Here is a 71893-nt window from a genome sequence, read left to right on the forward strand (position 1 = left end):
AAACCTGTATGGGTCAGGCGGCTATGATGGTGGCCGAGGATACTGGCTTTACACCCATGCAGTGGGACACTCCTGCTTATCAGCAGGGCTGGCAGCCTCGTTGAGATTACTCTTGAGGCGGCTATGAGGATTCTACTGATAAGTGCCAACACCAACTGCCACCAGAGGAAAAGCACGAGACCAACACAGAATTAGTTGCAATAATCACACAGGCAATTTATTACTCATAAATCCTTTTGGCATGCCTGGGTACAGCTTAAGGGGGCTCCCGTCAGCATGCTCCTCTCGGCTGTCTTTGGTTAGAGCTCAGAGGGGTGTGGAGACAGTTCACGTTCATGTTGGAGTCTGGGCGACTACTGCAGCAGGGGCCCCTTCAGCCTTAGTATCTTTTCTGACCAATGCCTTCTAACAGGTGTCAATCTACAGGATTATCACCTCAAACCACCTTTTCGGGAGTTCCTTACAGGGAATCCCCTTTATGTTAATCTACTGAAATGTTTACATCAAACCACTTTTTATAATGTTCTTATTTACATTAACTTACAAAGTTATGATACCAAGCCAGTTACCTATGTATAACTTCACACACACATTAACTGGGCCCTGCTTGTAAGTCAGAGTCTGTTTATCACATCTGTATCCATTATATTAATTAAATAAAATTATTTAATTTCCTTAATTATTTTTAATATTATTTTTAATTATGTTTATATATCTTCCATATTTTTGTTTTTTTATATTTCTATATATTTAATTAGTATAACATTACTACAACAGATTGATTTTAGAGAAAAGAGAGAAGATACAGAGAGAAAGGGGGAAGAAGTAGAAACATTACCTCAGGGGAATTGCCTCTAATATGTGCCTTGACCCAGCAAGCCTCGAGTTTCACAACGGCAACCTCAGCATTCCAAATCAATGCTCTATCCACTGCACCACCACAGGTCAGACCAGAATCTTAGATTCACAAAGGTGGCATGGATAATATGCAACTAATTTGAGAACGTGTGACATACCTGACATTAATTTTTGTTAGGAAACCCCAAAACCTACTGGACAAAAAAAATAAGGTAAGGGGGTCAACAAGCTGCTCCTTTCAGTCTTCATGTCTCACACTAAGGTACTTGTACTTAAGTTCTCTTCTGAAACTGGCATGTGCACAAGGTGACAGAGAAGCACACTTCAAACATATTTAAAGAGAACAGAAAGCAACTTTCAACAAGCTTCATGGTTTGAAAGAATATTAAGTATGTGTCTCGCTGTCATGGCCATGAACCTAAAAAATATTAATAAGAGGGACCTATGAGCTCCTTATAGTTTAAGGCAGTGGTTCTCAACCTTTCTAATGCCGTGACCCTGCAATACAGTTCCTCATGTTGCAGAGACCCCAAACCAAAAACTAATTTTGGTGGCTACTTCATAACTGTAATTTTGCTACAGTTATGATTCGGAATGTATTCTCATTGCTTTAGGAGACTCCTGTGTTTTGGTGGTTTGACCCCCGCCAGGGTCGCGACCCACAGGTTGAGAATCGCTGGTTTAATGTATAAATGACATTTTCTACATAACCTTCCAAATGCATCACAATTGGAAATATAAAATAACTTCAATTGAATGATAATTAAAATACCAAATTAAAAAAAAACCTATGGGGCACTGGCCATGTAGCACAGTGCAGATGCCATTTTCCCAAATGCCAAGGTGACAGGTGTGAGCCGCATTGTGGGCACCTAAATGGAGCAACCAATAACCACATAACTAAATGCAACAATTAAGTGGAGCAATGAGTAAATGCTTCTCTCTCTGTCTGAGAGGAATGGATAAATTTGGGAAACCTATGGAAAGTGGAATGATAAATCCACAATGTGGCCACTATGTTTCTCTCAGGGCGAGGGCAGAAAAAAAGTGGCAAACAGAGGCCGAGATCTCTGTTAGGACCATGTTTCTATTCTCCAGCTGGAAAGAATGACTTTCCTGGCCATAAACACTCTAGATTCCCAGCCTCAATGTTTCCCACCCATTTTTTTTTTTTTTTTTGTATTTTTCTGAAGTTGGAAATGGGGAGGCAGTCAGACAGACTCCCGCACGAGCCCGACCGGGATCCATCTGGCATGCCCACCAGGGGGCGATGCTCTGCCCATCTGGGGTGTCGCTCTGTTGCAACCAGAGCCATTCTAGCGCCTGAGGCAGAGGCCATGGAGCCATCCTCAGCGCCTGGGCCAACTTTGCTCTAATGGAGCCTTGGCTGCGGGAGGGGAAGAGAGAGACAGAGAGGAAGGAGAGGGGGAGGGTTGAAGCAGATGGGTGCTTCTCCTGTGTGCCCTGGCTGGGAATCAAACCCAGGATTTCTGCATGCCAGGCCGATGCTCTACCACTGAGCCAACCAGTCAGAGCCTTCCCACCCATTTTTGACCGACTCCCAGAGTACCTCTCCTACAATGGAACCATTTCCCTCTTCCTTCCCCTCTCACCTGACCGGCAATGCCTTGGGGAAACTCCTTCCAGATCTGAGCCAGAGAGCTGAGTGGACAATGGACTTCTCAGGACACAATGGACTCCTCTACTGTGCCATCAAGCCTATGAATACTGGAGCCTTCTATCAGATTAGACTAAATGGAGCCTTGAGGCTTCTCCCTGGAGCAGACATTCTGAGTTTTATAGAATAGAATGTCTGATTCCCTTGCTCTCTTTCCCCATCCATATCTAAATTCCTGTCAACATGAACGTAACAACCATTACTGGACAAACACCAGAGGAAACAGACAGAATCAGGACCCCACAGACCCTAGTTGACACAACCTGAGCAGTGGACTGACCCAATAAACCAGAAGCAGTAGGGAGTCCTGTCACATTGGTTCTGTTTCCTGAGAGCATGGAAAATGGTCCCACCAGAGAGAACAGAGGATCCTGTCTCATTGGCTCTGGGCCCTCTGAGATGTGGAAGGGCCCCTCTTTGTGAGAAGAGGGGGTCCTATCTCATCGGACCTGGGACCAGGGAGTGTGAAAAGAGGTCTGACCCTGAGACAATAGGGACGGTGTTGTATCATTTTTGCATCATGTGACTACAAAGAAAGTTGTTTCCCTGAGAGCCTGGACAATTCTGTCACAGCTGATCTGGGTCTGCTGATTGTGTGGAAGGGTCAAAACAGAGTGAACAGTCCAGTCATGTTGGCTCTGGACCCTGTGATGTAAGAAGGGGGTCTTCCCATGGACGGTAAGGAGTCCTGGTACATCAGTCTTATGACTGTGGTGAGGAGGCCCACCTAAGAGAGTCACATGAGCTTGGATTCTGCCACTATGAAAAGGATTCCCACATGAGAGAGACAGTGTGGGGACAGGTTCCTTCAGGTTACAGTTGGGGACCCTTTCACATAACCTCCGGGCCCATTCATTGTGAAATATGGACCCTCCTGAGAGAGTATCAGACATCATTTCTAGGTAATGTGACTGTGGAGAACCCCAACCTGAGAGGTTCAGGGTCCTGTGATGTTCACTCTGAGTCCTGTGAAGGTGGGGAGGGTCCCACATGAGAAGGTGGGGTGTCCTGACACTACAGCTCTTAGTCCTGTGAGAGTAGGGAACATAGGGATCTTCCAACATCAGCACTGGACCGATATGTGGTTGTCTCACCTCTGGTTCTTAGGGCTGAAATGGTTTGGTTTAGTGATCAAACACCTGATAGAAACAATATGAAATACTAAGGTGTTTTATCATGACATAGTATCTCTGCTTTATAGGAAGAAAAAATTTTGTGCCTTATCTGGTGCTTCACAGCACAGGAAAACAAAGTGAAATAGACTAAACTTTGGGTTCTCCCCCCCACTTCCTCCCTCAGCAGCCTGGGCCCAGCCCCTCCCCCAGGGCACATTACCTGGCCTCTCTCTTTCTCCCCAGCTCTATGGGACCCCAGGAGATGTGCAATCCAGGGACCAGTGGGCATTGAAAGCTCAATCAGGGCTGACCCTCAAAACTGTCTCCAAGGTGCCCTATTGTCTGACTTACCAGTGACCAAAGCTGCCTACATGAGCTCTCCTGTTGCATCTTCTGTTGTTAGACTTTCCTTGTATCATTGTCCCAGCTTTTATAAACATCCTATAAACATGAATAAATAAATAAAGGCCCTGGAAAGGACAGCTCTTGTCAGTAGGAGCACTGCCCCAAGACACCAAGGTTATAGGTTCAATCCCTGGTCAGGGCACCTACAGGAGGGAACCAATGAAAAGCACAATTAAGTGAAACAACAAATGAATGCTTCTCCCCACCCCCAACTCCTCTCTCTGTATCTCTAAAAATCAATCAATAAATTAAAAATGAAAACCCTGCTTCTACTCATCCGCGTGCCTCAGGCCCACCCTCCACTTAACTAATATCCCCTGAACCATGTTACTGACTTCACCTCGGGACTGTGACATGTGGACAGAAATAGAGCCCATATGTACAAAGAGAGACCACACTCAACACATGAGAAACAGCTGCCACAGTAGCTATTGTATTACAGGCTGGATTTCCTCTCTTCTCTCACCTCATGCACTGACTAGACGCAGAGGAAGGAACTGGTGGAAAATTACTTCTTGCTCAGGATGGGCTACATGGGAAAACCAAGACTCCTCAGAGCCCCTGCACCTTCTCCTTGCTCCCTATCTCACCGATGCACAAGAGGTGGCAGCAGAAATGCACACTTGGAACGTTTTTTAAAGTTACCATATTGTTATTATAAAGCAAGTATCAAGGAACTTCAAAGGATTAAAATTATATAAAGTATAAGTAACCCCCAAAATATATCATCATCACAATTACAAAATAATTTCAACTGAATAATAAAAATACAACTAACCAAAAATGATGGGCAAATGTGCATTCTTAAATTCAAATATTAGAGAAAGCGGAAAGTTCTCAAGATTTGTGTCCTTAATAACCAAAAATAGTAAATTAAATCCACTAAAATAGGAAAAAAGTGTGCATGTAGAATTGTCTAGAAGGGTACATACTTAAAACATTAGCAGTTTACACCTTTTTGGAATAATTTAAATTTTTGTTATTAAAGTAATCTGCAACAAAGAAAAACCATTCACATTTTGGGAGAAAATGTACTAGTGGAAACATAATTTTAAAATAGTAATAACTTAGACTATTGTAGTAACACCTAAGCCTTTCTTCTGCTTACCCATCCTAGTCTCCTGTCAGTCAGTGGGGAATAAAACGTTTTTCTAATTATTTAGCCCAATTGGGTCTAAATCTTTTTTCTTTTTTTTTGAGTGAGTGAGTGAGAGAGACAGGAAGGGAGAGATGAGAAGCATTAAGTCATAGTTGCAACACTTTAGTTGTTCATTGATTGCTTTCTTATATGTGCTTTGACGGGGCTCAAGCCAAGCCAGTGAACCTCTGCACAAGCCAGCAACCTTGGGATGTCGATCATCCTACGCTCAAGCCAGCGACCTCAGGGTTTCAAACTTGGGTCCTCAGCATCCAGGTCAATGCTCTATCCACTGTGCCACCACTGGTCAAGCAAGGTTGCATCCTTATCAATATTCAGCCTGGTCCCGTCTACAGTCCCCCAAACACAATCACGTCTTCAATCCTGTGGACAGCTCTGGTCAATTCGCGCTCATGCAGGCTGTATTTTCTAAGAGCTGTCCCTGGGGGAACTCCCTGCAGCCGGGCTCTGCTGCACGGCCTGTCCCTGCGGCCGTGGCTGACGGGACAGGGGAACACGGGCAGAGGGTAGAGCAGCCACGGGCGAGAAGCAGAAACAGAAAGGCTGTTTGGGGGGTTGGAGGTTGTCCCAATTTCACCTGGAAGATGTGCGTGTTTCTGTCGTTTGTCCCGTCCACTGGAGAGGAGGACACTGCTACCCTGCAAAGAGGGTCCAGGGAACATGAGTGGTGGTCCCAAGGTTCCCCAGGCCCAGCTGTGCCCTTCCCTGAAATTCTGGGTCAGCCCTGAAATTCCAAAACAGTGACCTTCACCCACTTTTGTTTCTTCCAGTATCAGTTCTATTTGGGGCATTTCTGTCATCTGCAGCCCAAGAGTTCCCAGCGAGCCCAAGTGCCTGGCCCTGTCACGAGGCCGCGGTGAGAATGCAGGCAGCATGGAACCCGTGGGTGAGGACTTCAGTCTGTGCAGAAACCCAACTCAACCCCCTTGGCAGCTCTCGGTGAGGAGCGACCCGTGTGCTGCAACTCTGTCCAACAAGCTCTCATAGCTCCAGACTTCCTCCCATGCCTCTGTTACAGTGACGTCCCTAAAGCTCCAGGACCCCCCCCAGAATGACAATGGAGAGATCCAGAAACCCCAAATAAAGCCACTGCACACACCAGTCAGCACCCACGTCGATCATTGTGTCTTGCAAATAAACACAGGCTCCTCAGAGGTGGGATGTTAACTCTTTTATTAATTTAAGCGTAACACTGTATTTGCTCTGTGGGTTTCCTCTTCGGAGTGTGGGTTCAGTCAACACCTGCTGGTTTCCCCAGCTCACAGGGACAAGTCAGATGTGTACAAAGGGGCAGCAGAACCAAATGGAGACGTACAAGCTCAAAAAAATTTAAGGCAAATGTTACTCCCCTGTCACAGGGAGTCGATCAAGCAAATTTGTGCATTTCAATGAAAATATATGAAATATTTGTTAAAATAATTAACATCGGTAAAAATCAGAACACGTAGCTTATAAAATGCCTACACAGGTTTGGCAGAAAGAGACCCAAGTGCACTGCCAGGCTCCTGGGACAGTCGGACACAGGGACAGCCACCTGGAGAGCGAGTCTCTGCCGGAGCAGCGGCCACATCGGCTTCGGTAGCAGTTCCATGACCTGGGACGTGTCAGGTGAACAATTCTGGGCGAGAGGAATCGCTGGACCTGGGGCACCTTTGCTTGCCCCCGGATGCCTCCTGGGGACCTTCCTCAGGAAGCTCTGGGTCAGCTGGAGGTGGGCATTGGGGCCATGAGAGCCCTAGAGACACAGACAGAAGGTGGTGATAGGGACGCTGGGCTCAAAGTATAAGGCGCCAGGAAAGAGAAGCCTCCTCTTGGGGTCTGGAATCTGGCTGTCTGAGCCCCCACAGCGATGTCAGAAGCCGCAGACTAGGTAGAAAAAGAAACTCTCTCCCCAGTGGTCAGACACTTGATGCCCCCAGATCTATCTCTTTCACGGTCTGGCCAAACCGTCCCCCACACAGCTCTGTGGCAGCCAGAGGAGCAGGTGTGGGGCTCCCCCTTCCTCCCGCCCGGCACAGCCAGGTTCTGTGGGCTGGACCTAGTGGCTGAGATTACAGTTGCTGCTCGAAAGCCCGGGGAGAGAGGCTGTGTCTTGACTTTCCGCTTTGGTCTTGAAGGTTCAGTAAACTGTTGGTCCCGAGGCCGCCCAGGAGCTGGGGCTGTGGAGTCCCAGGACGCACAGGGTTTGCCAGAACACAGCTAGCAGGCGGAGCTGAGGACATCGCTGCCCCAGGAACACCTTCTGAAGGCCCGGCCCCAGATTGGGTGCCCCGAGATGCTGCCAAAGGACTTGTTCCCGGGAGGGCAGAGCTGGGAAGTCAAGGCGCTGCCCTGGAAACGGGCTTTGGACCAGTCTGGAGGCAGGTGGACAGACAGATGGATGGATGGGAGCAGCCTGTCCTTCTGCAGGTGAAAGAGTCCCTACCGGGCCAGGAGGCACGTGTGGCTCTCTCACTCACAGAGCCGGTTGGACTTCACCATGTCACAGAACGTCTTGTTGGCTGAGGCCCTCCAAGAGATAAAGGGCACGTGTCAGACTTGGGGGCCTGTTTTGCTGTTCCGACCACCCCACAGTGCTGGCCCCACTGGTGTTCCAGGCCAAGGGGACACACAGGGAGGGAGGGTGGCAGCCAGGTCTGCCCTCATGACCATCCCTGTGACATGTGACTCACCGGGGGGTGTCACATGATATGAAGGGGCTTCTGCTAAGTCTGGGAGACAAGGGTTTGGGGAGTCTGGGGGCCAGGGGCCAGGGGCCAGGAGAACTTCTGGGCTGTGCCAGTGGGGCCTCAGTGCTCATGTGAACCTCTGTCCAGATGCCTGTGCTAAGGGTGGGGGGCTCAGGAGGGAGACCGGGGAGGCAGGGGACAGCCTAGAAGGGGCAGGCAGAGGAGAGTCATGCAGACCAGCAGGCCCTGCTCTTGGCTTTCAAGAACCTCCTGTGAGCACCTCAGCGTCCCGGCTGAACATGCTAGTCAAGCACGTGACTTCCTACACGGAACTTTCTGGCCTTTGAAGCATTTTCCCAAAATGGATCTCAGGTCTCCCTGAGTTCCTGTTTTTCACAGCCCACCCTGGTCTCCATCTGCTGAGAGACTCAGGGCTCTCCCACGCCACTGAGGTGGGTCCTCCCTTGACCCTCGAGTGTGAGCTCCGGTCAGGCACAGACCCTCAGGCCTCCTGACTTGACCTCCAAGGTCAGACCTCTCTGAATGGAAGTTACGGCACACAGGTCCCCTGGGGTTGAAGGCATGGGAGTGGAATGGTACAAAGACAAAATCATTTTTAAAAGGCACTCAACAAACCAATCACCAGTAGCTGGATTATGGCAGGGGTGTGTCTGGTCAATGTGAGTGGCCTGAGGGGAGGGAAGGAGACTAGAGGAGGCCTGGGGGGGGGGGGGAAGGGGGGCAAAGGGGGGGGAAGCATGTCTGCTCGGAGAGCTGCCTTTTCCATGTGTTCTTTTCCATCCCCTTGTGAACCAAGGCCAGCGGGCTTACTCCTCCAAGGGCAATCCCGCAGGTAACGCAGGGAAGGATGCACCTGTCACTACGAGAGCTCACCGTTGCTGCAGATGTGGTTGGTGATGCATGAGGTCTCCAGCTGAGTGGAGCCCTGCTTATATCAGCTGCAGTTTCTGCTGGAGCCCTCACAGCTCAGGCAGTTCTCGTCACACCTGTGTGGGGACACGTGTTCCCGCTGCCAAACAGAGAGGAGGCCCACCCTCTCCAGGCCCCTGCCCTCCAGACCAGTGCCCCTCACTGGGGCCGTGTCTCCTGCGATGGGCTCACACCCTGGCCCAGCATCTGCACACCCTTCCTCCTGTCTGACTGCTCTCTTCCCAGGACAGGCAAGGACGGTCTGTCCACAGAGCAGAGCATGCCCAAGGCTGACAGGCCCCGGCCTCCAAGGCTCCATCTCTGTCACCTGGACATCCCCATGTACTCATGGGCTCTGGACAAGGCCCCCCCAGGGATGTGACAAAGCTGATCCTAGAGCTGGCCTGGGGACTGCTGCTGCCCACCAGACTGACCTTCCTGGGTGACCTTCCTATGGCCTCGCGCCTGGGGTGGGGGCAGGGGCGAGGGGAGGGATGTCCTGCTCTAGGGTAACATCTGGGCCAGGGCTCCACCTGCTGCCTTTTCTGAGCTGAGCTCCCAGGGACTGGTCTCCCCAGCACACAGGTCCACTGCCCGCTTCCTGTCCTACTGTGTGGATGCGTCCTGACTGTGGCACAGCTGGGTGTTGCCCCAGGGCTCTGCTACTGGGGTATGAGCATCACCAGGCACTGGGTCTGCTTCCTGCCCTGTCCCAGTTACACAGTGCCTGGCACACAGGAGGTGCACCTTGCCTGCAGGCATCCCCTGCTCTGCCAATGGTTCCTACTTGCCCACCTCAGGGGCGAGATGCTGCACAGCAGTCCCCCAGCTTCCGGGCAAGGGGACTGCCCACCTCGGCCCTCTCACCACCCCTCAGCGGGCACAGGCACCACCGTTCCCGGAGGTCTGGGTCTGACCGGGAAGGCCGTCGACGGGCACGTACCTTCGGCACACTTTGTGGGGCAGACCCGGCATCTCCTCTGGGTAGTAGCCCTCACCACAGGCCTGTACACACTTCCAGTCCTGGAAGTGGAAGTCTGTGGCACAGTGAATACACTCTTCTCTGCTGGGTCCTGTGGGAAAAGCAGCAGCTATCAGGGACTGCCCGCCCACCTTGTGTCCCAGGCCTGCTAGAGGGTCTCTGAGAGCGACTGCTGCTCATCTGTCCCCTGGCCACCACCACAGCTGGACTTCAGGTGCCACTGTGTGTCTGTGCTTGGCTCTCATTCGCTCCTGGGAGGTGGGTCCACCCCCGTCTCACAGCTGGGGACACGGAGGCCAGAGCCCCATGTCCTCCCAACCTGTGTCATGTTGGTGGCCATGACTCCACAGCCTTCCTTTCCCACCAGACCAGGCCATGTGTGGCTCTGTGCACCGGACATGTGGACACACCAAATGGACATGTGCTGTGAGCTTACGATACATACACACAGACTGGACTTCAGAGTCTCAGCAGAAGAAAGAATGATAGTCATTTTTTTACATTGATGATATGTTCAAACAGTATTTCAGATACGTCAGGTTAATTAAGATATTATGTTAGCATGATTTCCCCCTGCTTCTCTAGAAAACTTATAATGCACCCTATTTCTGTTGGACAGAACCGTGTACATGACGGGGAGATGGAAAGATGACATCTGGTGGGAAAGGTGTGGACAGGTGTTTGGTACAGATGACAGGGACAGAGAAGAAACAAGTGGGGCTCCCAGGGAGGGCGTGGTGGCTGAGGACAGGTGCTTCCGACACAGCGCACACCGGACATGAAGCACGGAAATGGGGTTCCTGTCCCCGAGGCTGCCGTGGGTAGATACACATGTCCCAGGATCTCAGAAAGAACCCGGGCAGGCGGGCACGAGGAGGAGGGCAGACATCCAGACACCGTAGGTCTGCTGGGTACAAACCCTGCGGTGACAGAGGGCTGCAGTGAGGGAGAGCCAGCAGAGCCTGGACACTGTCAGCCACCAGCCATCCGGAGCCACAGGAAAAGAACAGTGAATGGAAATACTGACGGCAAAAGCATTAGCACAGCACAGGCCTGAGGTTTACGGATTCAAGTGTCTGTGACATTTGACTGAGTGACGTCAGCAATGCTCTTCAGTCAACCTAGGCCAGGTACCGAGTGTCAGAAACAAAGAATAAGAGAGAGATAAAAAGGCTGCAGGACAGCCCTGGCTGGTTGGCTCAGTGGTAGAGCCTTGGCCCGGCGTGTGGAAGTCCCGGGTTCGATTCCCAGCTAGGACACACAGGAGAAGCGCCCATCTGCTTCTCCACCCCTCCCCCTCTCCTTTCTCTTTGTCTCTCTCTTCCCCTCCTGCAGCCAAGGCTCCACTAGAGCAAAGTTGGCCCGGGCGCTGAGGATGGCTCCATGGCCTTCACCTCAGAGTGGCTAGAGTGGCTCCAGGTGCAACAGAACAACACCCCAGATGGGCAAAGCATCGCCCTCTGGTGTGCATGCAAGAGTCTGTCTGTCTGCCTCCTCACTTCTCACTTAAGAAAAAAAAAAGGCCTCAGGGCAAACAGCTGGGAGCAGCCACTGTGCTCCTTGTGCTGGGCCCAGCTCCGTGGGTCTTCCAGGGGGGCCCAGAAGGCACGTCTCCTCCTGGCTGCAAGGGTTCCGGGGTGTCCACTGCTGGAAAGCACAGCCCACGCCCACGTGGGGTCACGTGTCCACAGCAGGAGAGGCACCCATCATGCCCCATCTCCCAGGACCTGGGCTATGGCAACTGTGACTTAGCAGAGACCTAATTCTCGAAGGTGACGACAGCAACAAGCTCCGCCTAACGGGGGATTCTCAGAACAAGGACCACAGTGCTGGGTGAGGAAGGAGACTCGGGAGAAGACAGCTGGGAACACATCTGAGCCCACAGACTCCGGACGCATTCCCACACCTGAGTGCAAATGACTCGCAGCACGAAGCCTAATAAAGCGAAGGCATTCTCACTGTTCTGCATAAATACAGTGCCTGGGAGACATCTGTGCTGTCATCTGGGTGGGGAATTTTAAGACATAAACTTTCTTATGGAAGTAGTTTTCTCTGTGACTAAAGTGTTCACAGTAAGCAAAGACAGGCACACAGAACACGCGCACTATTTTAAAGCCTCTTTCCCTTCAGCACCTGAACGACCCTTGTCTCTGAGTCTACAGTGTCACAGTACCATGTCTTTCTGCACAACCACGGAGCTGCAGATGGGCTCACGAGCAGTCTACAGCCTGCTCAGCTGGGAAATCCAGGCTGATCATTCTAAGAGCACTCCAGTGACCCTGCTGAATACAAGGTCAATCTGGCATGCCAAAGGTCACAGGTTCAATCTCCAGTCAGAGCACCTATAAGAAGCAACCAATGATCGCACAACTAAAATCAAACAACTAAGTAAAATCAGTTGACTTTTCTCTCTCTCCCCCACTCCCCATTTCCTCACCCCTCTCAATTCAATGAAAGCAAATTCTTTAATTCTTTTTATCAATTTTAGAGGGAGAGGAAGGGAGAGAGAAAGAGCAGGAACATCGATCTGGTGCTATATCTGCCCTGACCAGGAACCAAACCGGCAACCTCTGTACTTCGGGACAATGTTCTAACCAACCTAGCTATCCAGTCTGGGATGTAAAAAAAAATTTTAAAGTATGACACTCTGGCTTTTCTTTTTTTAGTTTGTAAAATTGTAATACTGTCGGTAACATAAAATCTTTTTAAATGTACAGCTCAGTGGCATTAGGTACATTCACATGCTGTGCAACCATCACCACCATCCATCCATTCATCCCCTGACAGACATTTTCATCTTACCAAACTCAAACTTCACACCTGTAAACAGTAACCTATCCCCCCTCCCTCCTGCCCCTGCCAGGGCCTCTGTGACTTTACCGCTACAAACCCCTGGCCTACTGAGGAATCTTAAGGCCTCCTTGGTTTGAAGAGGGTTCACCCAACCCCCTGCGAAACCCAGGTCCCGGGACGGCGCGGCACAGCAAAACCCAGGCCTGTGCGGCCGTGAACTCACCCACACAGGTGAGACAGGTGTGGTGGCAGTCCCCACACTTGACCAGCTCGGAATCAAAGTAGGTGCCCAGCTCACAGTCAGGGACGCAGCTGTCCCATGCAATGCTGTCGGAGGGGGAAAAAGGCAGATTTTGATAACCCTTCCGAATTCTAATTAAATGAATATTTGCCCTCAAGGTCTTTCATGAGAGAAAATGCAAGTCGCTAAAGCCCAGCTCTCTGAGTTGACAAAGGTTCTGAGCTGACAAAAGCAGGAAAAGTGGTTCTGATTCTGGCGGAGGTCCGGCTGGGAGGGTTGTCCTGGGCCCGAGAGCAGGACCATTGCCAGCAGGTGGCTGGCGGAACCCGGGTCCATCTCCGAAGCCCCAGGACCCGGGTCCTGGTGCAGACAGCCAGGTCCTCCCATTCGCTCCTGGTCTGTGATGGCTTCTCCTCACTGGCACTAACCGAACCTGAACCCGACCCAAGAGGAGGACTTGAGCGTGTGAGGGTCACCCCTGGTGACAGGTGGGCAGTCTCACTGTCTCGAGCCCTCTGCAATCTTAACAACACTTACAAACCCCGGATGGGCTCCCGCCTCTGCCCTTCACCATAAACTTGAACTCAAATCCCCTCCCGGGACCCGGCAGGACCTGCCTCGGTGGCTCCTGTTCTCTTCTCGCACCTCCACGGTCAAGGCTTAGGGAGGAGACTGTCGCTGGGCTGTCCACTCCAGGTCCTTTCCCCGCCATGTCCTAGCTGTGCAACCAGACCCAGACCCCAGAAAAGTCCGCTAACCCCTCTGAGTCCCCATGTCCTCTCTTCTTTGTTGGGACAATCGTGGTCCTGCACAGCAGTGCTGTTTTCGGGGCTAAATGAGCAAATACTCGTAAGATGTTGGTGAGAGTCTGGCACCGGGCAGTGTGAATACACACCAGACACTCTGCTTCTTCACTCCCAAGAGCACACTGTGCTCGATGCACATGCTGTGAGTGCACCTGACACTCGACACGTGGGACTGGTGTCCTGGGTGCGTCAGACACACGGAATCCTGCATGAGGGATATGGCGGGGGTAACCATGGACAGCGGACACCCAGGCCTTTCCTGCTCACGGAGCCAGTTCCATCCAGTCCTTAAACGCACATTCTTTCTGCACGTCAGCCCCCGGAGCTGGGTGGCAGGAGACGCAGCTCTAATGGGGCAGCAGTGACTTGGAGCCTCGGCTCACGAGGACACTGGGCAATAAAAGGGAGCTTCCTGTGGGTTATGGCCAGCGATAAAACCCCTGCTTCTGTCTGCATCAATGTGTTTTCTCCCTGAGACACCATTCGTCTGGGGGTGGCTGATGTCCTCTCCTCCAGAACCCAGGGGCACAGAGACAGGAGGCCCCAGGACCCTCCAGCAGTTCCCTGGTGGGGTGGGTCCCACTGACTTGGAACCATGGAGCCTCCCTGACACCTTCAGCTTCCAGCCTGGGGTCGAGGAGCCCTGGCCGGAGGAGACATCACAGCTGCAGCTCCCAGGCCCCCTGCTGCAACCACCTCATTGTCCCCTCTGTCTCCTGGGGAACTGGCTCTGCAATGCATCCTGTCACTGCCACAACCCTGCCTCGTGCACCTAACAGGGTTAGAGGACAGCAGGCATGCACATGGCCTTGGGGGCCTGCTTCTCTCCTGCCCTCAACCAGGTCAGAAAATAGGGTCAGGCCCATGAATTCTGCTGCAGCAGCTACGTGCTCCCCGGGGCAACTTCCTCTCCCGGCAGAAACAGGAGTGATGTTGACGCCCACGTCGGAGGCGCTGTGGAAACCAGACATGGGTGAGCAGCTCCTCCTCACACCCTCCACCAAGAAACCCCTCTGCCAGTGCCCTCGGCCTGGATGACAGGGAAGCCGGCAGGGAGGGCCTGGGCCTGGCACAGCCTGGCACAGCATCCTCCTCCTCCCTGGGGGCCTGCCAGAAATGCAGAGTCCTGGGCTCCAGTCAGAGATGCCTGGTCAGAATCTGCGTTTTCACAACAGCCTCGGTGACTCGGGGGCACTCCGTGGGGTGAGAAGCACTGTTCTCATCAACCTTCCCCCCAACTCTGTCTCCTTTGTGTGACCCCAGTCAGTTCTTCTGAGTTTCCTTCCCAGTCTGTTCCCAGTGCCTCCCTCCAAGCTGTCCCTGCCACATCCACAGCTGCCCATCCCCACACACGCAGGCTCTGGGTCCCAGATGGGCTGCCACGGCAGGCTGACCCTGTGGCAAATCATTTATGGCCCAACACAGCTCATCCCATCTCATCTTCCCAAGGCAGGGTGGCTCCACGTCCCCGTTTTACCAGAGGAAACAAAGATGTGATTTCAAGAGACTTTCCTGGAGGCGTGTGGACGGCAGGTGGACACTTCCCTTTAACACGCAGAGCCTGTTTCCGGACTGCGGGAGGGTCCATGGCGTCATTCCAAGCGGTTACTTGGAGGAACAGGTAATGAGCATTTGGTTGCAGTAAATGCAGTTTGGCTGCATTGAATGGGCTAAACAAACATTTCAAAGTATTCTGATAAAAATCGTGAGCCCAGTACAATGTTTTTAAAGAGGATGCGTGTTGCGCTTAATAGAAGAAAACAAGTCTGATTTGGACAGAGTCTTCATCTTTACCCTGAAAAGCTTTTGAAAATTTGGCTTTCTGTGAGAATTTGCAAAAACACAGCAAATCGTTGAGTGGAAACGAGAGAGAGAGAGGTGACAGAAAGAGGAAGGGATGGAACTCGGTGACTCACCTGAACCCCTCCTGGCAGACAGTGCACTTCTCCGCATCACCCATGCACCTCTTACAGCTCCGGGAGCACTTCAGGCATTTTTTCTGACCTGGAGGAAGAGACGAGAAGGGAAGTGGGAGAATGCCAGCACGTCAGACCTGGGCCCACGGGGCTCCTGTCCCCAGCGGGGCTGACAGAGCAGCCATCACCGGGCGTCAGCTCCAGGACGAATGATGCAGGAATCAGGCAGCCACGTTAGGACCACACACCCTGTATCACATGTCAGGGGTCTTAGCTCTTTTTTCTGCAATAAACCGAAGTCCTCAGACAACCTGGGGGGCCCTGTCCAGAGGACACAAGCTCGGTTCTGTTAAATTCAACAGGACAGAAGCCAGTTCCTGGCTGACTGAGCAGAGACGACTCAGGGCCGTTGCACCCATGACACGGTGGAGCCTGAGGGTGCCCCTGAGCACCCCCACCAGCATCCTCCAGGGGTCTTTCCTAAACACTCAGTGACTGTGGACATAGACACACACAATCACCACAGCAGAACGGTGGCTTCTTTCACCTTGTTTAGGAATGACCCTCCATCCACTTGACCCAGACACTCTCTCTGCCTCTTCTTCCCGGGGAACCAAGTTGGCCGAACACCGAGTGATGTCCTGGGCTCCAGAGCCCGCCCCTCTGCCCACTTCCTGAGACTGGCAGAGCCACCCACCTGACTTCTCTTCTCTGAGCTCAAGACCTGCTTGTGTCATCGTTAGTCGTGGGCCTTTTGTCACCTCTCAGCAATGTCCCCTCATCACCCCTCTGAGGGGTGTGGTCACTGTGTGCTGAGTGCACTACAAACACTAGCCTCTTTAGCCAGCGGGCGGCACCGCATTTCTGGGGGGCTGCAAACTGTCTGTCCTCACTCACTCCAACTGCAGCCCAAGAAGTCTTTCTGGAAGGGCCTTTCACCCAGTTTCGACCACCAAGTCCACAAGCAGAGGTGACGACCCATCCCCCACCCCGCCCCGCCCGTGCACACACCCAGGGCTGCAGGGGGAGACAGTGAAGGGCAGACAAGCAGGGCAGCCTGGAGGCCTTCCTGTTTTGTTTTTTTTCTTTTTTTTTTTCTTTTTTTTTTTCATTTTTCTGAAGCTGGAAACAGGGAGAGACAGTCAGACAGACTCCCGCATGCTCCCGACCGGGATCCACCCGGCACGCCCACCATGGGGCGACGCTCTGCCCACCAGGGGGCGATGCTCTGCCCATCCTGGGCGTCGCCATGTTGCGACCAGAGCCACTCTAGCGCCTGAGGCAGAGGCCACAGAGCCATCCCCAGCGCCCGGGCCATCTTTGCTCCAGTGGAGCCTTGGCTGCGGGAGGGGAAGAGAGAGACAGAGAGGAAAGCACGGCGGAGGTGTGGAGAAGCAAATGGGCGCTTCTCCTGTGTGCCCTGGCCGGGAATCGAACCCGGGTCCTCCGCACGCTAGGCCGACGCTCTACCGCTGAGCCAACCGGCCAGGGCAGGCCTTCCTGTTTTGATGTCTGAAGTCCCACTGACCCGAGAGCCGCTGGTCTGAGCTGTCTCTCTGCCCTTCCTCAGTAACGGACGCTGACTTTCAGAAGTGAGATTCCACAAACCAGCAGGTTCATGTCAGCATCAGTGCACCTGCTCTGACCACGTCTGTGTGAGACTGGCCAGGAGCGCGCGGTCTGAAGGCTCTGATGTCACCATTGCCCCATCCCTCCCCTGGTCAGAGTCCTTTCTAGAAGGACAGGGTGCACAGGGAGCAGAGGGCAGGAAAGTCCCACCAGGGGAGGGAACCCCAGCCCGGGGAAGGGCAGGCTCGGTAGAACCCACAGCAGCAAGACAGGCCCTGGGTTGGACCCCTGCCCAAGCACGTCTCACACCTCCTGTGGCACCAGCGACAGAGTCTGGCTGCTGTGTCCCTGAAGTAGCCCAAGGGCCACGTGCTCATGCACTTCCTGGGGGACCAGGAGCAGAGAGCTTTTGCAACACTCTGCCAACACGTCCACCCCCTTCTCCAGGGAAGCACCATGTGACTGTGGAGCAACTGTGAATTTCGGAAGATTCAGTTCCAGCAAATACCCACCTCCTGCCCTTGGCCTGGGGTCTCCTGGCCAGTGAGTGGTCTGCAGCATGACTACCTCTGCCCAGCACAGTGGGAGCAGCTGTGTGACCTCCAGGATGGGGTGAAGTCACGCCTGCACCTGCCACACCCCTGCCTACACCCTGGTGGGAGTGTGCCCCCCATGCATGCCCACACCCCTGCCTACACCCTGGTGGGAGTGTGCCCCCCATGCATGCCCACACCTCTGCCTACACCCTGGTGGGAGTGTGCCCCCCATGCATGCCCACACCCCTGCCTACACCCTGGTGGGAGTGTGCCCCCCATGCATGCCCACACCCCTGCCTACACCCTGGTGGGAGTGTGCCCCCCATGCATGCCCACACCCCTGCCTACACCCTGGTGGGAGTGTGCCCCCTTGCATGCCCACACCTCTGCCTACACCCTGGTGGGAGCGTGCCCCCCATGCATGCCCACACCCCTGCCTACACCCTGGTGGGAGTGTGCCCCCCCATGCATGCCCACACCTCTGTCTACACCCTGGTGGGAGTGTGCCCCCCATGCATGCCCACACCCCTGTCTACACCCTGGTGGGAGTGTGCCCCCCATGCATGCCCACACCCCTGCCTACACCCTGGTGGGAGTGTGCCCCCCATGCATGCCCACACCTCTGTCTACACCCTGGTGGGAGTGTGCCCCCCATGCATGCCCACACCTCTGTCTACACCCTGGTGGGAGTGTGCCCCCCATGCATGCCCACACCCTGCCTACACCCTGGTGGGAGTGTGCCCCCCTGCATGCCCACACCTCTGCCTGGGCACTCAGGCACGGGAGCCCCCTGATGTCTAGAGCAGTTCTGGCCCTAAAAGGACATCTGTCTGCAGCTCCCCAGTGGTCAGCCTTACCATGCTGAATATGATCCATTATAGTGGAACAAAATAGAAAAGTTTACAACCACTGAGGTCACCATGACACAGTTCCTGGGTCCTGTCACGGACACAAACTGCTTGTGTGATGAGGACAAAACAGCTACTAAAACTGATGAAAGTCCAGAGTGGTGAAACTCACTGGGATCCCCTTTCTGGGGCACCACATGAATTCCTAGCAGGTGCCAGTTGTGGGGCAGAGAACAGCTCTACACAGACCTCTGTGTGGTGCCTGCCCTGCAGACAGGCCCCAGCCCATACCTGCTGGTCTTGGCGCTGCCCAGGCTGAAGTGGACACAGTTCAAGCACTGGTCTGCATTGGGGCCGTCACAGCCCTTGTCCCCACACTCTGGGTGGCACACACCTTAAAGAAACAAGCGCTTCCTTTTAGATATAGACACTTTCTGAGTCCAGTGCAGTCCCCCAGAACCCCACATCAGGGTCAGAAGTTCTCTAGACAGTGGTGGGCCTAGGGTCTGGACAACCACAGGGGAATGGTGGCCCCAGCTCAGGGTCCATGTCTGAGGGCCTGACCCTCTAGGTAGAATAGCAGCGGCAGGTGGGAACCCAAATCTGTGGTGAGATGGACACTGTGTGAGGTCAGAAGGGAGGCTGGGTGGGGACAGGGAGGCTGCCTTCCACGATGCTGGACCAGCCAGCCGTCACATCTGCGTCCAGGGGATGAAGCAACGTCACGGGGGTGTTGAGGATGTTTGGGCCGCTGCTGACCCCACAGGAAACAGCGGGGAAGACGGGCGGGGGGCCAGGCTGGATGTCCACGTGCCCGCGATCGAGGGTGTGGCGGGCCCCTTTCAGCCGTCCTCCCTGCGGCCCTCCCTGTCTCCCTCTGGTTAACTCTGGGGCCAGGCATTGCTGTAAAGTGACAGGGACACAGCAGGAGCTCACTGGACACCAGCAGCCTCACCCTCTGGGGGCTTCCCTCTCATGTCACAGGGAGAGCCCGGTATGAGCACAAGTCACCAGAGGCATGTCCAGACGTGTCCTCTTCCCCCTGGCCTGACACATATGTCCACGGCATGCCAAGGCTTGCACAGTGGGGGAGAGGCTGCCCCACCAACCATCCCTCTCCCTCCTCCTCCAGGACAGGGCTCAGGAAAGACTGCCGGCTGGGAGGGCCCCGTGGGCCATTGTGAAGGCTTTTGACACTTCAGAAAGGACAAAAGAAACTTCCATCAGGTTTTAGTCATGGGGGAGGTGGGAGTGAGCTCACAGCAAAGAGGAGGTGATCTGCTGGCCACCGGCCCCACACGGGATGGACGGCAACACAAAAGTCCCCCTTCTCTGCACCCACAATGTCTCTGTTGAGCTGCACAAAGCCCTCTTCCTGCCTCTGCAGGGCCTCCAGCCTCTCCCAGTGTCAAGCCGGTTTATTTTACGTCCCTCCCTGAACTGTTATTTCTAACGTTTTCACTGTAGGTCCCACTGTGAACCCCTTTTAAGCAGAGTTCATCCCTGGGGACGCACTGGACTGCACCTCCTGGTCTGGGTGGGAATGGAGTGGCGTTGCCTGGTACTCAGCCCACCGGGGGCCCAAAGCTTGATACACGTCACTGAGCCCTGCTCCCAACACGGCCTGGCTCCCAGCTGTTTGTGGTTTGAAGTCACTTCCCATTTGATTTAATTCTTGTCCACGTCAGCCCAGTCCATGCTTGGGGATTGCCTCAGAAATCCTGCCCCCTTGCACTGTTTGGGCTGAAAACATCAGACCTGGGCTACCAGGCTCTGGGCTTCTCAGCCCGCCAGCCAGCTGTGGCCTTGCAGAGGCACGGCCTCCTTCTGCAGTGACCTCTTGCTGAGCCCAGAGTCACATGTCAGTCTCACTTGATAAAGTTAATGGCCTCAATCTTAAGGTGACCTGGGCGTCAGGGAGGGGAGAGAATATTTCCTCACTCTTTCTTGACCCAGAAGGGAACATCATGTGAGCAAGATCTAGTGTAGAACAGTCACAACAGTGGGTTGAAACTGGGAAATGTAGGTGTCCTCCCTACCTACGCTGAATATTCTAGAACATCCCAGCCCAGGATGGCCCTGGGGAAGGGCCTGGAGCAGTGTTTCCAGCTGCTGGTCCCCACGTGCTGTCTCCCCTCCCCTCCCCTGGGGCCTCTCTGCAGGGGAGAGGTGCATCAGTGACACTGAGGGGCCGTGCCAGGCCGGGTCCATCCAACAGCAAGCCCAGCAGAGCACTGACAGGGCGTCCAGGTGACCGGCTGTGTCCAGTCCCCTGGGAAGGTCAGTGAGCCTCTGCCCGTGCAGGGATGTTTAGCTGACACCTGTGAGCACCTTCCTTAGTGTGAATCTCTACTTGAATTATCTCCAATATCAAGAGTCAACTCTTTGGGAAGCATTTGGAATTAAACCTACCTGGTTGGCTGTCCTCGTCCACCCCTCCTGGAGTCAGGGACGCCTGTGGTTTGCTGTGCCCCATCCTCAGGTGAGCACAGGTCACCCTGCGGCACGGTCCTTACATCTCCCTTCCCCTCTCCCGCTGGAGGGACGTTCCCAGAGACCCACAGCCCCCTGGCTCACTGCCTGAGGCCCCACACACGAGGGCCCCGGGTCATGTGCTGAACCTCCCGGCTGACTGCTGACTTCCCTCGACAGGCGGATTTGAAAATGCTCCCTGAGATCATCGGAGGGGCCAACCCAGGATGAACGACCCAGGATGAGGGTTACAAAGCAACTGGGGTCTCGGGGGCTTGGCCATGACCGCTCAGAACAATCTCTTCAGAAACATGGTTTGTAAGTATCGCTGGGTTTCTCGCCCTTCATGCCATTCAGGAAAAGTGCACAGACTGCCACGTGGCCACTGAGGGTTCTCAGCATCTCACCCGGCCTGCTGCGGCCACTGCCTGTCTTTCCTGCTGTACCCCCAAGGCCTCCCCATCCCTTAGCAGCACCCCCTAAGTTGGATTTCAACACCCCTCATTTACTTCCAGAACCCCAGGCTCCATGAAGACCTCGGCCTTCCACCTTCCTCAGCCCAGGGAATAACTGGCTGTCTCCTCTGCCTGGTTCCCAACGGCGGCCCCTTCCCAGGTCAGCTGAGTCATGCCCACCACCGTCTGGGACCATTACTTCTCACCGCTCTTCCTCCTCCTCCTCCTCTTCTTCTTCCTCAAAGCCCTCTCACCCTTTCCCTCTGTCCACGCCATTCTCTCTAGCCTTTCTGCCTGTTACTGGCTCACCTGTCCCACTTGCCCCGAGAATGCAGGGGACACCCTGAGCATCAGGACCCATCTGAACACCACAGATCCCCCCTCTAACCACGGGGGCCAATCAGGGCCACCCTCTCACCAGGCACCCTGCAGCTGGACCTGGGGTTAAGCCCCTCACCACCAGGCGTCCACACAGCCTCTGCCGGTACCAGCTCTCTGCACATCCCAGAAACCTCTCCACGCCCCATTCTGTCGCTGTGCCGAGCTCTGCACGAGTTGTCAGTCACCATCACCCCACTTCACAATGACCCCTGACCCCCCCCTTCCCTGGGCTTATCTGAAATGGCCAGGGACAAGAGCAACCAGAGACGCCATATCCCGCATGCCTCTTACTGGGCATTGGATCTACCTGGGCAGCTTCTTTCTCCCTGTTTACACCCCTTCTTCCACCGCCCTTCCTCCTCCTCCTCTTCTTCTTCCTCAAAGCCCTCTCACCCTTTCCCTCTGTCCACGCCATTCTCTCTGGCCTTTCTGCCTGTTACTGGCTCACCTGTCCCACTTGCCCCGAGAATGCAGGGGACACCCTGAGCATCAGGACCCATCTGAACACCACAGACACCGCTGGGCTCTGGTTTTGGGGGGCCCTCCTCCTGCCCAGCCACTGCCCCTGTCACCAGGAATGCCCAGCACACTCAGGGACCAGACCCCCAGCTGGCGCCCTCCTCTCCCACCAGCCCCAGTGCCCACATTCAGTCTGGGGAGATGAGACACTGAGTGGAAAACCAGAGAGAGGCAGCGGGGAGCACCTCATCAGCTGCCCCGACCCCCTCCAGACCCAGGGCCACTCCACAGAGCCACTGTCGGGGGCAGGTGACCTTCAGAAGGCCAGTCTGCTTGAAGCCAAGTGTTTAACAAGAGTGACTTGTTTCCTGGTCAAGACATGCGGACTGCATGCCTCTCACGTCTCCCTGCGAAAACCCAACTAGTAACCTTCTTTCCTTATTTTCCAGGAGGAGGAGGTCTTAAAAGGGATTTAAATCCAAATCTTTGGCTTCTCTCCTCAGATTCCTGACACTGCACAAGAAAGTACAGCAAATCCTTTCCTTACACACTTCGGGATGGCACCACAAGACTCTGTTCAAGTCACCAGCAAAGCCCAGCGACTGTGGTTGTGACAGTCAGGGGACCGTCCTCAGCGAGGCCTGTGGGGACGCCAACACGGCTTCCTCATCATCCTCCATCTTTAGTGCGGCATCTCCCCTGGATGAACTGGGTATGTAACAAACAAGCAGGATTATTCCTATTATCCAAAGAAAGAACCAGAATTAAGGATAAATTTGTCAATAGGAAAATACCGCCAACAAGGATGTTCTTCATTTCCTGGCATTTTAATAAAAAATGTTTATTGATTGATTTTTTTAGAGAGAGAGAGAGAGATTCTGACCTGTTGTTCCACCTCCTTATGCATTCACTGGTTGCTGCTTGCATGTGCCCTGACCAGGGACAGAACCAGCAACCTTGGTGCATCAGGACGATGCTCTAACCAATCGAGCTACCCAGCCAGGCCTGGGTATTTTGAATTAAACACTAAAAATGCTGGTAAGGAGAATTTACAATTGAGAGGAAAGGTAGAAGTGGATCTATTAGATTAAAAACTCTCATCTAAGCCCTGGCTGGGAAGCTCAGTTAGTGAGAGGTGCTGTCCTCATATGCCAAGGTTGTGGGTTCAATCCCTGGTGAGGGCACACACAAGAGTCAAGCAATGAATGCATGAAGAAGTGGAACAAATTGATGTTCTCTCTCTCAAATAAATCAATTTTAAAAGAATTTTTTAAAATTTCTCACTTATTACTTTTGAAAGCCTGGGTTTTCTTTGGCCATAAGGGAAGTTATTAACCATATTACCATATTTAAAACATGCAGGAAAAAATTCTTTACTCAAAACACAATAAAGAGAGAGAGGCCTAGAAAAATCAAGAAATCTGTGTCAGTCTAACATGGTGGTGGAAACTTTTTCTTTCTGAGGCCCAGGGCTTTGGGTGGAAGGAATGCAAATGGCTTCATCTATTTATAAAAATATAAAAATATACAACAGACCTGACTTTATAGTAAGTGAACTGTATTTCAGTAGAGCTGTTATATGAAATACTGTATAATATACACACACAAAGAAATAACAACCTTTATAAATTTAGCACATACTTAAAAATGCATGTTAGGTCCACACTACAGCAAGCAGGAGGGAAGAAGACAAAGGGGACTTGGGAGTGGACAGGAAACGACAGGAGGGGTACACACACGTGTGCCCCTCACACGTGTGCACACGCACACAGAGCCAGGTGCAAAGCAGGGAAGATGGGAGCATCGTCCTCATGCTCTTGTACCACAAAACCCCTTAGCGACGACAGTGTCACACAGAGCGTTCATTAGCCTGAAAGCAGCAACATAGAGACCTCTGAGGACAGAAAGAAAAAGGGCAACTTTCAGGAGAAGACACAGTTTATACACAAACACTTGAAAAGTCTTGAACCTCAGTAATGATCACAACACAAACTAAGGGAAAACATCATTTTTCTCCTGGAGAACTGCAGAATGAATATGCCAACAGACATGCCTGAGGTTGCAAATTAGTTCAACTGTTTTGAAAAACAAATTGGTAATATGTAGCAAAAGCAGATACATTTGTGGTTTCCACTTCTTATTTGTCCCAGTAATTGAACTTCTGGTGAAGGATCCCAAGGAAATGATTTTAAATTCAGGAGAAAGCTTTCTGCATTAAGCTGTCTATTTATAATGACAAAAAAAAAACAAGAGAGCAATCTATATGTCCAACGACAGAAGGGTGCTTAAATAAATTATGGTATCTCTCCTTAGCAACATATTATACAAAATACATAACATGCTGCTTGCAAAGTATATACAATGACACTAAAAAGTGCTCAAAGTACAGGTAATGGAGGTCTGCAAAGTGTTGGAAAAAAGGGCACATGGAACTGAGACATACTTTCGACGGTGACATGCTTCTGACAGAAATGAAGTCAACCTGTGGTTTCAGGAAAGTTCTTCCTCTTCCCATATCCTTTTATTTTAATTTGTATTTCAGTTTATCATTTTGTTGCATTCATGATCAGGAGACGTAGAACCGACTGAACACATTGTGACGCCCCCAGGTGCGCAGTGGTGGTGAGGCTGTAGCTGGACCGAAGGAGGTGGGGACAGTGACCTCTCTTGGATGAGGGGATGCAGGAGCAGTGTCACTGACACGGTCCCGAGAGAGAGCAGAGGGAGGTGGAGAGCAGCTGAAGCAAACACGGACTGATGATGATGAAGCAAACTGAACGGAACATCTTGATGGCCAGGTGTGAGGTGACGGGGACCCCACCCGGCCCCTCAGCTCTGCTTCCAGGTTCACATTCTCCAGAAACGAGAGTGAGTGACACATTGGAAAGCCGTCACAGAAGTAACAAGCTCAAATCTGACTTCCAGGCACCAGAACGAGACAGATGGAGCCACCGAACACGGTTGCAAAACGTCAATTTCTACTAGAAACAAAGATGTTAGCGACACAGAGGTTAATAAAAGTAACAATACGATGAGGACAGACTGCTCTTAGGAAGAAGGAAATGTGTGCAAGAGCCACTATGAGAAATCAGGAAAGCATGGAACGCTGCATGATGGAAGGGAAAACGCCCATCCCCAGGGGAGATTTTTTTTTTTACAGAGAGACACATACAGATAGTGACACATAGATAGAGAGGGACAGATAGTGACAGACAGACAGACAGATGAATTGAACCCGGGACTTCCACTGGCCGGGCCGATGCTTTACCGCTAAGCCAACCCAGCCAGGACGGCCACCATGGTTTTTGACATATGTCAAGCCTTTATTTTGTGCCAGGCACTACGCTAAGTGCTTAACATATAGCATCTCATTTAACTCTCATATAACCATGCTTTTCAGCTGAGGACATAAAAGCATAAGGATGAGGCAGTCCACTTAGTCATAGAGCCCGCAAGGAGTGCTGAGGTTTTCAGCCCAGTGGTTGGGACCTTACTCAATTGTTGTCTGCTGGACCTGCAATCCTGGATTGAGGTTTCTGGGGTGTGGGATCCTCAAGTCTCACTGTGTTGTCATGGGTCTCCCCAGACTCCCTCCTTTCACAAACTTTTTTATCTCTGATATACTGTGGCCTAGCCTAGTGTGTGAAATGTGCAGTACAGTGTGCATCCTAGTTCCTGTTACTCCCATGTAACAGCACCCCCAAAAAATGCCACCCTATGGAATAAGAATTTCTATATCATTTAAAAATTTTACTGGTGGCAGGGGAAGGTTGGGATTATGGGAGATCAAAACTATGTGGCCTGATTGTCACTAATAACTTAAAAAGTCACACGCAAATTAAAATAGCTGACAAAAAGTATTTAGTGGATTTTGGCTTTCCAGTATGAGGAGTTAAATTTGGTAACTGGTAATAGAATTTCTACATATTCATATTCTCAGATATAAATACTTAAAAAATAAGGACTTGTCAACATCTAGTGCAAATAACCTGGGATTTTGCTAAAATGCAGATTCTCATTCTGTAAGTCTGGGATACTACAACACTCCCTTTGCTAGAGATTAAGGAACCGTACTTGGAGTAGCCTGGGACAAGATGCAGCCAGGAGTGGAGGTGTGAGATGTGGGACTTTTTTCTGTGGCAACTGCCAAGGAACCAGAGAGGACTCTCTGGGGACTGGGACTATGGGGTGGGGATTTGTTTACCAGTTCTGTTAGCAGGAAAAAGGATTTTTGTGAAACTGAGACTAGAGGTCTCTGTTCGCCTCACCAAATATGCAGGCACTGAAAAAAATGCTATAGTATCTCAGACTGCAGAAAACATCAAGGAGCAGAAAGTAAATCTGAGGAGATAATGGAAAAAGTGATAGAAAAAAAAATAAAAATATAATGGTTTGACATGACTTCAGGGTGAACATTCCCCCACCCCTTTTTTTGAGAAAGAGATAGGGACAAACAGGCTGGAAGAGATGAGAAGCATCAATTCTTCATTGTGGCATCTTATATAGTTGTTTATTGCTTTCTCATATGTGCCTTGATGGGGCGGGGGATCAAGCAGAGTGCACTTGCTCAAGCCAGCGACCTTGGGCTTCAAACCAGCGACCATAGGGTCATGTCTATGATCTCACACTAAAACCAGTGACCACACACTCATGCTGGGTGAGCCCGCGCTCAAGCCAGCGACATTGGGGACTTCAACCTGGGTTCTACTGCGCCACCCCCTGGTCAGGCACTCTGCTTATTTTATTAAGTGTTTTAATCATAAATGGATGTTGTATTTTATCAAATACTTTTTCTTTCTTTTTTAGAGAGAGACAGGGAAAGACAGAAAGGGGGGGAGAGGGATGAGAAGTATCAATCCTGGCAGTTACTTTTTTAAAATTTGTTTAAAGTCTAGTGTCGCCCCAAATTCATACCCCCTCCCCTGAATTCCCCCCAACAACTCCCTTGCCCCCCTCCCCACAATGTCTTTCCCCCTTCCCTTCAGGTTTATCCCATCCTATCATCCCCTTTCCCTCTGTCCTCTTTTCCTCTGGTCCCTTAGATCCCTCCTCTGTCTCAATTCCGTTCCTCAGTTCACAATGTTCATTGGATTCCTCAAATGAGTGACGTAATATGATATTTTTCTTTCTCTGCCTGGCTTATTTCACTTAACATAATAGTTTCCAGGTCCAACCATGTTGTAGCAAAAGGAAGATTTCCTTCTTTTACATGGCCCCATAGTATTCCATTGTGTATATGTACCCCTGCTTTTTAATCCACTTGTCCACTGACGGACACTTGGGCTGTTTCCAGATCTTCACTATGGTGAACAATGCTGCCATAAACATGGGGGTGCATTTCTTCTTTTGAATCAGTGATACAGTGTTCTTGGGATATATTCCTAAAAGTGGGATGGCTGAGTCAAAAGGCAGTTCGATTTTTAATTTTTTGAGGCATCTCCATACTGCTTTCCACAGTGGCTGCACCAGTCTGCATTCCCACCAGCAGTGCAGGAGGGTTCCCTTTTCTCCACATCCTCACCAGCACTTATTATGTGTTGTTTTGTTTTTTGTTTTTTGACAGACATAGAGAGTCAGGGAGAGGGATAGATAGGGACAGACACACAGAAAGGGATGGAAATAAAAGGCAGTTAATATCTTTTTAAAGGTATCAGTTCATTTGTCACCTGGCTCCCATTGATGTGCTGATATACCAATCTTGTCCTTTGAAAACAATGTATTGTTTTTTCTTTTAAGAAATCTTGTTTCTCTAGTTTTTAGCTATTTTACTCTGAAGACCCTAGGTATGGTGGTACTGTTTTTTTGAGGCTCACTTGGGGCACAGGTGTTTCTTGAATCTGTAGCTTAAAGTCTTTCTTTAGTCTGAAACTAACCCCCCTCTTTAAAGCTGCTCTGCTCACTCTTTCTCTGTTGTGTTCCAACTGTATGATGTAGACCTTCACTTCATGCCCGTGTTCTACACTCTTCTGTCTTCCCATTTTTGTTCTTTCTGCTTCAATGTGGAGATAGTCTCCCCTTTTATTATTTATCTCACTAATGTCTTCACTTGTTCAACCCTCACAAGACTGATGAAAAGTCTGCTCTTCATCTACTTTCTGGCTGGCTTCTTTATCTTGCTGCGTAGCTTAACTGACAAACACTTTGTGGGGAAACCAGATCTAGACTTCTCCCTTCTCTGCACTCCCTTCAAGCCCTGGCTAGAGTTGTGTTTTTTTTGTTTGTTTTGTTTTGTTGTGTTTTTTTTTTTAACAAAGACAGAGAGAGAGTAAGAGAGAGGGATAGATAGGGACAGACAGACAGGAAAGGAGATGAGAAGCATCAATCATTGGTTTTTTGTTGTGACACCTTAGTTGTTCATTCATTGCTTTCTCATATGTGCCTTGACCGTGGGCCTTGAGCAGACCGAGTAACCCCTTACTCGAGCCAGCGATCTTGGGGTCCCGAACCTGGGTCCTCGGCATCCCAATCCGATGCTCTATCCACTGCACCACTGCCTGGTCAGGCGTTGGCTAGAGTCTTGATAGCTCTGAGCCCTCATTTCTCTCTCCAGTCCTGTAAGATTCCTTCAAGCACTTTCCTTGTGGCTGCTCAGCATCCTAGCAGCTGCCCTCTGCCTGGCTCCAGCCTCTCGTCCATGTCAAGAATACACAGGTGCCCTGCGGGGGGAAGCTGGTTTCACATCAGTGAACTTCCCTTGGTTCTGGTATCTGACATCACAGGTCTTGTATGTCTTGAGCAGCGCCTTATACCTTCAAATTAATTTATAAAAAATTTTTGTTAGGACTTCTGGCTAGTCTTAGTAGAATTACTGCTCCTTTGCAAACTCCATCATTGAGGAAGTTTCACCAGTGAGGTTTTAGAATGTTAGGTATTTCTATATCCTAACTGGTTTCTGGGTTTTACTGTTTACCAGGCACTCCACAAATAGGAACTACAAGGCTGAATTTGCAACATGCCGGCTGGAGGCTGTGCCACTGGAATTTGGAGACTACTACCCACTGAAACCCATAACCGTAAGTTTGGTCAAAGGCCTCTCTAAATGGTATCTCTGGTTCATAAAATTACAGGCAGTGTTCCTTGGTCTTTTCCATTTTGCCAGCAGTAGCTTCTTTTGTATATTTAAACCAATCATTTTGTTTCCTACCCCATTTTTTTAAGGTATTGGCCTCACCATCATTTTTATTCTTTCCTTTTTCATTATCAGTGAGGTTGATATAAGTATGGGATGCTTTATCCTGAGATGGAGGTATAAGCAGAATATATCTTACTTTTTAATTGCCTATTTGGAATACTAAGATCACTCTACTGGCCCTGGCCGGTTGGCTCAGCGGTAGAGCGTCGGCCTGGCTTGCAGGAGTCCCGGGTTTGATTCCCGACCAGGGCACACAGGAGAAGCGCCCATCTGCTTCTCCACCCCACCCCTCTCCTTCTTCTCCGTCTCTCTCTTCTCCTCCCACAGCCGAGGCTCCATTGGAGCAAAGTTGGCCTGGATGCTGAGGATGGCTCTGTGGCCTCTGCCTCAGGTGTTAGAATGGCTCTGGATGCAATGGAGCAACGCCCCAGATGGGCAGAGCATCGCCCCCTGGTGGGCATGCCGGGTGGATCCCGGTCGGGCGCATGCGGGAGTCTGTCTGACTGCCTCCCCATTTCCAGCTTCAGAAAAATGAAAGAAAAAAAAAAGATCACTCTACTTACCAGTATAAGGTGTTATCCTGAATAACATCATAGTCTGTTTGTTTTAAAACAAAATAAAACAAAAAGTAGGCAAGAGACGTCGGTGGTGCCTCTCTTCTGGGTTAGCACTTTTATTGGCAAGTGATTGAAGCTATGTGGTCACCGTGAGTGAGCATGATGTTGAGAGACAGACGCCAGTGGACACCAAGGACATACAGTTTCTTACAGTGGAGGACCTGAGAGCACAGAGATGGTCATATTAAGCAGGATGTCACAAGATGACCTTTGGCCTCCTACAGCCCCTCAAATCCACATGGCTTGGGCATCTGACCCACTCGTGAGTTGGTTCTGTTCTCAGGAACTCTCTCCATATGGTGACAGAGTAGCTGCGTCAGCCCCAAGCTTACATCTGGCTTAACAACGCAGCGAGGGGCGGGGAGGTTTTGTTTACCCTGTTGGGTTATCTGTCCTTCCTGAACCAACCCTCCTGAGCAGGGGATGAAATATGCTAATTGATGGGGTTGGGACTAATGCCTACCCTGGCAACCAGGGAGCAGAGTCCACCCCACCAGGCCTGTGGGAGCTGAGAGCTGGTGGGGGAGGGCTGCTCTCACATAGAAAATTCGGACTATTGAGCCTCGGAGAGGAAGGACTAGATGCCCAGCAGACAAGATAACAAATGTGAACCAGTGAGAAGCACTTGGCCCCATCACCCAGGTTAGTGTCGGTCCCACTGGTTAGGAGGACGGTCTTTAATGAGGCTGCTCTCACATCAGACACTAGCCACAAACCTGGGGGACCCCCAGTCATCTGTACTTCTGACCAACTGGCTACAAACCCAAGGTTTCTCTGAGACTCGCCCCCCCCCCACCTATTTGATAATTTCCTAGAACTCACAGAATTCAGAAAAGTGCTACACTTACATTTGAAAGATACAAATGAGGGCCAGCCAAATTAAGAGACACACAGGGTAAGGTTGGGGGGTTTCCTAAACGCAGAGCTGCTCTGCCCTCTGCCGGTGGAATCAGTTCATCACCTCCCAGCACATCATGTGTCCACCAACTAGGAAGCTCCACTGAGTTTTGGTGTCCAAAATATTTACTGGAGTTTCACTATGTAGACATAATTAACTGATTCCTTGGGCAGGTGATTGAACATTATCTCTGTCTACCCCCACCTACCCACACTTTGAGGTCGGGCTGATGTCACCTGGCTCAAGGCCCCAACTCTCTAATTACAGTGGTTGTTTTTCTTGTGACCAACCCCCACACTGTATCATTTTTCTTTTTTTTTTTGAGAGAGAGAAAGAGAGGCAGGAACATGGAGCTACGTCTATTTGTGCCCTGACCAGGGAATTGAACCAGCAACCTCCACACTCTGGGAGGACACTCCATCCAACCAGCAAACCAGACTATCTGGCCAGGGATTTTTTTTTTAAAGACTGAGACAGGAAGGGAGAGAGAGGGGCAAGGAAAGAAAGAAAGAGAGGAAGAGGAAGGGAAGCATCATTTTTGGTTCCACTCAGTCATATACTCACTGGTTGTTTCCTGGTGTGCCCTGACCCAGATCAAACCTGCAACCTTGTTTGTTTCAGAACAACAGTCTTAACTGACTGAGCTAACTGGCCAGGCCCCCTATCATCTTATCAGCATGAACTCAGGTGTGATCAGGGTGGGGGGGGGCTCACGAATGTCAGACCCTCCAAGGACTTAAGAGTCTCTTTTCCAGGAACCAGGGACAAAGGTCAGTCAGAGTCTCTTTCGTCCTACACAACTGCCTCTGTTCTGTTACCTGCCATCTTTCTCACTCTCTTGAAGGCTGGTTTTCTCTGCTTCCCTGTGGATATGTGTCCAAAGTGCTCATCACTGTCCCTTAGCCGCTGGCCCCTGGGTCCTCACAGCTTCCTCATTTGAAGAAGAGCAGAGACTCACTGGCCCTTCTGGATGTCGCTCCCTGTTCTCAGCAGAGAGACTGGTTGGATCCTTTTAGCTCAGAGGGTTACACCTGGTCCAGGGGCCAGTAGGAACAAAAACATGGCTTCATACCCCAACACCGTCCTCTGTCCTCTGTCCTTCCTCCAGGCTGCGGCACTGGGAGACGTTCTCCTAAAAGGAAGGACATGGCATTCACTGCTCTGCAGTGGTGAGGTGGCTGTGCTGAGCTGCTGACACTGTCCTCAGAGTATGATGACCCCGGGAGCTTATGTGTCCTGGTTCATTACCTACCGAGACCATAGCTGTGAGGTGCAAATTCTGATGTAGACGGTCTGGTGGGCCTGAGGTTCTGCACCTTTTAGAAGCTTCCCGGTGAGGTGGCTGATGCTTGTTCAGAGACAGCACTCTAAGAGGGCCCCACAGGAGTGTATTAATTACATCACCCTTTCTAACCATAATGGCCTTGTCTCTTCCTTTTTGACCCTAACTTCCCCCTTTTTTTCCTTAGACCATTTAGTGGTCTAAGTCAGGTCAATTTTTCACAAAATAAGAGCCCGTCTCAAAGAAATAGTCAACTCATAGAACAAGGGAAAACCTCTTCAAGTGTCTCACTGGCAAGAGTCAGAGGAGACTTCCATTTACCTCCGTGAAGGCGCCCCACAAGTCATGGAGTCAAAGACGAAGAAAATGAGCCAGAAAGGAAGCACCTCTTGCACGTCCTTCTTGTCCTCCAGCTCCGTGGTGGACCCGCTGAGCACTGTGCTGGACGGGACCGACCCCCTCTCGATGTTCACCGCCACTGCTGACCCTGTGGCCACGGCCGCTGTCACAGTAGCACATCCTGCTGGCACTGTCCAGCTGGTGCTTGATTCTGTGAGTGCTGGGACGGGGTTTTCATCTATTTGTTTTTAAATGACATGGGTCATTCTGGTCGTAACAATTCACATAACCAAGATGTCCACGAGGTACGTCTATAGTGACACTGCTGGTGAAAGGCAGTGTGTTCTAGAAGACCTGTCTTTTCTTTTGTAAAACATTTTTAAAATGTATTTTTTTCATTATATTCTTTCTAAAATTATTTTTGGGCTTATCCTTAGTTAATTCAATTAATATTTATAGAAAAACTCAAATATAGATACTACAGATGAAGTTGACCAACTCCCCTCATTGTGTTCACCATCCGGGAGGTCATCCATGACACTGTGTCATGTGTCTTCTTCTATAACTTTTCTTTGTATTTCAATAGCTATTTATGACAGTAATTTCTGACCATTTGCATACATCGTACTCATACATAAACAACAACAACAACAATAATTGTCTCACCTTGCTGCATGGCCAGCCTTTACTAAGTGCATTCTAAGTTTAGTTCTCATACCACCTTGTGACAGAGGTATTGTAATCCTTACTTAAAGAGGCCCCCATGGAGAAGATTACCTGGCAGGGGAGACGCGATGATCACGAAGGTGGTTGTCCCAGGGTGGGACTTACCCATTGCACTCCAGATGTGCTGACCCCTGTGATTTCTCCACATGCAGGAAACTCGACTGCATAACTTGTGGTAGTGGGGAACTGCATTTGTACTCTCCCCCGTAATAAAAGATAGATAGATAAATAGATAGATAGATGATAGATACATAGATAGATAAACAGACTAGATAGGAGTCCACATGGAGGAGTAGAGATGTTAAGGCACATCTAAGCTGGAATTCCTTTTTTTTTTTTTTATTCATTTTAGAGAAGGGGAAAGGGGGGGGGGGGGAGGAACAGGAAGCATCAACTCCCATGTGTACCTTGACCAGACAAGCCTGGAAATTCTAACTGGTGACCTCAGCATTCCAGGTCAATGCTTTATCCACTGCGCCACCACACGCCAGACTCCTAAACTGGAATTCCAATCCAGCCAGTATGACTTCAGAATCCACACTCTCAACCATCATTCTACACTGCCATTGCATACATTTATTTACTTTTTCTAAAAAACATAATTTGATCTATACTTATACTTTATTTTTAATATGATGATATGTCTTAGATAATTTTGTTTTTTAACATGGCACTGTTAAAAAACTTTTTGGAGAACTTTTCGTGTTAATACTTCTAGAATAACCTTATTTTGCATGGCTGCTTTATATTCTAAAGAATGGGAATGGGTACTAAATAGTTTAATTCTCTATTCCTTTTCTGATGAACACAGACTGTTTCTGGTGTTTCCGAGTACAGACAGTGGTGCTTTTGTCCTTGAACATACATACATCTTGGTGCATTTCATGTACTGGTTTCTTCAGGATAGCTTCTTAGAAATTGATTACTAAGTTAAGGAAATGTTGTAGTTAAGGTTTGATGACTAATGCCAAATTGTTGCCCCCAAAAAGGCTTCACCTATTTGTACTCCCACAAGGAATATTTCAGAGTGTCTGTCTCTTTGCTCCTTGCCATGCAGGACAGTATTAGTCCTAGTAACTCTGACATTCTGATTGTTGAAAAATGGTCTTATTCTGTTTACCTTTCCTTGATTCTTAATGAGTTTTGTTGGGGTTTTTTGGCACTTTTTTGAAGCTGGAAACGGGGAGAGACAGTCAGACAGACTCCCGCATGCACCCGACTGGGATCCACCCGGCACGCCCACCAGGGGCGAGGCTTTGCCCACCAGGGGCGAGGCTTTGCCCACCAGGGGGCCATGCTCTGCCCCTTCGGGGCGTCGCTTTGCCACGACCGGAGCCACTCTAGCGCCTGGGGCAGAGGCCAAGGAGCCATCCCCAGTGCCAGGGCCATCATTGCTCCAATGGAGCCTTGGCTGCGGGAGGGGAAGAGAGAGACAGAGAGGAAGGGGGGGGTGGAGAAGCAAGTGGGCGTTTCTCCTATGTGCCCTGGCCGGGAATCGAACCCAGGTCCCCCACACGCCAGGCCGACACTCTGCCGCTGAGCCAACCGGCCAGGGCCTTATACTTTTTTTTTTTTAAGTGAGATAGAGAGAGAGAGACAGAGAGGCAGGAAGGGAGAGAGATAAGAACTGTCAACTCATAGTTGCATCATTTTAGTTGGTCATTGATTGCTTCTTATATGTGCTTTGACTGGGGGCTCCAGCAAAGCCAAGGACCTCTTATTCAAGCCAGTGACCTTGGGCTCAAGCCAGCAACCTTCAGCTTTATGCCAGTGACCTTGGGCTCAAGCCAGCAACCTTCAGCTTCATGCCAGTGACCTTGGGCTCAAGCCAGCAACCATGGAATCATGTCTGTGACCCTGTGCTCAAGCTTGTGAGCCTGTGCTCAAGCCCAACAAGGCTATGTTCAAGCTGGTGACTCCAGGGTTTCAAACCTGGCTCCTCCGCATCCCAAGTCGATGCTCTATCCACTATGACACCATCCCATCAGTGAAGCTTCTTATACTTTTTTTAAACTTGAAGTAGGTAAAATTAAAAAATAAAATTGTAAGTTAAAGTACACAATGTGATGATTTGCTATATGTATACGTTGTGAAAATATTCCCGCTGATCAGGTTATTTAACATATCCATCACCTCATATATTTAAAATTTTTTTGTAAGAATTAGTTCTACTCTCTCAGCAAATTTCAATTATACAATACCATGCTATCTACTAGTCACTGTGTTTGCTTATACTTTTTTAAAAGATTAAAATGATAATGCTGCTCAACAGATTGTCTTGCTTTTCCTTAGGACAGTTCCAGAAAGAAAAGTGACAGAGATGATAACTCCATTCTAGGATCAGACTTTGAGTCTTGGGCCAGCAAACGAGGAGAAATCCTTGCCCGGTACACTATCCCAGAAAAGCTTTCTATCGTGAGTGCCAGTAGACTTTTCTCCCAGAGTCTGCCTCAAATTTAGTCATAATTTCCTTTTGTTATTATCTTCTGCACCCAATTTCAGTCTGTGAGCTCCTCCCCCAACACCAAGCAATTCTGTCACCCCAGCTGGGGTCCTGCCATTCAACTCAGTTCTGACAGTGTCGACCCAGAGATTGCATCAGATCCCTCATGTTAGGGGCGCAGTGTCATCTCATGTCCAAATTGTTAGGAGGAAAGTGAAAAGTAGGATGTACCTCTTCCATTTAGAGACTTCCTGCAGCCCCAATGAACACATCCAGTTACATTTGTCTGCAATGTAGCCACAAGTTGTATCAGATGCAAGGGAGGCTGGGGAATGAGACAGTGTGTCCATCAGAAATCTGGGCTATGAACAGGGAGGAAAGAGAGGACCGGGAAGGCCCTGCCACAGCACCTGTCCTCTCCCCTTTCTCTCAGGGTAGGTTCTTACTGAGCAGAATGGCAGGTAGAAATGTTGGTCTATTAAATTATTTTCCTTATTGTCTGAATGCATTCAGTTAATTTAGAGCACTGATTCACAACCAGGAGTAATTTTACTCCTCGTGTATGCTGCAATGTCTGGTGACATTGATTGTCACAACCATGACGGTGCTACTGGCATCTTGTAGGTGGTGACCAGAGATGCCGCTAAACACCCTACAGTGCACAAGACAGCCCCACAACAGAGTTTTCCAGCCCATCATGTCAACAGTGCTGAGGTTGTGAGTCCCGGATTTAGAGTAAGCTACATGCTGCCACAAGACTCCAGTGCCTTCAGAATTTTGCAATTTGTTGTCTTACTTCGAGAGTTCTGAAATGAGTAAAAATTTGAATCTCAAGTAATTTTTACTTATCTCTGTTTTCCTCCTTATTTCATACACTAGGATGGATATTACTATTCTTTTGACTCATTAGTGTACTTTTAACTCACAAAACAATGTTTGCCAAATCCTCACATGTCCTCACTGCTGCCTCTTATCTTTCAAGCTTTAACTAATTTCACATGACTTACACCTAAATCAATATACTGATCACAACTACATACTAGCTTATATACCTGGATGACTCATGACAATCATCTAACACTTATTGAAAACAAAAAAATTTTACTATGCTGGAGGAGAAATAACAGTCATACATAAATATTCCACTTATACAAAAACTCTACTGAATGAATTTTATATTTTTTCAGACCCAATAACAGGAAATAAGGTAAAATGCCTCAGAATCTGCTTCACAAGAACAGAGATGTATATCATCTCTATACTACTGAGATGATAAAATGCTAACCAAAAACACACAGTACTTTATGCTCCTTAATAATAATAAAACGATAGCAATAATTATGATAGTAATGATAATAATAATTAGCCTGACCTGGGATGGTGCAGACAATGAAGCATGGACTTGGAATGCTGATGTTGCCTTAAAAACACGGAGCTTGCCTGGTCAAAGCACATCTGGGGCGACTACTAGGGATGGATGCTTCCCACTCCTCTCCCTCTCTCTCCTCTCTAAAATCAGTGAATAAAATCTTTTCATAAAAAGAATTACATTGTTTTCTCCACATTGTCTACAAATGTAATTTTGTCTACATTGAAGCAGAAAAGTGCTCCCACTAGAAGTGCTCACTCACATGGGGAGTGGGATGCGCGCCCCACAAACCATCCAGGGATTCTTCTCTGCTCCTCAAGCCCAGTTACACCTCCTCCCCCAACACCTCCCTCATGTCCACTCCACCACCCCTGACATCCCCAAGGTCCGGGGATCCTCTCAGCTCTACACTTCTGACTCGGAGAGAACGGCCCCTGCCTGGCAGCACCTGGCCTCACATCCACTGACTTCCTCCCTCTTCCTCTGCGGGATCTTCACCTCAGGTCTGGGCCTCATTTCCCTCCGATCCAGCCCTGCTTTATCCACCCCCTTTCTCTTGACCCTGCTTCTCACTGAAAGTAAACAACTCCACGCACACGTGAGGTGACTGGGAATACGCGGGACCCCCACAACCTCTTCATTATCCACCTGTTTCTCAGAGCCCCCTGCCCCAAACAGACGGGCAAGTTCCACCTTCCTAGAAGGCCCAGGTGTCTCCTCCCTCACCTCCACCTTCAAGTTATTTTACCTATAAACCTCGGAAAATGGAAACACAGTGTCTCCACATGACCCACCGCTACAAAAATAAAATGACAAGAAAAAACACTATACTGTTTACTCATCCTCGATGCTCGTGGACAGAAAAATACTGACTCGAACAATGTCCAGATTCCGGACTCATGGCAACAACCGTACCAAACATAAACAGTAGCGGGAAAAAACAATTCTGCTCAGGCATCCCTCACCCATTCCTCAGCTGCTTAGGGTACACACCTGAGAATCCCACTGCATCCAAACACCACTGTGTCCCTCCCTTCACGGACCGAACCGGAACTACCCAGAGTCTTCTTAGCCCTTTGCCTTTCCTCGCAAGCACAGAACACTATTCATCTGACGAAGTGATACCTAGTAACACATAAACGTAGCAACGAAGACACTGGTTGTTATTTTTATTTGTTTGTTTTTTCACAGAGAAAGAGCGAGAGTCAGAGAGAGGGTTAGACAGGGACAGACAGACAGGAACGGAGAGAGATGAGAAGCATCAATCATCAGTTTTCCGTTGCGACACCTTAGTTGTTCATTGATTGCTTTCTCATTCGTGCCTTGACCCCGGGCCTTCAGCAGACCGAGTAACCCCTTGCTGGAGCCAGCAACCTTGGGTCCAAGCTGGTGAGCTTCAATCACACCAGATGAGCCCGCGCTAAAACTGGCGACCTCGGTTTCTCGTACCTGTGTCCTCCGCATCCCAGTCCCACGCTCTATCCACTGCGCCACCACCTCGTCAGGCGAAGACACTGTTTTTATGATGCATACGGACCCCTCCCACCACCAGCAAGTAGACAGGGAAGGTCTGGGAATTGAAAAGCTCGTTTCATAAACCTCCCCGTCTGTGTGCGGTCAGGTGCTGTCTGCTCCTTTCCTATGACCTCTGGACCCTCCGCAGTGAAACAGGTGGATCCCACCCACACGATCTGGGTCACTGTTCCCATACCGCTCTCAATAGAAAAGCCCTTTCTTCCTATTGCGCCGCCGGACGACAGAGAAACTGAGGCAGAGGTGAGCGAGGAGCCTCCCGCGGCGCTCCCTCTCGGACCCCCGGCCCCGCCCGGTGAGAAGCTGGAGGACTGGACATTAGAATCACCTGCGACCCAGCGCGCTCGGCACTGCGCTCTCGGCCTCTCCACGCACAGAGTGGAGACCCACCCCCAAACCTCCCTCGCGGTGGAGGTCCCCTGTCCCGTCCCAGAGTCCTTCGGGTCAGGCCTCCTCGGGCCCACGTCCTGCACACACGACCCGGCTCTCATTCCGCGCCAACCCTCCCGCCTCGGAGCGCACGCTCCCCAAGCCTCTTCCCCGAGCTCCGAGCTCAGCACCTCTCATGCACCCCCATCTTCCGCCCCCCTCCCAGGACAGTCCCAGCTGCCTCCGACCGCGGACCGGCGCCCTCCCTTCTCGGCCTGGTCGCCTCTCGCCCAACCCGGTCGGACCACAGCCGCGCTGGACGCCGCCTCCGTAACGACCCTCCCCTGGCGCGGCCCGGGCCCTTCCTCCCTCTTCCCGGGGCTGCGCCTCCTCCCTCCGCGTCCCTGTCACCTGTCACAGCCCTGCCGCCTTCTCCTCAGGTGCTCGCGCTGCAGGTCACCGTGCCCTCCCTACGAGTGTCCGAGATCTGCCCCCAGCCGCGCTGTCCGGTGTCTCGCCCTCCCGACTCCCACCCGGAAATGCCAACGTATAGATGCGTCCTCGTCCACGCTGCGCGGGGACTCGTACCAGCGAGGGGAGGGGGAAACGTGGGAGAGGCGGCGGTCCAGAGGAGCGCCACATTGAGACCTCAGCTGAGGAGCCTTGCTGGGGAGGGCTGCCTGGCAGTGGCGTCCCCGGGGCTGCGGAGAGTTTCCAACAGGCAGGAGAACAGGAACTGTCCCCCAAATAGCTCTGGAACCGGCTGGAGAGGCTACTGTTTCTTTAAGGATTTTACACTCAGAGCCCTGCTGAGAGACGTCCCTCACCTACCAAATCTTTAATAATCAGTAACTAATGTTGGTACCAGCACATAGACACCAGCGTACAGATGAACGCACAACACACATGATTTCTTGTGGCTCATGGCTTAGAGTGAAGTAAACCATAAAAAATTAAAGATGCCACTTTCGGTTCAGGCAACTGCCATGCAGCAAACAACAGAATGCTGTCCGGATCAGTCACGAATGATTCTGGAACAGCTTTCTCGGAAGAAGCGGCCTGGAGGCCGAGACCTAAAGTGCAGAAACGGGATCACAGAGGCTGGCTGCACATAGCGCTGTCCAGTCTGCCTCACACGATGTGGTCGCTCACGACTCCAGGCAGGTATATGAAGTGATCAATGGGAACGCCAAGAAAAAACTACAGGGAACAATGACTGGTTGCTTCTCCGTCTCTCTCCCAATGCTCTATGTCTAAACTCAATAAATGAAATAAATGCAACAACACCACAACTTTTCATGGCGTACAGCGCCATGCTCTGCTGTCCCCTTAATGACTGACAGTCTTTCTGCCTCACTTTCTCCTCTCTTCAGCATTCGCACAGGTCCTGTACGCATACACTTGCCTCCTGGAAGGCTGCTCAGGTGCGCTGTGCTGCCTCAGCAACTGTAGACCAGACCGTCTGAAGCCACGAGCAGTGTCTGGCAAACGACCTGACTGGACACCACTGTCCTGAGCATTCCCTGACCACTGGGGGGGCAAGAGGGCCCCATGGGTTAGACGGGCAGATCCAAAAACCCCTGCCTGCTGGGAGAACAACACATCTGAACCCTCACCCCACGGAAACCCCTGTAGACAACTGTCCTTGCCTCATAACTCAATCCTTCCTACTGGTGCTACAATGGAGCTAAAGCCGACATTCTTCATCTTTTACTTTCCACAATCCACCATCTACAGATGCACTTCTTAACATGTTGAACAAGTGCCTGACAGAGTAGCTCTCAGATGACCCTAAGGGGACACGATATCACTTACAAAAAGCTCCTCGTTCTCAGAACACCATGCCTCCAAACTGTAACTTACAGAGCATATTAAAAATACTGTTACTGACTTATTTTTCAATAAAATTAAAACTCATAAAAACAAGTATACACAGAAAGATGTCTATTTCCCAAAGATGTCTATAGATTTCTTAGGATATAAATTTAAAAATCAACAAAATGTTTATGACCACGGTCTTATTTTCCCTTCACCTGTTGAAATAAGTGGAGGAACAGCCTGACCAGGTGATGATGCAGTGGAGAGTATGTGACCCTGGAACTCTTTGAAGACTCAGCATCAAAACCCTGAGGTCCCTGGATTGGGCAAACGCTTATCCAGCTGGAGTATGAGGTGACTGGCTTCGGCATATATTCATCATGTACAGGAATCCATGCTCTCTGGCTGGAATCCTTTCTCTGACACTTTCACAGACACCGCAGAGGGAAGCTGCAATGGCCTTCCCAAACTGTTTTTTGCAAAGCAGCAGCATGGATGCAAATTTTTCTCTTACGAAGTGCTATTAATTCCCAAATTCCCCACAAGAGGGCAGCAAAATAATGTATCCTTTCCCATTGACCCCTTTTCAAGTGATATTCCCCAAATGCAGAATGCATGACAGCGTGCATCAGAGGGCGACAAGGGATCCCACACTTGCAGAAGAGAGGATCCCAAGCCAATGGGTCTCGTTCATCAGACTAACAGGAGAAGGCGAGACACAAAACAATGAGCACAGCCAAAGTCAGGACTCCACAAGCTCAATGCAGGCTCTGGGGAGCACTCTGAGCACCAACAAAGGACCGAGAGCTTCAAAGCTAAAAGTCTTGCCCGGACATGCTCCTGTCCACAAAGATCAAGACTTAGAAACAGGGTGACGAACGCTGATACGAAACCCTTCATGCTAAGTTGCATACATCATGATGTAAAAATAGAAGGTCACGTGAATTGAACTCCATGAAAGCCTCAGATAGAACCACACCAAAAAATACAGCACACACCAAAAACACTGCCCTGTACACTGTAGCCCAGGAAGAATAGGCTCTGGGCCAAGGTCTCACATCTATAACAGGAAGTCAGCAGCACAATAAAATCAGAGAGATGAAGAGAAAAGGATACATCCCTCTGCATCAGCTGAATCAGACACAGTGGAAGGGCATGCACCACTACCTAATAAGCTAGTGAGGGAACAAAGGAAGGCAATCAAAATTATTAAATAACCTAATAAGTAAAGGAAAAACAAATGAACAAATGAAGGTGAAAATGAATCAATAGAAAACAGGAAAGTACAAAAGTGAATGAAGAATAACTACCTAAACCAGTGTTTCCCAACCTGGGGCCCATGCCCCACAGGGGGGCAATTCGATAGTTAAGGGGGCAATTTGAAAATGAACTCCACTCGACTTTAACGACTTTAACTCTTTCACCCCGGGCCATTTAAATGCAATGTTAGATATCAGTGCCAAATTTAACAAAAAATGCAATTCTTAAATAATTGCAGTAAATAATTATTAAGTATACTTTCATTTGACGAGACCAAAATATCAACTGGGTGATTGGCATTGTCAAGTAAACTTCGTCCTGGGTTCACCGCAGAGCGTGCCGTCTGCCGCGGGTAACCCCGGACATTTTAAAAACTCGCTAAACAACGCAGTTATTCTCACCTAATTGGCCCATTGCAACTTCTGTACTGTTTCACATCATTCAGTTGGTGTTAATTTGAAATAAGTGTCAGTCAAAACTGTTGTAAAAGCTCGTTGATTTCATAAATATACATATATATATATTGTATAGATATAATTGGTATTTGATTTTATTTTTATCAATATTAAACTTTTTTTTAATTTTTATTTATTTATTTATTTTTTACAGAGACAGAGAGAGGGACAGACAGGGACAGACAGGAACGGAGAGAGATGAGAAGCATCAATCATTAGTTTTTCATTGCGCGTTGCGACACCTTAGTTGTTCATAGATTGCTTTCTCATATGTGCCTTGACCGCAGGCCTTCAGCAGACCGAGTAACCCCTTGCTGGAGCCAGCGACCTTGGGTTCAAGCTGGTGGGCTTTTTTCCTCAAACCAGATGAGCCTGCACTCAAGCTGGTGACCTCGGGGTCTCGAACCCGGGTCCTCTGCATTGCAGTCCGACACTCTATCCACTGCGCCACCACCTGGTCAGGCAATATTAAACTCTTTATTAAGTACTTCTTGCATCAGGGCTAGAAAGCAATAATATTTTATAAATATTATTGGGGCTATAATAGTGCATGCATGACAATTTTAATTTCAGAAGCATAACTTTCCAGAAAATTTTGTCAAGTGGCAAAATATAGATACCTTTTGATTTGCAGTGGTAGTGTAGTAAATGTGTTATATACATTTAAATAAATATGAATTTTTAGTATACGTTTACTCTATGTCACATTGAATATATTTTAACACATATTTTAATATTAGTTTTTAATTGATCTTATTTTTATTATAGCCCATAGTAAAATGAGTGCTGCAAGCAAGAAAAAAACTCGTCAATATTCGGAGGAATATTTAAAATTTGGGTTCATACCCGCTGTTCATGATGAGCGGATCCCTTTTTGTCTTTTATGCCAGCAATGCTTGACCAATGAATCAATGAAACGAGGTCATCTTGAGGCACATTTGAAGGCGAAACATAGTGCTCATATTAATTCAGATTTGAGTTACTTTAAAACTTTAAAGAAAAATTTTGAAAAAAAGAACATTAAAGTCTCTATATACTGCTCATACTTCAACTAATAATCATGTTCTTGAGGCTAGTTATCAAATTTCTTTATTCATCACTAAAACTGGAGAAAACCACACTATAGGAGAGAATTTAATAAAACCGTCAATATCAGCATTTCTTAAAACGGTTCTTGAAAAAGATGACAAAGATGTAAAAGCTATGCCACTCAGTAACAATTCTGTTAGCAGAAGAATAGACGAAATGAGTGAGGATATTGAAAAACAACTTATTGAAAAGCTGAAAACAAGAAAATTCTCCTTGCAAATGGATGAATCAACTTTGAGAGACAGTGAGGCAGTATTGATAACTTACGTAAGATATATTGATAAAGGACATTTTGCTGAAGAAATGTTGTTCTGTAAAAGATTAGAAAGCACCACTACCTCCAAAGATATATATAATAAGCTAAAAAACTACTTAGATGTCAATGATATACCAATGAAAAATATAACATCTTGTGCTGCAGATGGTGCCCCCAATATGATGGGCAAGAAAAATGGCTGCTTAAAATTGATGAAAGATGCGAATCCAGAAATGATTCTTGTGCATTGTGTTATTCATAGGGAAAACTTGGTAGCTAAAAACATCTCGCCTGTTCTGAATGAAGGATTACATACAGTAATAAAGTGTGTTAATGCTATTAAAGCTAGTGCCAAATGTGAGTGTCTTTTCAAGCGATTTTGTGAAGAACAAAATGAAGACCATGTGAGACTTTTACTTCATACTGAAGTAAGATGGCTATCTAAAGGAAACTGTTAGAAAAGATTTATGGAACTGTTTGATACTCTTAGTGATTTTTTAAGCGACAAACCTGAAATGAAGTATCTGTTAACAATAGATGGTAAAGCATTTGTGAGTTATTTAGCCGATATCTTTGAAAAACTAAATATATTAAATAAGCAACTTCAAGGAACAAATAAAACTCTTGTCGATGCAAAAGCAAAGATATTTGGTTTCATTACCAATATTGAGTTATGTCAGAAACATATTAATAACAAAAACTTTAAACAGTTTCATTGGCTCCAAAAATGTGAAGTAACTGATACTGCTTTACTTGTTATTGTCAATCATTTGAATATTCTATCGGCTGATTTAAAAGAAAGATTTTCTGATTTAAAACAAATTGATTTCCCAACATGGATGATGCAGCCAATGTTAGTGGATTTGTCTGATATATCAAATATGCAGTATCAAGAAGAACTCGCAGAATTGAAAAATGATGAGTCAGCTAAAGCTTTATTTAATATCAAAGGAGCGATGGCATGGCTTTGTGAGGAAACAAATCAAATACCCAAATTCAACCAAATGTGCAAGAAAACTATTGCTACCGTTTCCATCTTCATTTTTAGCTGAACGTGGATTTAGTGCTGTAAATGATTTACTGGTAAAAAAAAAAAAAGAAATTGGCTGGATATAACACAACGTGGAGACTTGAGACTAAAGCTAACCAAATTGGAACCTAATATAAAATCTCTGTGCAGCAAGCATCAAGCGCAAGGATCACACTAAATTAAAATAATAAATTAATATACAAAAATCTGTATTAAAATTATTTGGAATTTAAATTTGTTTTTCATTATATGTTTTGAAATTTTACTTACTGTGTTTTGTTAACAATTTCATAGTGATTTCTTCCTAGAACCTATCATTTATGTTTATTAAGTCAACAAATCAATTTTTTAATGTTAAAAAATTATGTATGTTACATAGGGGGGGACATAAAAATTTTAGAAAGGTTAAGGTGGGGCATGGCACAAAAAAGGTTGGGAAACACTGACCTAAATAAATAAGGAAGCCAAATAAAAGAAGCGATACTTGCAAACCACCACCTCTAGGAAGCCAAGCTGAAGACTTAAGACAGAGATCATGCACAGAAAGACCCAGAGTCCCAGCAAACTCTGCTGTTCCACACCAGAAAAGGAAAAAGAGTGACCCAAAGCAGTCCTTCCCTTTTCCAAAAGAGTCTTTCCATGTCAGCCCTACAGCAGTTGCCTAAATTAGCAATGTCAGAGCAATCAATCTCTCGTAACCCATTATTCCTACCTGGGATAAAGAAACAGATTTTATTCTTCTTTGAGAACCTTGCCCATTCTCACAGCTGCAGTAGAGATCATACATGGAATCGGAACGTACATGCTGACACCATAATCACTTATTCACTATGTGGGGAATTTCACGGACTTCTAATTATTCACAGAAACAAATACCCGCCAATAGTAGACTTTCCATGAAAGAGCGCTATTCTCAAGATGTCCACTAGGGGACACTGGAAAAGTTTAATTTTTCAAGTGCCCTCCTCAGGCGTTTTACTCAGAATCCACAATTTCAGATGGCAGAGGTCAGAGCATGAGAAGGAATCACACTGTCAAGGACTACACAGCCCTGTCAGGAGACTGTTAATTGATGTCAGCACTTACAAAGGAATTACCTCAGAAAGTGCACAGCGCTATCACTTAACCTGTGATTCCCAACCAGACAGTCTTATCAACTGTCACTTCCATCTTGAGTCTTAGAAAAGAATGAAAGGGGACCAGTGTTGCATGATACCACTTTTATTTTTACATAGACAAAAGGAGAGACCAAGAGAGGGATAGATATTGACAAATAGAAAGGGAAACAAATTGAAAGCATCTATTCTTTGTTGAGGCACCTTACCTGTTCATCGATTGCTTTCTCATATCTGCCATTAAGGGAGGAGACCTACAGTACAGCGAGGAACCTGCTGCTCAAGCCAGCAACCCCAGCCTTCAGGACAATGACCCCTGGGATCAATCCAGTGACCACGGAGTCATGTTAATGATCATAAGTTCAAACCAATGAGCCCACAGTACAGCTAAGGAACCCACATGCAAGCTGCATAAGGCTGTTTGATTTGGAGCATCTGTTTTTAAACCAAGGGATGGTACGGCTCAGGAGTGTAGGATGTCCTCTGATTAAATTAATATACAAATAGTGAGTTCCATAGGCAGAACTACTCGATTGTCAACTTCTAACAGGCGCATTTGACCTGGCGCTAAATCTGATGTAGGAACTACATAGGAGTCAAAATTTAAATCCTTAATCTATATAGTCATAGCTTCAAAATCATTGGTGGCCCATAGTTTAAACAGTGATAGAGGGGTTGTTGATTTCATCTATTATGTAAAAGATTTGTAGGGATGGAAGTGTGATTTTGATTAGGATAATAGCTGGTAAGATTGTTCACATAGTTTCTACTTCTTGAGCGTCTATTGTGCTCGTGACGGTTAGCTTTGTAGCTAACATAATTGAAATGATATAGAGAAGCAGGGAGCAAATAAGAAAAACGATTATTAAAGTATGGTCGTTAAAGTGTAGCAGCTCTTCTATAATGGGAGAAGTTGCATCTCAGAAGCCTGTTTGAAATGGATATGCCATAGAAGTATATAGGGGTTTCACCTATAACCTAACTTTGACAGAGGTATTTACTAATAGAGAAAGACATAGTGGTTATGGTGTTGGCTTGAAACCAATTTATGGGGGTTCAAATTCTTCCTTTCTTAACTAATTAACATTAATATATGTGGTTTCCTCACAAGTGTGGTAAGGTGGAGGGCAGCCGTGAAGTCATTCGAGGTTTGTAGTTGTTAGTTCTACTAATGAGACCTCACGTTTAGAGGCAAATGTTTCTCATACGATGTAAACTATTAGTATTACTGCTGTTAAAGAAATGAAAGAACCTATGGATGAAACGGTGTTTCAGGTTGTATAAGCATCTCAGTAATTGGAATATCGTCATCGTATTCTGGATAGACCTAGAAAGTGTTGAGGGAAAAAAGTTATGTTTACCCCTAGTTACAAATATGACTAGGAAGTGGGCCTTGGTTCAGAAGGGGTGTAGGTATAGCTGGGTGAACAAGGGGAATCAATGAACATATCCACCTGTAGTGGCAAATACTGCCCCTACAGACAGGACGTAGTGGAAGTGGGCTACTATGTAGTGAGTGTCATGGAGAAAGGTATCTAGAGATGAGCTGGCTAGTATGATGCCTCTTAACCCCCTACAGTAAAAGGAAAATAAATCCGAGAGCTCATAATATGGCAGGTGACCACTTAATATAACCCCTGTGAAGGCTTGCTAATCAACTAAATGCCTTAACAACAGTGGGGATAGCAATGATGTTAAATAGGCCTGGGTGTCAACGTCCATACCTACGGTGAATATATGATGGGCTCATACAATAAATCCTAAGAACCCAATTGACATCATGGCTCAAACTATTCCCATATAAGCAAATAGTTTTTTCTTTTTCCCTAAATAGTATGTGACAATGTGAGAAATAATTCCAAACCCAGGAAGAATAAGGATTATACCTCAGGGTGACCACAGAGTCAAAATAAGTGTTGGTATAGAATGGGATCACCTCCTCCAGCAGGATCAAAACAGGTTGGGTTTAAGTTTCTATCTGTTAGTAACATGGTAATTCCGGCAGCTGGGACAGGGAGTGATACGAGGAACAAAACTGCAGTAATTAGGACAGATCAGACAAAGAGGGGTGTTTGGTACTGGGATAGGGCAGGGGATTTTATATTGATAATAGTGGTAATAAAGTTCATTGCTCCCAGAATAGAAGACACACCTGCTAGACGTAGTGAAAAGATAGCCAGGGCCACTGAGGCACCAGCACGGCCTAGGTTGCTGGCTAGTTGGAGGTACACTGTTCATCTGGAACCCGCACCGGCCTCAACTACGGAGGAGGCCAGTAAGAGTAGGAATGAAAGGGGCAGTAGTCAGAAGCTTATATTATTTATCCATGGGAATGCTATGTCTGGGGCACTGATTATTAGGGGTACGAGTCAGTTTCCAAACCTGCTGATCATGATAGGCATTACCATAAAGAAAATTATTACGAATGCATGGGCGGTAACTACTACGTTGTAAATTTGGTCAACGCCTAGTAGGGCTCCTGGCTGACCAAGTTCTGCGTGGATTAGGAGCCTAAGGGCTGTCCCCACCATTCCCGCCCAAGCACCAAATAAAGGTACAGTGTGTTGATATCTTTCTGGTTTGTTGAATAAAGTCAACGAATTACAAACATAGGCAGAATGGATGAGTAGGCATTAGACTGTAAATCTAAAGACAGAGGTGTGAGTCCTCTTTCTATAAGCCCTGTGGTGTACAACACATTGAAATGCAAATTCAGAGAAGCAGCTTCAATCCTGTCAGGGCTTCTCCTGCCTTTCTTTCCTACACAGCAGGAGAAGTAGATTGAAGTGAGTTGGTTAGGGTATTTAGCTGTTAACTAAAATTTTGTGGGTTGGAAGCCCACCAATCTAGTAAGGGTTTAGCTTAATAAAAGCAGTTAATTTGCATTCAGTTGATGTAAGATAGAGTATTGCAGCCCTTAGGTTTTATCACAGAAGTTAAATATGTGTGCTATTTGCTTAGAGCTTTGAAGGCTCTCGGTCTGCCTAACCTAAACTTCCAGTTGAGTCAAATTATTGCTGGGACGAGTGGGAGAGTTATTGTTGATAAAGTAGTGTTGGGAGGAATTTTATATGTTTCTTACTATTAAATTGTCATTTGATTTTTATATTATTTGGTGTTGGGAATATTGTTAGTGATGTGGAGTATGTTAGCCATATGTAGAAGAAAAGGTTTAATAAAGCGGTAATGGCTATTAGAGTTGCTAGGGTGATATTGTTATTTTTCTCAACTATTGAATAATCATTCATTTAGGCAGAAAGACGGCCAGAGGGGGTAATCCTTCTAATGAGAGTATGATGCCTAGGGTGCTTGTGATGATTAGAGGTATTTTATTTCACATTTGGGAGAGGGATAGTGTTGTTGTTGCTGAGACTACCATAAATAGCACAAACGTTGTGGTTGTTATTAAGATATATAGGAAAAGGCTCAGTAAAGTCATGGCTGGGTTAAAGGTTAAGATCGACAAGTGAACTGCCAGCTTTTAGGATATGCCCTAAAAGGCCTCCAATGCACCCAAGGGGTCTCATAGGATTCCATCTGAGTCCTGCTTCAATACTGGAAAAGGAAGGTCATTGAGCTAAGCCTGCCAGCTTACATGCCTTTGCTGTGAGGAACAGGGACACCTGGAAGGTAGGCTTCCCCTCAGTCCTCTAAGGGAGGGTTCAGTCTCTTCCAGCCTGCTCCAGCCACCTATGACCCTAAACCTTGCCTAGATGCTGGGGTTTGCCACTGAAGGCTGAAGGTGCCCAGGGCCATCAGCCCCATCTATGATACTGTGGATGAGCCTAGGGTATTTCTTCCAAGAAACAGGTAAACTGATCTCATTAGCACAAGGGCCACTTAACTATGTCTTGCCTGAACAGTCAGGCTTTTCATTCTTTCCACAAATATCTCTGTTGTGGGTGTTGATAGTCCTATGTTCTGCTGCTTTGTTTAATATATAGTGTTTCCTTTATTACTCCTACCTCAATGCCCCACTCATATTTCAGGCTGGGACCAACTCCTAATTTAGAGCTCTCTCTCCCGCATTTGCCAACTTCTATTGTGAATTTACCTTTGCCACCCAGCTTAGTGTATCCCAAGGTTCTCTTTATCACGCCACAGTTGCAGTGCTCCAGGGAAAAGCACCCTGTTCTCATCTCTCCAGGCAGAAAAAAACAAAAGCTCAATCTCCACACATGCTGCAGAGGGCTTTTCCAGTCTACCTGAATCATTACCAGGTAGAAGCAGTGATCATTGGGACTTGGATGGGAGCTGCAAAGTATAGAATTGTGACAACAATTCCAGTGCCATGTGGACTTTTTCTGGACTTCTGCTCCTTGTGACAGCTCCGAACAGACTGAGCTGGGGTTGGGTTGCATTTGCAGGGATTTGGAATGGTGTTGGTGCAAACTTGGACTTGGTGAACACGTTAAGGACACTACTCTTTTATTTATTCTTGTTGAATTGGCCAAGAGTTGGTTTAAAGGCTTTAAATACAGTAAAAAAATATATAGAAGGCTGGATAAAGAAGATGTGGCACATATACCTTATGGTATACTACTCAGCCATAAGAACTGATGACATCAGATTATTTACAACAAAATGATGGGATCTTGATAACATTATACAAAGTGAAATAAGTAAATCAGAAAAAAAACAAGAACTGCATGATTCCATACATTGGTGGGACATAAAAACGAGACTGACAGACATGGACAAGAGTGTGGTGGTTGGCGGGAAGGGGGGAGGGCAGAAGAAAGAGGGGAAGAGGGGGAGGGGCACAAAGAAAACTAGACAGAAGGTGACAGAAAACAATCTGACTTTGGGTGACGGGTATGCAACATAATTAAATGACAAAATAACCTGGACATATTGTCTTTAAATATATGTACCTTGATTTATTGATGTCACCCCATTAAAATTAATAAATATTTATTTAAAAAAAAAAAGATCGAGGTTAGTCATCCTCTGTGGGTAATTGAGGAGTATACTAGATTTTGCACAGTTCTGTTTGGTTGAGTCCTCCTCAGACCCCGACTGCAATAGATAATGTGCATATGAGTAGAATTAGGTCTAAGTTACTAACAGGGCTGATTACATAAAGGACTGACAGTGGTGCAAGTTTCTGTCATGTAAGTGAAATTAGGCTTGATGAAAGGGAGATGCTTGGTGTAACTTCTGGGACTCAGAAGTGAAACGGGGCCAGGCCTATTTTTAGGGCTAGGGCTAAGCTCGTGATGATTGATACTGTTGGGTTTATTAGTTTTGTGAATGTTCATTGGCCTGAGTATAATAAGTTGATAATAATAGCCAACATAAGGAGCACAGAGGCAGTGCCTTCTGTTAGGAAATATTTAGTGGCGACTTCTATTGACCGAGGATTATATTGTTTTATTAATACGGAAATGATAACCAGCATGTTTATTTCAAAGCCTATTCAAATCATTAGTCAGTGGGAGCCTATTATTACAATTGTTGTGCATAATACAACTGTTAATAAAGTCATTTTAAAGAAAAGAAGATTTATTAGTATGGGAAGGATATAAACCAATATTTTCGGGGTATGGGCCGATACCTTATTTACCTGACCTTAGAATTTGGTATAGTGTGGTAGCATGGAGATTTTTGAAATCTTAGGGGTAGGTTCAAGTCCTATAGTTCTAGATACAGAAATAAGGGGGTTTGCACCCCTATTACTTACTCTATCAAAGTAACTCTTCTGTCAGACATATTTCTCATGTTTGGGGTGGGATGCCGACTATGAGGACAGGCATGGCAACATGTCATATGCAGAGGGCAAGTGTTATAGGTAGGAAATTTTTTAATAGAAGGTGTATTAACTGGTCACATCAGAACGGGGGGTATGATGCGTGTACTCATAGAAATGCAATGGCTAAAACTAAAGTTTTTGTTTGTTTGTTTTTTTTAAGGCTTCATGTATTGTGTATGCTTCATGGAAAATCCTCACAATAATGAAAAAGACACATACAAAAAACATAGCAAAAGCTCTTTTAACCAGCCTGCACCTAACCAACTCACTAAATTAAACTGAGTTAAACTGGATTAAACAGTCTTCCTCAGAACTTTTCTCATAGGTGCCTTGACCATGTGCTGTACCTTTATTTGCTAAATCTGGCGGTTCTATTTATGGCATGACTATAATGCAGCACAAATAGTTTGGTTTCTTTAAAGTGAAGTACAGAATGCTACTAGGTTTTTTTTATTTCATGGCAACCACTCATTCCTAAATTTACTCACTTGTCCTGACCACACATAATTTGACAACTATTTTTTAAAGCTATTTTTATTGACCTTCCAAAGCACTTACTTAGTTTTATTCCAACAGTTAACTTTCTTTTTAATGCTCCTTTTTCATCAATACAATAACAAATACAATTAACAGGTATGGGAACAAAGTAACTCTTGTCAATAAAAGTAAAGTTTTATGGGTGAAATTAATTGTATAAAGTTCTGGTATCAGGGGGTTGTGGTATGTGTAGCATCCACCGGGTACGAGAACAAATGTTGGAGACTTTCAGGAGTTAAGATGTTACTTTATTGGCCAGTTTAACCTGCGCAGAGGCGAACTCCCGAGATGTCCGGAGACACCTTGCCCACAAGGAGCTGCAAATGGGAGCCGCTCCTGGAGCTTACAGCCAGGCCCTTATATATCCTAAGTGAGCAAGCATAGACAGAAGCAGATGTGGCAGTTTAGCTATTGGCTAGGGAGGTCACATGCAGCATAGCAACAGGGGCCGGCATAGCAACAGGGGCCAGTTTTAGCTTAGTGGCGAATTTCAAACCTAAACTTCTGATAAGGGTCTCTGACCTTCTTTGTTCCCAGCCTCACAGGAGCCATATCAGCACTTACTGTTCCTGCAATAGTTACACTCTTTGGCAGCTCCAGTACTCCCTGAATCTAACATTCCCCCATCTCTTTTGGGCATAATCAAACCCTTGATTCTTCATCATTGGGGAGAATGGTATACGGCTGGGCTCATGAGAATTTTATACTTTAGCTGTAGCTATAAGCTAATTGGGTCTCTATACACTGGTAGTGATTAGCCTACTACGCCTCTCACAATGGTCCAGCGATGAGCTCAGGGGAGAGGGGTATTTTAGTGCGAAACCTACAAGGTTACAATGTTTTCAGCACATTTGTACAATATCTTTGCAAAAGTACACAAGCACACACTGTTTTAAGATAATAAACTATTGATACTTTCCTGCAATATCCGCAGGGCTGATACACAAGGAACGTGTCCTGCCTTGTATTTTTTTTTTTTTTGTACTAACTTCTTACAACTTGCACAAACCTTTTGCAACTTATACAAACCTTCAACTTTTATGCACTTTCTTATTCAGAAATAACTGGCCTTTATAACAACTTGCTTTTCCCTTTTCTTTTCAAAAGTACCTCTATACTTTATACTTTTTATTATTAAAACTATACAATTCTTTTTTAGTCAAAACTCTTGATTTAAAAATCTTTAACCTTTAGTAACAATTAAGTTGACTTTCTTTTTATCCTAGTTTCCCTTTTCCTAAAGCCTGATTTAAAAGAGTCCTTAGTTAGTTCCTCTAGGCATTAGCCATGCGTGGACCAGTTAAACTTCTGGTTTGTGGCTGAAGCAGGGCATGCTGTCCTTCTCAGGGTCAGCTTACAAGGGTTGGCAGGGTCAGTCTTCGCTGTCCCAAAGGTGTCTCTGCTGGGACTGCAAGCTTCAGCCGGCTGCGGTGGACCCAAGGCGGGTATGCCTTCTACCTTGGCAATAGTGGGGAGTGCTCAGGATCATGGTGTGTGGACCCGTCTACGTGGGAGTCAGTCCTTGGGTGGTGTACTTCTAGAAGTAAGTGCTTCTTGGGACAGTCTTTGAACAGTTTGCTGAGTAACCTGTAAAACCTTCTTATGTCCTACTTTCTACAGCACAGACGTATCCCTTGATGGGGCCGGGAAGCCTGGCAGGCTTTTCAGTTCAATGACCTTTCTTTCTACTCTGGAGCAGGGCCTGCAAGGACTTGAGGAAATTATGATTAGAAAATCTCTAGTTCCCCTCTGGTCAATCGAGGTACAAGGGGCACAGGTTGCCCAAATAAGATTTCATAAGGGGTCTATTTATTGAGATAGGGGGTACATCTGGTTCAATAAAAGGGCGAAAGGGAGGAGCTCAAACCTAGTTTTCGCCGGTCTCCCCTCTTAGCTTAATTTTAGTTTCCTTCAGAATCTGTCATTCTTTCTACCTGTGCTGAACTTTGGGGCCTATAAATGCAATGCAATTTCTAATTAATACCTAACTTAGTGGCTAATTCTTGAGATATCCTGGATATGAATGCAGGTCCATTGTCTGATCCTAGGGCTAGGGGAATGCCATGTCTAGGTATGATTTCCCTTAATAAGACTTTGCAGACTGTGGAAGCAGCCTCTCCTCACGTGGGGAATGCTTCCACCTATCCTGAGGTGTCTAATAATACTAGTAGATACTTATAACCTGACTTCCCAGGGGTCATATCTGTGAAATCTATTTCCTACAGTTCTCCCGGAGCTTTCCCCCAATACCTCATAAAGGGGGGTAGCTTCTTATTCTGTGCGTTTACTCTGGCACAGATGCTGCACCTCGAGACAATGGAGTGGACAATATCTCTGATGTTGGGCCCTACATAATACTTCCTACTATTTCTCTTACTATTCCCTGGGGTAAATAGAGCCGGGAGTCTGGAAGCTCTATCTTTCCCTGCTGATTTTTCTTCCCTTTCAACTGCATCCCTTCCTGCTCTTCTTCTGGGGAATATCTAGGATCCGGAGGTAGCGTTGGCTTAGGCAGCAATGGCAGAAGGCTTTCTTGTGGCCTAGTGGCTGCCCCTCTCTGGTGTCCTTTGCAGTGGATGATTGCAACTTTTGTAGGTAGCCAAATGGCGTTTAGGAGGGCAAGAATTTCATTGCGATTTTTAATGTCTTTCCCCCTGCTGTCTGTAAGGCTCAGGTTAGTCCTATTAGCTCTGCCCTTTGTGCAGATGTTCCTGCGGGCAGTGCTTTCTGCCACAGGACCTTATTTTCCATGGCCACTGCTGCCCTTGCATGTCGCTGTCCATCCTTAATAGAACTGCTCCCGTCTGTAAAGAGGGTCAGGTCTGCCTTCCCATATGCTTGATCCCTAATTCCGGGCGGGAGCCAGTCACTGTGTCAAGGATTTGTTTGCAACTGTGGACCAAAGTGGAGTCGCTGGGTTCAGGGCAGCAGTTTTGAGGAACTGAACAGATGGAGGGTTCAGCAGCTGAGCCTGATACTGCACTAGCCGCACATTAGATAGCCACCAGTCAGGAGGTGCTCGCAGCACTTGCTCTACGTAGTGCTCCTCAATGACTTTGATGTCCTGCCCTAAAGTTAATTTACTAGCCTCCTTGGCTAGTATGGAGGTGGCAGCAAGTGCCCTCAGACATGTTGGCCATCCCGAGGCTACAGGATCAAGTCTCTTGGACTGATAGGCGACAGGCCTCTTCTACGGCCCAAGTTCCTGGCTCAGTACCCCTAAGGCTACGCCTCCCTTTTCTGCTATAAATAGCTGAAAGGGCCAAAGCTGGGGCAGCTGCCAGGACCTCTTTCAGTGCTTGGAACGCTTGCTTCTTCTTATCTGTCCATGTGAACTGCTCTTCCTTACCCCTGGTCAGTTCGTGCAGGGGTTCAGCTAGTTCTGCAAAGCCTAATATCCACAATTGGCAGTATCCTACTGCACCTTGGAATTCTCGTACCTGTCTCTTGTTAGTAGGCTCAGGGATCTGCAAGACCGTCTGAATTCACCGGCTGGATAATGTCCTTTGCCCTCCTTGTAAGTTATAACCCAAATAACTTACAGTTTGCGTCACAATCTGGGCCTTCTTGGCAAAGACTCGATACCCCATTCGCCTGAGATCTTGTAGCAGGTCCAAGGTAGCTTCCTTACACTCTCCTTCATCCTTGGCAGCTATGAGGATGTCATCCACATACTGGAGCAGTACGATTGACGGATGGGAGAAGCGGAAAGCCTGCAGATCTTTGCTGAGGGCTTCATTTAAAATGGTGGGGGAATTCTTAAACCCTTGTGGTAGTCTGGTCCAAGTGAACTGCCCCACCAGTCTATTATCTGGGTCATTCTATTCAAAGGCAAAGATCCCTTGGCTCTGAGGTGCCAGGGGAATACAAAAGAAGGCATCCTTCAAATCTAGGACAGAATAATAGGTATGGGTTGGGGCAATGAGCTCAGTAAGGTATACGGGTTGGGCACCGTGGGATGAATAGTCTCTACCTGTGCATTCACCTCCCGCAAGTCCTGGACCGGACGATAGTCTTGGCTCCCCGGTTTCTGGACAGGAAGCAGCGGGGTGTTCCAGGCTGATTGGCACCTTCGAAGGATGCCTGCCTCCAGCAGGCGTTGCAAGTGCCGGGTGATTCCCTGTTTAGCTCGGGCTGGGACCGGGTACTGCCTGATCTTAACCAGTCTAGCAGTGCTAAGCAGTTGCACCAGGACAGGCGGTTGGTGAGCAGCCAAACCTGGGGGGTTGGTTTCCGCCCAAACCTCAAGTACCCAGGCACACAGGGCATCTGGAACCCCTTCCTTGGCCTCCTTACCTTCTAGGACGGTGGCAAGTAAGTGTTCTTCAGGCAGTGGGACAGTTACTTCTATGCTGACCTCTGCCTCTTTGTTCCCCATAGGGCTTTCCTCCTGTCGGAAGGTTATGGTGGCCTGAAGTTTCTGCAATAAGTCCCTTCCAAGCAGTGGGTAAGGGCAGTCTGGAATGACTAGGAAAGAATGGGTGATGGTGCCTCGACCTAAGTCAGTAATTCTTGTGGTGGCCTATGGGTAGGCTTCTGCTTTGTCCGTTGCCCCTCTTAGTAGTTGTCTTCTGCATCTGGCCCTGTGGTTTCTTTAGGACTGAGTAGGTGGCTCCCATGTCGACTAGGAAGTCTATTAGTTTTCCTTCGACTGTTAAGGTGACCATGGGCTCCTGGGAGCTGGCAGGAATGGAGCCCTGGCCCCGTCAGTCTAAGGTTTGGAGCAAGACCTCTGGGCCCTGTCTTGGCCCTTGGCTGTTGGTCTTTAACCTTGGACACTGTCTTTTCTAGTGCCTTTTCTCTTTACAATAGGCACATTGATCTTTTGCTATTCGCCGTCCCTGGCCCTTTTGCTGTCCCCCTTTCCCTTTGGGAGGAGGTTTCTGGGCAGTGGCAGCAATCAGAATTTTGGCAACTTCCTTCGCCCTGCCAACCTCCGGATCATCCCTATTGATATACATCTTCTGGGATAACTCTAATAGCTTGCTTCTATTCTCTCCCTCGAACCCCTCAATCTTCTGAAGCTTTTTCCTAATATCTGAAGCGGCCTGAGTCACAAAGGCTATATTTACTAGTCTCCTGTTCTCTTCTGCCTCAGGATCTAGAGGGGTATATACTCTATAAGCCCCTATGAGTCTCTCTAGAAAGGCTGCTGGGGATTCCTCTCTTCCCTGGATGACTTCACTTACTTTACTAACGTTGGTTGACTTTCTAGCTGCTGCCTTGAGCCCTCTCAACAGAGCCCGGCGATACTGGAGGAGCACGTCCCTTCCCCCAGCGTTATTAGGGTCCCAGGTAGGAGGTTGAGACGGGAGAACGTCTTCTATTTCCCTTCTTCCCTCCTAAGTTTCCCTTTCTTCTCCTAATACTGCCTTAGCTGCTTCTCTCATTATTCTGTCCCTTTCTTCAGAAGTGAAGAGGGTTTGTAAAATCTGCTGACAATCATCCCATGTGGGCTGATGGGTCCTAAAAATGGTCTCAAGGAGAGATATTAGTCCCTGAGGTTTCTCGGAAAATGGGGGATTCTGATGTTTCCAATTGTATAAATCACTAGTGGAAAAAGTCACATAGATGAGGCGAGGAGGTGCCCGTGGGCCAGCATCTGGTGCCAGCGGCGCCTCCCGGAGAAGGAGGCAAAATGGCTGCCCTCCCGGAGGAGGAGACAAAATGGCTGTATCTACCCACACATCCATATACAGGTATTGGTCTGGGTGGGGAGCCCTATAGACCGTGGCTCTGACAGCAAACAAAATTGGAATGTCAAAAGTGCCCTCTGTGGGCCGTCCTACATTAAATGCAGGCTATTCCAGCTGGCTCAAGGTCGGGAGGAAACCTGGACTTGGCTGCGGACCTCCGTACCCCTGAGCCCTCTTCTGGAAATCAGAAAAATTCTTCAACAGGCACTCGAGCAGGGATCCTGACACAGACTCCTGTTGTCCCATCCTAGATGAATCAGGAATAATGAGAAAGGGTAGGATACAGGCAACACACACTATTAACACAAGGAACACACTTATCTCTCTCACACTCAACTCAGTCATTTGAGCTCAGACAAAACGCAGCGCAGCGCAGCGCAAAACGGATTCCTAATGTGACCGGTCACTCCTAAAGTTAACAAATCCAAATATCCAAATTTCAGAGAGCGGCGTCCCGCTTCTGAAAGCCCTGGGTGGATTACCAGCAGCGTCCTACCTACCACCTCAGGATTGTGTGCTCCGGAGCCCAAAATCAAACTAAATGAGGATCCTCCGTGAATACTTACTCAGCTCGAGCTGTCCTTCTGGTCTCCAACCCAAAACTCCGCCAAGGGAGAATCCCGGACGAGCCCCCAAAATGTAGCATCCACCGGGTACGAGAACAAATGTTGGAGACTTTCAGGAGTTAAGATGTTACTTTATTGGCCAGTTTAACCTGCGCAGGGGCGAACTCCCGAGATGTCCGGAGACACCTTGCCCACAAGGAGCTGCAAATGGGAGCTGCGCCTGGAGCTTACAGCCAGGCCCTTATATATCCTAAGTGAGCAAGCATAGACAGAAGCAGATGTGGCAGTTTAGCTATTGGCTAGGGAGGTCACATGCAGCATAGCAACAGGGGCCGGCATAGCAACAGGGGCCAGTTTTAGCTTAGTGGCGAATTTCAAACCTAAACTTCTGATAAGGGTCTCTGACCTTCTTTGTTCCCAGCCTCACAGGAGCCATATCAGCACTTACTGTTCCTGCAATAGTTACACTCTTTGGCAGCTCCAGTACTCCCTGAATCTAACAGTATGCTCCTAGAAAAAGGATTGTGGTAAGAATCTTTATTATGATCATGTTGTCGTATTCTGCTAGGAAGAATAGTGCAAATGGGCCTCTTGTGTATTCAACGTGGAAGCCAGACACTAGCTCTGATTCTCCATGTTAAGTCAAAAGGTGTGTGATTGGTTTCGGCTAAGGTTGAAATGAATCATATTATGGCTAGAGTTCATGCAAGGACAATTAGTCTTAGGTATTCTTGGGTTGTAATTAGGGTGGATAATGTAAAGGACCCATTTATTAGTAGGACAGATACGAGAATAATGGCCAGGGTTACTTCGTAGGAGATGGTTGGTTCTACAGCTCGTAAGGCACCAATTACTATGTGTTTTGAATTTGAGGATCATCCTGATCATAAAATGGCACATACAGCCAAGCTAGACATGGCGAGTATAAATAGGATTCCAAGATTCATGTTGATAAGGGGGCGGGGCATGGATAGAGGGATTCACATGGTTAGAGCTAGTGTTAGGGCCAGAATAGGGAAAATAACTAATATTGAGACTGCTCATGTAAGAGTTCAGAGGGGTCTTTTAATGAATAGTTTTACTGTATCTGCAATTGGCTGCAGTAGACCAGAAGAACCAACAACATTAGGGCCTTTCGTAGTTGAATGTACCCTAACACTTTCCATTCCAGTAGGGTTAGAAATGCTACAGCCAGCAAAATGGGTACAATTATTACTAGAAAACTAAGAATATCTTTGTTAGAGAGAGGAGTTGAACCTCTCTGATAATAAAGGTTTAAGGTTTATGCATTTACCGGACTCTGCCACACTAACAACCCTGGTCTACAGTTGCTTCGTTATATGTTGTCAGATTGATCTTGTAGTATCTATCAGCTCAGGAACACGTGAGGAAGTGGGCCCCGCCTTCCTAATCCTTTCATACTGGAGGAGGCATGGAATAGATAGAAACCAACCTGAATTACTCCAGTCTGAACTCAGAACACGTAGGAGTACTAATTGGTAAACAAACAAACTCTTAGTAGCAGTGCACCACTAGGATGTCCTGATCCAAAATCGAGGTTGTAAACCCTATTGTCGATATGGACTCTTGAACAGGATTGCGCTGTTATCCATAAGGTAACTTGGTCTGTTGATCAATTAATAATCATCTCATTTTGACTTGTGAGTCTACATATTAATCACTCAGAAGTTGAGTTTTATTCTGAGGTCACCCCAACCTAAATTGCTAATCCAAGTAGTGCCACGGACCAGCACAGCTTATTAATTCTGGGACATGAGTGAGAAAGGTGCGGAATTGAGAAAACAGACTCATTAAGAAAAAGGATGGGATCGGGAGGCCTCTTCAATGCTGATTGCAATATCCGAGCACTCCATAGCCCCAGTTTGCTTTATTACATAGGCATAGGCAAATCAAGGAAGTCCTTGATACAAAGTTACACACCTGAGGCTAAAACAAGAACTCTCCCAAGGCATAAACAGGAATCCCCTCACCATGCATAAATGAAATCAACCAACATCTGAACAAAGAGTAAGAAGAAAGGCATGTAAATTGATTCTAGCAACTTAAGCAAGTGAAGTGGGTGCAAATACTCAGCATCATTGCCAATTTGGAGGTGGAGGGGGGAGAAGTTAACCTTTTGCTAAGCCTCAAATTTACAGTCTTTTTGCCACTTGCAGTCTACAACAAATTAGAGTTATATTAAGTCTTATAAATTCCTATTAGTTCTCCTTAGATTATATTAATTAAAGCTACATAGGGTCTTCTCATCTTATTATTTTATTCCCGCCTCTTCACGGTAAGGTCACTTTCACTTATTGGGGGCAAGAGACAGTTGAAGCCTCGTGTGGCCATTCAAACAAGCCTGTATTTAGAGAACAAGTAATTACACTACCTTTGCACAGTCAGGATACCGCGGCCGTTGAACTAATATCACTGGGCAGATAGTGCCTCTAATACTGGTAAGGCTAGAGGTGATGTTTTTGGTAAACTGGTGGGGTTTGTGTTTGCCGAGTTCCTTTTGCTCCTTCCGATTTTTTTTTTTTTTTTTTTTTTTTTGTATTTTTCTGAAGCTGGAAATGGAAAGACACAGTCAGACAGTCAGACAGACTCCTGCATGCGCCAGACTGGGATCCACCCGGCACGCCCACCAGGGGGCGTTGCTCTGCCCACCAGGGGGTGATGTTCTGCCCCTCTGGGGCGTCACTCTGATGAGACCAGAGCCACTTCAGTGCCTGGGGCAGAGACCAAGGAGCCATCCCCAGTGCCTGGGCCATCTTTGCTCCAATGGAGCCTTGCTGCAGGAGGGGAAGAGAGAGACAGAGAGGAAGGAAAGGGGGAGGGGTGGAGAAGCAGATGGGCGCATCTCCTGTGTGCCCTGGCTGGGAATCAAACCCGGGACTCCTGCACGCCAGGCCGATGCGCTACTATTGAGCCAACCGGCCAGGGCTGCTCCTTTTGATCTTGAACTTGGTTGCACACTTGTGTTGGGTTAACAAGTTGTTATATAAGAGGTTTCATTCTTAGGATTGGTTTAAAGATTTGTTAACTATCAGTGAGATATTCGTTCTGATATTCACTTATACAAGGGTGAAAATATCCTTGTTGCTCATATTAACAGTATCACTTCTATTCAATAATAGAATAGTCCAGGTTTACATTAGGAGTTGCTCGATGGGTATGTGATTAATATGCAGGAGTTGTTCAGCTTGACAGCTTTCTCAATGGGTGGCTGCTTTTAGGCCAGCTACAGTATGTTTAGTACTTACTCTCTAATGAAGGTTGTGCCCCGGTTCCAAGGGGCTGTACCCCCTTGGATTATAGTATAAATCTACATTAAACTTGTTGTTTTTGGTAGGTTTAGACTTTTACTAAAATTTATTTACTAGACGACCAGCTATCACCAAGCTCAGCTGGTTTGTCGCCACTTTCTCAGGATCTTCTATTTTGCAACACAGAAAAGTTTGCCCCGTTGGGCTGTCCGGAGATAGCTCGTCTGGTTTCGGGGTGTTTACCTTCAGTTCTCTTTGCTAAATTTTATCTAGTTAAACCACTATGCAAAAAGTAAAAGGGAGAAGATTTCTTTTTTCTACTTTGAAATCATTGTTCCCTTGTGGTACTTTCTCTGTGGTGTTGAGTAAAATATCTATCTAATATACTTTTATGTGTATAAATGTTTTATTTCAGTTAAAATTATTAGTTGAGCTAAGAGTTACTTTAAAGTGATTCACTAATTGTAATTTCTCTCGGGTGTAAGCCAGGTGCTTTATTTCAGCTAAGCTTTGAGTTGTCCAAGTGTACTTTCCAGTACACTCACCTTGTTGCGACAATTCTCCTCTTGTAGGTATAATCTTTTTAATTGGTTGCATTGATTAGTGTTGCTAGAGGGTGATGGACGGTATGTGCGGCTTAGTGGTCTATGTTCAATTAAGCGCTCTATTCTTAATTTACTGCTAAACCCACCTTCAACTATTTGTTTGGTAATAGTATCCGTGTATGTAGCTGTTGACCTTTTATAGGGAATGTAACCCATTACTTTCAAACCTGTAGTCTACGACTTGACCTAAAGTTTTTCTGTCCTATGTCAATTGTGATTACTTTGCTTCCTTTTGAGGGTTTGCTGAAGATGGCGGCATATAGCCTGGTTTGGCAAGGGTTGGTGAGGTTTATCGGGGTATATCAGTTGTAGAACAGGCTCCTCTAGATGGATATAAAGCACCACCAAGTCCTTTGAGTTTAAAGCTTTGGCTAGTAGTACTCTGGCAAGCAGTTTAGTTAGTATAATTTGTTAGGTTTGGGACTAATCATAGTCGGAGATCTAATCCCAGTTTGGACCTTAGCTGCCATGGGTTCAGACTTTTAAAATTACTTTGGTGTTGGGAAACAGGCTGTAAGCTGGCAAGATCGTTATACCATAAGGCAGGGGTTCCCAAACCGCGGCCCCCTGAGGCCATTTATCGGGCCCGCCACACTTCCAGAAGAGGCACCTCTTTCATTTGTGGTCAGTGAGAGGAGCACAGTTGCCGTTAAAATATTGGTCAGATTGTTGATTTAAATTAGAAATTCTTTCTTTTCAATATTGTATTTGCACCCCCCCCTTTTTTTTTTTTACTTTAAAATAAGATATGTGCAGTGTGCATAGGGATTTGTTCATAGTTTTTTTTATAGTCCGGCCCTCCAACGGTCTGAGGGACAGTGAACTGGCCCCCTGTGTAAAAAGTTTGGGGACCCCTGGCATAAGGCTTAGTTTAAGACTAATCAATTCCCACTCAATTAATACTAATGTTAAGATCTCTTAACATTAAGATCTTTTAATACTAAGGTCTTTTAATGCTAAGATCTTTTTTGAGGGGGGCGGTGAAGGGCCGCAAGGGAGGCGAGCTGGGGTGTGCGGGGGGGGGCGGTCAGGATGATGGAGGGGGCACGAAATGGTGGGGGTAGCTTGGGGTTCGGATTGGGCGATTGTGGGGTTTGAGGGGTCGGGGACTTACCCTGGTGCCGACAAACGGTGGTGGGGCGTTGGCAGCCAGGTTGAGGGGGTAAGGGCGGGCCAGGCCCGGGCAGAGGGCATTTGGAGGACGGAGGGTGTTATGGAATCAGGAGGGGGCATCTGGATACAAAGGGGTGTTTACAAGCCGACAGGACGGCTGTGGGGGACCTGGCCGGGACTGGAGGGGCTGGCCTAGGTCTATTGTGGGGTTCAGGGGGACGGGGACTTACCCTGGTGCCGACAAACAAGGGTGGGGCGTTGGCAGCCAGGTAGAGGGCGTAAGGTCGGGCCAGGCCAAGGCAGAGGGCATTTGGAGGACGGAGGGTGTTATGGAATCAGGAGGGGGCATCTGGAAACAAAGGGGTGTTTGCAAGCCGACAGGTCGGCTGTGGGGGACCCAGCCGGGACTGTGGGCGCTGGTGTGGTGGTTGGGGGAGGGAGAGGACAATTTGTGTGGGCATAGGGGTTTGTGGTGGTGGGGGCTAGGAGGGTCTCAGAAAAGGGGGCCGAGCCCTTAAGCAGGCAGGTGACAGTTGGGGAGGGACAAGGGATGCTGTGGGTTGGAATGATGGCTGTATCACTTCCGAGCTTGGGGCCTGGAGGGGGCAGTAACTGATGGTCCACCGAAGAGGTTATAGAATGCGGTGTGGATCTCCACTACGCTTATTAAAAAGGCCACTTTGGGGGGTAGTCCAGAGCCCTGAGGAGAGGAGAAAGGGCTCCCAGGAAGAGTTTGGGCCAGGGTCTCGGGTGTGGTTTAGGTTCATGGCATGGCACGGAAGGAAAAGACTTGGGACTTCTGGGTGGTGGGAAGTTAAGCTCACCTTAGAAGATGGGGAACTGGTAAAGATTCAGTTCTCCTTTTCCGGCTCTAAAAATAGTGTTCCTAAGAGCTCAGGGCTGATTACATCAAGGACTGATGGTGGTGGAGGTTTTTATCATGGAGGTAAAATCAGGCCAGATGAAAGGTAGATGCTTGTGTAACTTCTGGGACTCAGAAGTGAAAGGGGGCCAGGCCTATTTTTATGGCTAGGGCTAAGCTCGTGATGATTGATACTGTTGGGTTTATTAGTTTTGTGAATGTTCATTGGCCTGAGTATAATAAGTTGATAATAATAGCCAACATAAGGTGCACAGAGGCAGTGGCTTCTGTTAAGAAATATTTAGTGGCGCCTTGTATTGACTGAGGATTATATTGTTTTATTAATACTGAAATGATAGCCAGCATGTTCATTTCAAAGCCCATTCAATCCATTAGTCAGTGGGAGCCTATTATTACAATTGTTGTGCGTAATACAACTGTCAATACAGTCATTTTAAAGAAAAGAAGATTTATTAGTACTGGAGCCCTGTGTAAAAAGTTTGGGGAACCCTGGCATAAGGCTTAGTTTAAGACTAATGCATTCCCACTCCATTAATACTAAGATCTCTTAACATTAAGATCTTTTAAAACTAAGATCCTTTAATACTAAGGTCTTTTAATACTAAGACCTATTTTGGGGGGGCGGTGATGGCCGCAGGGGAGGCGAGCTGGGGTGTGCGGGGGGGCGGTCATGGCGCTGGAGGGGGCACGAAATGGCGGGGGTAGCTGCGGGTTCGGCCTGGGGCGATTGTGCGGTTCGGGGGGTCGGGGACTTTCCCTGGTGCCGTCAAACTGGGGTGGAGCGTTGGCAGCCAGGTTGAGGGGGTAAGGGCGGGTCAGGCCCGGGCAGAGGGCATTTGGAGGACGGCGGGTGTTATGGAATCAGGAGGGGGCGTCTGGAAACAAAGGGGTGTTTACAAGCCGACAGGTCGGCTGTGGGGGACCCGGCCGGGACTGTGGGCGCTGGTGTGGTGGTTGGGGGAGGGAGAGGACAATTTGTGCGGGCATAGGGGTTTGTGGGGGTGGGGGCTAGGAGGGTCTCAGAAAAGGGGGCCGAGCCTTTAAGCAGGCAGGTTGGGGAGGGACAGGGGATGCTGTGGGTTGGAATGATGGCTGTATCGCTTCCGAGCTGGGGGCCTGGAGGGGGCGGTCACTGATGGTCCACCGAAGAGGTTGTAGAATGCGGTGGGGATCTCCACTACGCTTATTAAAAGGTCACTTTGGGGGGTAGTCCAGAGCCCTGAGGAGAGGAGAAAGGGCTCCCAGGAAGAGTTTGGGCCAGGGTCTCGGGTATGGTTTAGGTTCATGGCATGGCACGGAAGGAAGAGACTTGGGACTTCTGGGTGGTGGGAAGTTAAGCTCACCTTAGAAGATGGGGAGCTGGTAAAGATTCGGTTCTCCTTTTCCGGCTCTAAAAATAGTGTTCCTAAGAGTTCAGGGATTGTCCACCTACTAATACTGAGATCTTTTAATACTAAGATCCTTTCATACTAACATCTTTTAATACTAAGATCTTTTAACATGAAGATTCTTTAATGCTAATATCTTTTCAACGTAAACCTTTTCCCCACACCCTTGACTACTGCATGATGTAGGGTGGTGCACTATAATGCGGAATCCAATTTATGCTTCAGATGAGTGGCTTTGTATCAGAGACTTCTCTATCTGTATATTGACTTAAAGGCTTTAATTGTCTCTGCTATACAACACAGCAAAGACCGGGGGTTCTCTCTCTGATTTTCCCATCAGCATTGAAGAGGCCTCCCGATCCCATCCTCTTTTCTCAGTGAAGTCTATTTCCTTAATTACGCCCTGGTCTCCCTCAGGACCCAGAATTACTAGCCATGTTGGTTCATGGCAAGTGGCTCCCGAACAGAAACCTAGGTATGAAAGAACTAAACTCAAGGCAGGTGACGGAACTCTCCCAGGGCGCACAGTGAGTTTTGGGGGAGATTACAGTCAGGAGTAATAAATTATGGGACAACTAGGGTCCAAAGCAGGGGACCTTTCTGTAATAAGAGTTATGCAGCTAGAATGCTTTTTACAATATATTCAAGATGTATGCCCCTGGTTTCTGAAGGAGAGAATGGTTAGTTCTGCTACAGGGGAGCAAGTAGGTAAAGTTCTGAAAAGGCAATGGTGTGAAGATACTGTGGCACGTGGTCCTGTACTTTGCGGTTTGGGGGCTAAGGAACGTGGGACAGTGTGGCTGCTCCTAGTTCTCTCCAGGTGCTTGGTCTGCCACTCAGCTAAAATTGAGGTAGAAGAGAAGTCTTGTCATGGTCTTCCTGAGATGCCAGTTACAGCAACTATGGAATTTAAGAACGGTTAGGACACTCAGCTATTCAAGTTATAGCTTTTCCTGTCATTGTCTGACTTTCTTCAATGTGTTACCAACAATCCTCCGAACTATTATTTTGTTTCTCTCCCTTTCTTGGCCTAGAAATTTAGGCAAGGGACCACTGGTGGATTTCACTATAAAATTTCTCAAGCTGCTGCTGAAAGCAAATTTTCTCAGGAAGATTTTGTTGAATCCCGTCCTTCAGTTTCTCTGTCAGAAAATGCCCTGACTAAAATCTGACAAGTATCTTTCTAATCTGGCACTGTGGTGAAATTTCAGTTTCTCTCTAATTTGTCTGGTTCATCTATTTCTTGTTTCTGTTTAGTCGTTGTTTAATGTTGTCTAAAATGTGTTGTTTTTAAGGCCTGAATTGAGTTCTTGCATGTAAAAATTGGAAATGCCAGCTCTAATGTTGAAAAAATGATTTTACAACTTATATGGAGCGCTCATTAAAATTTAAAGAGAACAGAATGTAGATTCTTATGATTTACTAATTTGGTTAGTGCATTATGAGGCATGTTCAAAGTTAGGAGCCAAACAGCAATTCAAATATTAGGATTAATCAAAGTTATATGTTATACTTGTTTTTCTGTGTGTAAATTGTATTGTTTCTGTGTAAGGTTATACTCGGGTAGGTAAAACAAAGGAATTGAGCAGAATGAAGCAGGGCACTGATAAGTCATTTTAAGAATTTGTCTCAAGCTGCTTCAGGCAGTTAGAAGAATACTGTAAGGAAGCTAATTCTGTTTCTCAGGCCACACCCTGCAAAAGGGGCCCTAAAAAAAATTACAAATTTAGCTCCTCTGATTTTGCCTATTGAAATCAAAAGATGGGAAAGAAATGCCCTGCAATGGAGCTAAAAATACAAGGGAATGAGTTCACAAGACTCTTAGATACAGAAGCTAATGTATCTGTTATTGCTGAGCGATATTAGCATTCTTCCTACCCCACTTATAAAGCAGTCTCTGAGCTGTGAGGCATAGGACAAAGTAAGTCCCCACAACAAAGCTCTAGTTTTTTGCAATGGGAAGATAAAAAAAGGTTATACTGGACTTTCTCAGCCTTAGGTGCTCCCTGGATATCCAGTTAATTTGTTGGGTAGAGATGTTTTTTAAAAATATAGGAGCATTGCTTGTCAGTCCTAATAATAGTTTAGTCAGTGTTCGAATGATCAGGGTTTTTTTGCCCACTAAGGGATTAGGGAAAGAATAGCGGGGCATTCTCACCACCATAGACACTTGTAACACCAGACATAATAATAATATTAGACACCTAATACCAGAAGGCATAGATTAGGGTATGAAAAATTAGCATAGGGGCCTTGGTAACTCCTGCCACCCCAACAATGCATTGTACAGACATAATTACTTGGAAATCAGATGATGGTATATGAGTAGACCAATGGCCCTTCTCTCAGGAGAAATTTAGGGCAGCTGCTCAATTGCTACAAGAGCAGTTACAGCTTGGGCACTGTCAAACTTCTAATAGCCTATGAAATATGCCTATATTTGTTATTGAAAGAAAACCAGAGCCTCTGGCAATGGGCACGGAGGAGCCTGATTGGTAGTGCTGCTCTTATATCAGGGGCAAATCAGGTATTCAGCCCTAGTACATCCTAGCTTGATGCCTGTATTGGTGGCCAGACTTGTTTCATGCCTGGGGCACATTAAAAAAGAAGAAGAAGAAGAAGAGGAAGAAGAAGAAGAAGAAGAAGAAGGAGGAGGAGGAGGAGGAGGAGGAAGAAGAAGAAGAAGAAGAAGAAGAAGAAGAAGAAGAAGAAGAAGAAGAAGAAGAAGAAGAAGAAGAAGAAGAAATTAGGAAACGGGAGGTTACTACAGGATTTGAGAACAATAAATAAGACTATGAAGTTATAAGTCCTATCCAGCTAGGACTCCCTTCTCCTATTGCCATTACATGGAATTTTCACCTTGTAATTGTTGACTTGAAGGATTGCTTTTTTACTATTCCTTTAAGCCCTCATGTTTCAAGCGTTTTACATTCAGTGTTCCTTCATTCAAGTTCCAGGCTCCCGAGGAGTGATACAAGTGGAGCGTTTTCCCTCAAGGTACGGCTGACAGTCCTACCTTATGCCAGAAATATGTTGCTCAAGCTATCTCTCCAGTATGACGGCACCACCCTGAGGAGTACATAATTCATTATACGGATGATATTCTTATTGCTCATGCAGGTAAAGACAGTGTGCTGACCATTTTACAACAACTAGAATACTTTTTGAAAGAATAGGGACTTTATATATCTCCAGAAAAGGTACAGCAATCTTTTCTTTCTCTTATCTAGGACAAATTATTGAGGGACAACAAATTCCTCCACAAAAATTAGGAATCAGGACAGATCATTTACAAACTTTTACTGATTTTCAGAAATTGTCAGGAGACATTAACTGCCTTAGACCTTCCTTGAAATGAACTACCAAGAAACTGAAACCAATTATTTTTTTATTTTCTTAATAATTCAGATGACCCAGCTTCCCCTCCGCAACCTAAAGCTGCAGGAGAGTCAGCTTTACTGCATGTAGAAAAAGGCCTTGCAGCAAGCACAAGTAAAATGCATAAATCCTGAAGAACCAATTGCCTTACTAATTTGTCCCTCAAGCTACACTCCAATGGGTCCATTGTGACAAGCTTCAGGTCCTACTAATGGATTCATTTAGCTGTTACTCATAAAAAAATTTTATCTCTGTATTTTGATCTTCTTGCCTCCTTGATTACCAAGGAGCATAGGCAACTTTACAGCTTACAGGTTTTGAGCCTCAAATTATTGTTGTTCCTTTTTGAAAGAATCAACAATTATGGCTCTGGGAAACTTCCACTAAATGGCAAATTGCTTTTGCAAATTTTACAAGCCAAACTGATTCTCACTACCCAGCTGATGAAATAGTTCAATTTTCAATAATTACTACATTTGTCTTTTCTAAGACAATTGTTAATGAGCCCATTCCAAAAGCACCTATAGTCTTTCCTGATGGGTCCAGCTAAAAAATAGCAGGCTGAATAATTGATGGACGAGTTTATACCGAAACAGTCACCTTAAAGTCAGCTCAAAGAGTAGAATTACGTGCCATTATCATGGCTTTTCAGCGTTTGTCATGTTCCTCCTTTAATCTGTATAGACAGCAAATATTTACTCATGGTTGTTTCCACTATAGAGACTGCTGTCTTAGGGACAACTGCTGATGAACTAGTTCAGCAGTTTCTCCTTCTTGAAAGACTTATACGTCAACATAAAGCTCCATGTTTTATAAGACATATTTAAGCGCACTCCATGCTCCCTGAAGATTTAGCACAAGGGAATGCCCTTATTAATCAAACTACCCAAAAGGAAATTATCTGAAGCAACCATGACAAATCAAGCAGCCCAGTCTCATACTATTCATCACCAGAACGCTGCAGCCCTGTGTAAACAGTTTCAACATTCTCGGGAAACAGCACGGCAGATTGTTAAATCCTGTCCTAGTTGTCCTATACTACATACAATCTGCCCCTACATTTGGAGTTAACCCTCAACGACTCCTACCAAGACAACTTTGGCAAAAGGATGTTTACTCATACACCTTCATTTGGCAAACAGTCCTTTGTCCACGTTACAGTGGATATTTATTCTGGATTTACAGTAGCCTCTTCCAGAATAGGAGAGGCTGCTAAGCATGTTTTAACTCATTGTTTTTATGCATTTTCTATTATTGGACTTCTTAATGTAATTAAAACTGACAATAATCCTGCATAAGTAGCAAAAGCCATTTACTGTATTTTGTAAACCTTTCAAATTATGTCTTAAAATCTTTAAAGTCAATGTATTATTAAGGTATACTCAGCAAATATTTAAGGTGAATTTTAAAAATATACAAGGGGGAGTCATATCCTGAAATCTACCTTATCTTTAAAATTTTTCTTTTGAATATTGATGAACAGGAGACGCCAAATCCTTCTTTCCTGCAAACTTCTACCCTCTTTTAAATGATCCAGCTAATAACATTTTTGTGTTTTTTCCCAATAACTCCAGATATACGGAAAAAGTTTATATAGGCAAATGGGGATCCTCAAACCCCTCAGCGAGATCTTCTAAGCATGGCTTTTAAGGTACCAAGAGGCAGAAAAAGCCCAATAGAAATCAGGTGAAATGCCAGCTCTTGGGATACATCTTTAAAGGCTCTGGCGCCCCAAAGGGGTCTCATAGGACTCCATCTGGGCCCTGCTTCATTAGTGGAAAGGAAGGCCATTATGCCAAAGCCTGCCAGGCTTACATGTCCTTGCTGTGAGAGAAAAGGGACACTGGAAGGTAGGCTTCCCCTCTGTCCATCTTTAATTCAATTTCATACCTTTTCCCACTTGGGACCCTGGAATAGACTAGTCATAGTTAGATCGCAACATGTCACTATACCTAACGGGTACCGTGAGGGACCAGCCGAAAAAGCTCAGAATATCATAGAGATAAGAGCAATATGCAGGTAAAACTGGAGGCCAAAACAGGACTGACATGCACACGTTCCACAGGCAAACCCCAAACCGTAAGACACAGGAGATGAGACTAAGAAGCTATGGAACTGCTGCTGAGAATGCCAACATAAAGAGTGAGTGGACTTTGGCAAGGCCATCTCCCTGCAGCAGACCTTTGGATAGAGATCTGTTACAGTATCAGGAGTAGCACTCATGGATGTCATCTTGGGCTGCTGATTAAAAAGTCAGATGTCAAGCACAATGGAGAACAAAGTGTCACTGTTGCCACAGTGGGGTTACATCATTAATGAATAAGTCTGAAAGGGGAAGAAGCAGAATATTCCCTATCTCAGTGACACCTGCAATCATAAAGGAAACAATAAATTGAAATAACTTCTTCTCCTGGCAGGAAATCCTGACATTCACATGAATGTCACCAATATACCAGACCAGAAATATGTCAGAACTTCCTCCTATCCAGAAAGAAATTTCCCTGAACCATCAGTGATCTGTGAGCCGCTGTGATGATAAAGATGAGCATCAGGAATGACAGAGGAGGAAATGACCCAACTGTCAGACTTTCATGTAGATAGCATCGTGTTTTCTACGAGAGTCGCATATACCAACAACGGAAGGCACTAACACACTGCAACAGACAGACAGCATCTGAGACAATGAAAGACACTGATGCCTGC

At 47.2% G+C, this 71893-nt stretch overlaps 1 protein-coding gene and 2 non-coding genes across 3 annotated transcripts; 2 read left to right on the forward strand and 1 right to left on the reverse strand.

The window, feature by feature from the left end:
• Window positions 1-8778: 8778 nt before the first annotated feature.
• On the reverse strand, window positions 8779-15605 carry LOC136380097 (proprotein convertase subtilisin/kexin type 6-like). Its single transcript, XM_066347897.1, has 4 exons — window positions 15553-15605; window positions 12813-12916; window positions 9758-9887; window positions 8779-8891 (listed from the first exon to the last, which is right to left on the reverse strand). The coding sequence occupies exons 1-4, from the start codon at window positions 15594-15596 to the stop codon at window positions 8840-8842; spliced, it is 330 nt and encodes a 109-aa protein (XP_066203994.1). The 5' UTR covers window positions 15597-15605; the 3' UTR covers window positions 8779-8839.
• Window positions 15606-33309: 17704 nt separating this feature from the next.
• LOC136380161 (U1 spliceosomal RNA) lies at window positions 33310-33473 on the forward strand. Its single transcript, XR_010746855.1, has one exon. It is a non-coding gene; the product is annotated as a U1 spliceosomal RNA (small nuclear RNA).
• A 34800-nt stretch (window positions 33474-68273) lies between these two features.
• On the forward strand, window positions 68274-68413 carry LOC136380261 (small nucleolar RNA SNORA48). Its single transcript, XR_010746929.1, has one exon. It is a non-coding gene; the product is annotated as a small nucleolar RNA SNORA48 (small nucleolar RNA).
• Window positions 68414-71893: the final 3480 nt, after the last annotated feature.

This window comes from Saccopteryx leptura, chromosome 8, assembly GCF_036850995.1.
Source record: "Saccopteryx leptura isolate mSacLep1 chromosome 8, mSacLep1_pri_phased_curated, whole genome shotgun sequence".
NCBI classification, from domain to species: Eukaryota; Metazoa; Chordata; class Mammalia; order Chiroptera; family Emballonuridae; genus Saccopteryx; species Saccopteryx leptura.

Coding starts and splice junctions, on each gene's coding strand:
- LOC136380097 (XM_066347897.1), bottom strand. CDS start 15,596: ATGGGTGATGCGGAGAAGTGCACTGTCTGCCAGGAGGGGTTCAG. Junction 12,917..15,552: donor GTCTGCCAGGAGGGGTTCAG/GTGAGTCACCGA, acceptor CCCCTCCGACAG/CATTGCATGGGACAGCTGCG. Junction 8,892..9,757: donor CCCCACAAAGTGTGCCGAAG/GTACGTGCCCGT, acceptor GTCCCCACACAG/GTGTGACGAGAACTGCCTGA.